General features: G+C 41.0%; 1 protein-coding gene across 1 annotated transcript; it reads left to right on the top strand.

Moving 5' to 3' along the window:
- Positions 1-23001: 23001 nt before the first annotated feature.
- LOC145416918 (uncharacterized) lies at positions 23002-66385 on the top strand. The gene is made up of 28 exons (XM_080285777.1): positions 23002-23044; positions 26230-26498; positions 26835-27083; positions 27448-27550; positions 28377-28611; positions 29197-29343; positions 29749-29861; positions 30384-30636; positions 31159-31336; positions 32127-32161; positions 32433-32632; positions 33257-33381; positions 34846-34920; positions 36542-36644; positions 39449-39744; positions 40979-41123; positions 41457-41629; positions 42096-42228; positions 42497-42645; positions 43091-43189; positions 44532-44537; positions 45706-45827; positions 46201-46301; positions 47568-47822; positions 48266-48457; positions 50901-51001; positions 51448-51560; positions 65960-66385. Exons 1-27 carry the CDS (start codon positions 23002-23004, stop codon positions 51541-51543), a joined length of 3996 nt encoding a protein of 1331 aa, XP_080141903.1. The 3' UTR covers positions 51544-51560; positions 65960-66385.
- The last annotated feature ends 5704 nt before the right edge of the window (positions 66386-72089 follow it).

The following is a 72089-nucleotide window of genomic DNA, read 5'->3' as shown; positions in this document are numbered from 1 at the left end:
TACCTATCCAAATCTTTTTAACGCTGATCTGTGGAAGGTTCGAACCCACCACAAGGTCCCCAACAGGCGCAGTCGGACTAACGCAGGGGGTGCAGAATCCCCTTCAGTTAATATTCCCTGCACACCACACTCCCCCAGACCGGTCCTACGGGTGTACATTCCTGGGCATGCTGTGGGCGTGCGTCCGTGGGTGTTCAGCCCGTGCTACATATGGTCATCCCCAAGTGCACACAACACCCCTCAACCTGTTCGCACGTACGGCTGAAATGGGGACCTGGGTGGCACATTCGACGGTTGCCTGAGTGATATAATTTGGGGAATATATAGATGCCTTCCTTTTCTGCTATAAACGCAAGACCCTTCAATCTGTTCACGCGCAGGGATGACGTGGGGACCTGGGTGGCACATTTGATGGCTGTGTGCGTGTTGTTGTCCAAGGGAAGGTATAGGTATTGTCCTTATTAATTATACAAAGAACACCCAAATCTATTAATACCGTACTTAGGGATGAAATAGGGATCTGGGTGGTACATCTGACAGTTGTGAGGGGAAGGTTTGAGTGCCTTCCTTGTTAGAAACACCTTCGAATGGACGGTCATTAGTGATGCATAAAATACTGTACCTCTTAACCCCCACCCTGTTCGCACCTAAACTGGAAATGGGAAGGTGCAGGGATTACCAACTGACTCCCACAGGATTTATATCATTCAAATCCCTAATGTATGCGTCGCTGAAATAGAGAGTTGAGTAGTAAATTCGACGGTCGTGTACATGTCGTATAGAGTTGGCTGTAGGGTGTAAAAATTTGTATGCTTTCCCCATTAAAGAAACACTAATCAGACACACACACATACGGCAACTGCATATAATTCAAATACACGCATCTATACCATCATCCATCTAAATCCACAAATTTATTTGTATTTCAAAGTTCATTCCATAAACGGCAGGCTACAACTTTGCTTTCGGATCATGGCGACAACTTTAGCACAGAATGAATCACAGGAATTGAAATCGCCGTAGTTATTTTATTTCCGAGTTACTATATCTACTTTAACTTTGAGTGGGAAAATAGAACCACTTAGAAACACCAAACACTTTTTACTATAGCACAGTATATATCACCAGCTAAAATCACTGTCGTTACTTCACAGTCACTTGATTCCTACAACTGAATTTTGAGTGGGAAAAAAATGCCGTTTTGAAAGACCCCAACACTTGAGTTACCATCGCACAGAAGCAACAATCATCGTAGTAACTTCATTTCAGTTACTTTATTGCAACATCGCTCTGAAGGGGAAAACTATGTCCACTAGAAAGCCCAAGCACTTAAGATGCAAATCTAACACTTGTCATGTTATGTATGTGCTTGCCTATATGTTTTGCGTCACAGACAGCCCTGAGTAACACCACTGCGACACAGAACACTAAGCTAACACGAACAGGGTCAAAGGTAGACTGACAGGCAGGAGGTAGGAGGGGGCCACAATCCAACCTCGCAATTACCGCTAAATCTGACCTTACGAATCGCTAAAATGTCTCTAAATCTTTTGAAAAAAAAAAAATCTGAGAAACTACTAGTAAAGTTGATAAAAAAAAATCCAAAACATGACTAAATCGATGTAAAATCTCCAGAATAACACTAAATTTCTTCTGGACATACGCCAAAAACTGTTGCTAAATACAATATAAGTGAATGTGCCCAAATTTAGCGAAAAGGCCAATAAACTGGCAACACTGAAGGCAGGACTCCCCCCTATCCACCATGCTCCCACTCCCTCCTCCACACCACCTAATACGCCCTCTCCCCCTCTGAACATCACAAGTATAATAACTTTTCCTAAGCTTATACTGTGGAAAAGAATGATTTTAAATACGTCTGGCTCCATTTACAAACCTTCCAAACGTTTCACTGTTAATCTAGTTAATATTTATGTCCAAAAACACAAGAAAGAAAATGGCCTGTGGTAAGTCTAGGAATCCTTTATATACACAACTCCCTGGTGTCGTTCAAAGGTAAAGACTTTTCTACTTAATTTACCTCTGACAATTAATAGCAAAGCCATCACATACACCACAGGGACTCTTGAAATTAAATAACCCATACAGAACTACAGTAGTGCAATTTAAAATAAGCAGAAAACACAGATCTTGGTACCCAGCCGCCTGAATCCCGTCCCCACGACTATCCAATTTCCAGATGTACGATCATAACGCCCTCCACGTGTACTCTTTATGAGTTCGGCATTCTAGCACTTACAAGTAACAGTTCATTTGGTCATTATGAGTCTATGCAAATTACAGATTATGCAGTGAATCCTAATGGTAAACAGTACAGAGGGCAAGGTTGAACAGATGACGGATATGCGATGTTTGGCCGCCCCAGGGAGGACGGTTGCCAGGAGTCACTTTCGTAAAAAGAAGATATGGTGCGTTCCTTACTGTTTTCACGTATTATATCACTATTTCTTTTATACAGTGCAAGAAAGTAGCCTACTGTTTACATTATACCAGTGCAAAAACGTTATGTGCTTGATACTGCAAATGACCACATGAGGTTTCACAGATCAAAAATTAAAGAAAAAAATGCGCGCCAAGAGCGTATTCGATGACTCACAACCAGCGACTCCTCCGTCAGGACGGCTCACCATTTTCTATTGCTTATCCACTTAATTAAAAGCTACAATTAACTCTATTACAACGATGACGACAAGCCATTCAAAAAGTAAATGGAAATAACGGCGGTTGAATGACTATAAATAGCGAGAATTAAAAAGTAACTCCTTAGAACTGCTCCCCATTTTGTTCCTTACCAATGCACATAATTATACTCAGCTCGTGTTCACTAGGCGTATAACTGGATCTTTTCACCTTAAATGTTAAGCTACAGAGACAGATTAACACCAAAATAAGATCCTAGTCACGAAGAAGTGCTATGGAAAGGATGTATGGCCGTAGTATTATCTTCTGCCACTGTGGTACGAGCAATAAGCAGTAGGAAAAAAAATGCCGACACTGTTCAATTTAACTAGGCGTCAAACTGGCATCTCTCCACTTTTAACAATGAGTTAAAGCAAGAAATTAACATTAGAATAAGGTCCTAGTCACGAAGAAGTGGAAATTATGTGGGGTAGTGTTATAGTCTCATTCTACCTCTGAGCTACGGGAACTGTTAGAAAATGAAAATCCCCCCTCGTTAAAATGAATGAACTACATTAATCATCATTATCTGTTCGGCGAGAGGTCACTTCTAAGCTAAATAAAATCGTCTGAAGGTACCAAGAATAAAAGATCAACTTTCCAAGACGTTTCATCGCTTACTGTTCCTTCAACCTGTCTGCAGTTCTTTCACTAACCTGGCGGAGATTTGCGTCCTTTTGCGGCCTATTTCCCACAGTTCTGTGGCAAAATATGGCAATACTACGGTTAAACATCCTTTCCACAGCATTCTTCGTTACTAGCACTAAATTTTTGCATAAATCTCTTGCCATGGTTCAGCATTCAAAGTGGAGAGACGGCAATTTCGCGCAAGGTTAACGTGAACTGAGCATAGTTGTTTGTCATGAGGCTGAATAATGTGTGGTACAGTGTGTCTGTGAGGTGGAATTAGGATTCCGGGGACTTGAATGATGAGTGAATGAGTGCGTGTAGCCTCATTAGGCCACTGGAAATCGAAGTTACGTCATGCCTTCGAAAGTGTGTCAGAAATCACCCTCTAGCTGCTGTGTTTTTTTCGTTCAGGTCAATACAAATCATTCAGCATACGGTCATACCTATAAAGGCATAATGTCAATAATTAGCCCCACTGGTCTATCTATCTACCTACTATCAAATGCCTTAATCCCAGATGGGATGGCCACAAACAAATTGCCTCCATGTCATCCTATCCTCTGCCATCATGCTGCCATCTCTCTAACTTACACCACCCTATTGGCACAATTTTTTTTTTTTTTTTTTTTTTTTAGTTACGGTAAGGTTTTTCAAGACTGAGTGGTACAGTACCGTATTGGGGAAGAACCAGGTGACTTCCACTGCCCATTAATACAAAATTCCTTCAACTCTCTTCCTGTCCCCTGAAAAGAGGATCGTGGACTGCAGAAGAGCAACTTCAGCCTGCAGTCCACTGAGTTCACATTCAGAAAAGCCTGGGACCACAACAACTACAGGACTAGGTGAGATGGCCAGAAATGTAGGCAAGTTGGACTGAGATAGTGATGGGCAGCAGTCCTGGGAAAGCTGGCTGACAGTCATGGAAGCCAGTTAGCTATGTACTGTACCACATCACTGAAGAAATGGATCATGAGGGTGAAGACAACTTGAATGGGTAGAATGGGCTGGATTTGTGATCAGTCATCACAGATCATTGGATCGTGTCTGTGATGGTGTGTACTGATATAACTAAGGTTGTGAAAAGAGAGTACGCGTATGAGTTTGAGGTTGAGATGAAGCATGGAAGGTCAAGACAATGATTACTGGGTATGTAATAAGGAGAGGTATGGAAGTTTACACTACGTAAGATTTCGTGAAAGACGTAAATGAATAAGTGTGCGTATGACAAGGGCTGCATCCATTTTTTAAATTCCAATCTATGAATGGTCTTTACCTTACAATTGCTGTATAAGCAACTTAATTAAAAAGAAGGGTACTGGGAAAGTTACATGATGCCATGTTTAATGACCATGGACCATGCTAGTATGTGTGGGTCTTTTCACCTCATGGCAGCAGTTAATGGACTGATTTCTCTCCAGGTGTGCCAGTACAGTATGTGAAGTGAAGGTGAAGCCACAGTGATGGGGTCTCAATGACGAGAGAGTATGTGTGAGGTTAGTCTCACTGGGTAAGCTGTTCATGATTCTCCTGCTTTCTTTCTTTCTTTTTCCTTTGTTCTTGTTTTGAAGGTTCCAACATGCTTGCATGCATCAGCCTTAGTCACCTAATGGCAGCTCTCCATGCTGCTTGATCTCCGGCAGCTTCTCTATTTAGTCCCTTAACCCTGAAGTCACACTCAATGACCTCGTCCCTGGTCTTTTTCGGTCTACCTCTCACTATCCAACCCCCAACATCAACACTTCTCACTTTCTGCACCCAATTATCATCCCCCATCCTCTCTATATGCCCAAACCATCTCAATCTACCTCTCCTCATCACAACACCAATAAACTCCAGTCACATCCTACCTCTCAACTCTTCCATCCTTGTTTTTAGATATTACCACACTCCAACCTTAGGGTGAAAGGTCATGATGATGATGATGATGGTGTAAACCATCTATGTGATAAGAACACCTCTGCCTATGCCGTACGGTACCATACTAAGGCATGAATTTCATACACATCCATCATACCTCAAAATCCTCATCACTAGAACGTGCCATGTGCAGATTCCTAGAAGAGCCAGAAAGTTTCTTTGAGGAGGAAAAGGTCTTGGCTGGAGCTTCAATTTTTCCACGTGGCGATAGAGACTTGGAGATCCTGGGTCGAACCTGGAGTGTGTTAGATGAACTGGTGGAGCCGGGCGAAGCTCCGGTTCCTCTCAGTGATCCTAGATTGGCTGTGACTCCAAATCCTCTAGGAGAAGGATGCTGATTCCTTGTCAGAGGTGATGGGGATTTTGATCTCTTGTGATGTGCTGTGATGGTTGCTGGGTTGGACAATTTACCTCCAAAGCTGGATGACTTTTGAATGGCATACTGCTGTGATAGAGACATTCCACTGTTCTCTCGGTCAGGGAAAACTGACTGGGAATTCCTCGCTTTGCTTGGTTCCTTATTCCTACAGGCAATATCCAAAGCATCTGAGCCAGAATTTTGATTTAGTTTCAATGTAACATCAGGTGGAAGGCTAGAGTGACTGCCCATGCTCAGCACATCATCATCTTTGCACGCCCATGTCAGAGGACGAGCATCTCTTGACAGAGGAGATGGAGAAGATGTCCGTAGTCGAACATAATTCTCCTCATCACTGTTCGCTAAACCTTCACTCAGGCTTCTCTCTAAGTTATGCAGTTTTTTCAGTTCTTTTCTCTGAATAATTTTCCGGCTCATTGTGATGTTTACCTATTTCCAGTTTTATCATCACACACTTTTTTCATTATTCATCAATGCTTGGGTATATACTGTCTTCAGTATTAGCCTATCCCCTAATACGTTTCCATTATTCGCAAATGCTTAGTAAGCATATAACCAGTTTTACCATTTATTATTTTTCATCATTCACTAATGTTTACTTAGCTACTGCATATTTTGTTTTACTCTTCAATACTTTTTTCATCATTCACCAATCTTTATTACAGTATTTACTCAATTATATCATCCAATAATATATTTTTCATCGTTCACCATTAAACAAACAGTATGGTACCTTTTACATACAACTTTACGCCACCTCTCTGTTAACTATTTTACAGTAGTAAACATGAGGACACAACAGCTTGCTATCATTAAACAAAGCTTTATATCTCTCACCTGGACACAAATGGTGGCCTCACACACTAGCTAAAATATTAAAATATACACCATATACTCCAAGAAATAATAAGCCCATAGCTCTTTCACCTTAACTAGGCCTGGGTTTTCATCCTTTTAAAGCTTATTTCACTTAGCACACTGACAGAAGATAATGCTAAGGTTTTGCAACCTTTTCACCGCAATTCCTTGTGACCTGCATCATATTCCAGTGCTAATCTATTGTCACAACTTAACATTCAAAATGGACAGATGTTCAATTCTAAGCCAAGTTAGAGTGAAAACAGTATAACATGAGAGCATCATTCCTTCCTCTCAAACTGATCTGCATCCTTTTTACGGCACTTCTGTGTGGCTAGTCCCATATTCTAGTGTTAATCTACTGTCATTCAAGATGGAGAGATGTCAATTTCAAGCCAAGTCAGAGTACAAAGAGTAACACATGGGAGCGTCACTGTTTCCTCTCCAACAGAACAAGAGTAACTGAGTCTTATCAAACCAAGCTTCCTTCCCCACGAGTACAAATGGCTCAAATCGCCTTGCCTCACTACATAAGGCTCATATTACAATGCTTCACCACATAAGGGCCATATCAGAATGCTTTATCATGGCCTCAAACACACATCCACCAGCTGACTATCAGATAAGTTATCAGTCATTATCACCCTCATCCTGGACAATATCTTTCTGCTTCACCTAATTCTGAAATTCAAAAATTATATGAATTCCACGTATGCTATACAGTTTTTCATGTGCTCCTCCATACATAAGTCATCCAATCCACTTATTATTCCCTTATCAATTTCCAAGCCTTAATGGCTTCCATATCATTACCAATCACCATGGACAAAACCGTACTGCTCTACTTTACCTAATTTTAAGACTAGAAAATTGTAAAAATTCCATGCATGCCAGGTCCTCGTCATAAGCTCCTCTATACATAATTCATTCACCCAACTCAATCTCCCATCAATTCCTCGGCCTTACCAAGTTTCCATACCATTATCAGCCTCACCCTGGTCAACATCATACTGTTTCACCTAATTCTGAGACAAGGAAACTGAGGTTCATTCATTCATTCATTGCCAGACGCCATGTATCCCAAACAGGGTGGCCAAGGGCTTAGAGTAATTGTTTTACAGGGAGGGGCACTAATCCTCCACCAACCCCACTTGACACGTAGGGAGTTATGCCAACAGCATCTGGTGTTCCCAGGCGGTCACCCATCCAAGTACTAACCAGACCCAACGTTGCTTAAACTGAGGTACTGTACATAAATTCCAGGAATGTCAAATTTTTTCATAGGCTTCTCCATACATGATCCATCCAACCAACTTAATCCCCTGCCAGTTCCCTTGCCTCATCAACTTCAGTACCTTGTTTCAGGTGGTAGTTGTCAGACATTTGTTTTGAAATACAGTAGCAGATCTTTTTTCCATACATTTGGTGCTACAAAATGGATAGGGACTTGCAAATTAGCTTTACAGGATGCACTAGAAATTCAATGAGCATGATTTCTTTACAGTAATTTACTACTTACTTAATACAGTAAAAGTCCTGTAATCCGAATGGCAGGGGACCAAGGGTCTTTTGGACTAGGTCTACCATTTTTTTCAGGCTATTGGAAGGGATCTATGCAAACATTAGAAACAGATAATGTACATGATCATAAGATAATCACTTAAAGTGATATGGGTCACCGGTATTTGTTTTATACACCAGAAATGCATAGAAGTGTAGTTGAACGTTGCAGGCAGGTACATCCAAGCCCAGGAGCAAGTCCAAATCAGATAAATCCTTAGATGAAGCCCAGAAAAATTCGAGAAAAGACCAGAAAATTTCAAAAAATTTCACCTTCATGAATTTGGTGTATTGGGATATTCGGATTATTGCTGGTCAGACTGGAAGACTTTTACTGTACTATACCAGTAACAAAACAGAATGTCAACCAACTTAATCCCCTGTCAATTTCCTAGCCCTTCTCAGCTTCCATATCATGCTTTATGTGGTCCTTGTTATGTCAGGGATATCTTCCAAAACAGAGTAGCCTAGCTTAAGTGGAGTTATGTGAATACAGACAGACAAATGAAGGAGTAGTGTTGTGGTGTGGCTGTGCACGTGCTAGAAAACACTGAGAAAAGTATGTTGAGTGTTTTGGCTGTGTACAATGAATGAACAACAGGCTGGCTGGATGTGTACATGTGAATGACGTGGAGAGGAGAAGATGATGGGATAGAGAATGAGATGGAAGGATGGGATGGAGAGGTATTTGAGGATGGGGGTGTGATTTGGAGCAAACAGGGATGGGGCAGCCTGATGGTAGAGGGCAAAGTGACATTAAGGTGTTTCATTTGTGGTCAACCCTTCCAGGATTAGAAAGACAGACAGATAGATAAACATACGGTACACACAGATAAATGGATGGAGAGAGACAGACAAACAGACAGATACTGAGGCAGGAGGGAATAGAATTAACAGCAAAAAAGGAATACTGGCAAACTGATGTAGCTAGCATTTATAATGGCCCCTACATGCTTGCATGCATCGACCTTGGTCACCTAATGGCGACTCTCCATGCTGCTCGACCTTTGGCATCGTCCCTATTCAGTTCCTAATCCCTGAGGTGACACTCTATAACCTCATCCCAGGTCATGTGCTCGTCCACACATAATAATATAGAAAATAATACATCAGTACAGTATTGCTGTCATCTTACAAGATACACTAACACCCATCCTTACACTTATTATTCACATGTGATATTTTTGTTTTGTTTTTTACACTGGCCTACCATGCATTAATACTCGTAGCTCATACAAGTGTTATAACCATAAATGTACCTGACACAAATATGTGCTGTACCGGTAAGGATGAGGTGCTAGGGTGCCTTCATCCATGAAAATACAGGTTCTATCTTACCTTCTCAGCAGGTGGTATCTTCTCCCTGGCAGAAAGTCTGGGATGAGGCACTCTCACCACTCGACGCGGTGTACCACCGTCACTCTCCATGACCAACACTTGATACCCGGTACCATATGACACGTCTCTTTCACTGCATCACAGTATCGCTGCAGTTTCTCATACCAGTACCTCCAAACAATTCTCTATCTTCAACTTTATCTGTACCAGTCTTGTTTGTTCTGTTTCTGTACCTGTATCAGTATTGTTGATATGGCAAAATCTTGATAGCCAGCATCCTATGTCGCTTCCCATTCACTGCATCACAATATCATTATCGTCACTTATAGTTTCAGATACTTCTGTATCTATGTCTGTATCAGTGTTGTTGGTATGGTGAAAACTTAGCCCCTACCACTCGATGACACTTCCCATTCATTGCATCTGAGTATCATTAACATCACTCATACCTTCACACAATTCTGCATCTATAAAGTATCAATATTAGTCTTGCTAGGAGGCTGGAAGAATACCACATTTACCTCAACTTTCACACCATATCATCAGTTAGTGCTGGCATTATACGGTACCATATTACTTCCACCCCTGAGATTTTCAGTATGTTTAGGACTGCACAAATGACTCTCATCATTATCACTTACTTCATACCTCCACAAAATTTTGATTCAGTATCTTTATCAAGCTTGTTGGTGGGCCAAAAAATGTCACACTTTCCATAAACTTAACAGAGAATTATCTTTTAAATCTTGGCATCATACATATCACAACTACCTTTCCCATTTTTAATATGTTTGGGACCGCACAAATAATCTTATCACTTTACAACAGCACTTTGCCTACAGTTATTTTACATAGTTTCCTACAAAAGTACAGTATTATCAAATAATTCTGGCATCACAGCACACTACTCTCACCTTTCAGATTTTCAGTAAGTTCAGGGCTGCATAAACGAACCTTATTACTTTGCAAGAACACATCATTTTACTCTCACAAAATATCATCTCAACAGGCAATTTCAGCAACACAGGACGTTGCTCTCAAATTCAAGAATATCAGTATGTTCACAGTTACTCAAACAAATCTTGGTACTTTTTGCCACCATTTAGATACGGTAACCTCACAATAAACATGACGCTATATTGTATGATACATTTTCAGAGCTCGTTATAGGGCACATATCAATTAAACCTGGTATCACAAACACTGTTTCTCTTTTGAGAGTTTCAGTATTGCCAGGACTATACATAAGACACTTGTTAGTTTATCATAGCACTTTTATTACTTCACAATTCACTTGACACTGAACTATAATGGCATATTTTCACAGCTTGCTTGATTACAGTAGTTTATTTTGGCATCAATGAACACCCAGCCCTCATTCAGTATTTTCAATATGGCCAGGACTGCTGAAAAGACATATCAATTCACACTTCCCAGTTCACTCAAAACTTTAATGTATGCTCTATTTTGACAGAGGGGTATACAGTATGTGTCACCCATTAATTTGGGCATAAAAACACACTGTTCACACCTTCAAGATTTTCAAACTCTGGCAGCTCATGTAATTTTTAAGCTGTTTTATGTGTTCTAAAGAGTAACTGATACCTAAGTCAACAGAGCACAACTTCACACAGTATGAGAGATGGTATTGTACACTCTATATTTTGATAGCTGGGTGTGTCATCAGTTAACTGTGAGACTAAAGCACATTCCTCTCACCTCTGCAAAGATCAGTAAGCTCAGGACTGCAGCCCAATCCACTTAATGCTTTATAATATACTGTATATATAGATATATATATATATATATACTGACAGGTGGTTATATCGCAAATACCATCAGCTAATGTTGGGATCACTACACATTATTCCCTCATTCAAGATTTTCAGAAAGATCAGACTGCACAAAGGTGATCACTTTTCTACATCTCAGTCCACTTAAAACTATTCCAAAAATACCATAAGCATATTATTTTGACAGCTGGTTATGGCACGAGTTGATGGGTAACTGGAAGCGTCTATGTGTCTGCAGTGGTAGTGGGTTTAAATGGCACAAGTGTTCACCTCAAATTATAACCCACTCCGCCTTCCTCATCTGTTGCTCCTCAAGGATGAATCATCTTGCCTCCATCATCTTTATCTGGAATTTAAACACTTCATTAACATTAAATGTAAATATACTGCAGAATGAGGGAGGGATGGAGTGGAGAGGTATATGACAGAGGGGGATGTGAGGTGGTAGCAGGGCAGTGAAATGGCAGGGGACAAGATGACATGGAGGCGACTTTTTTGTGGCCACCCCTTACGGGATTAAGGTGTCTGGCAATAGATAGATAAATAAATGGTGCAGAATCAAAGTACCCAGTACAGTACTGTTCATGACTGTGGGTACTATATACAGTAAGTAGCTACAATAACATAATCATCATCATCATCATCATCATCTTGCCTCCACCTTCCTTATATGGAGTAACAACACTCAGCTTCCTCATTTTCGAAACCACTCTTTCTCACAAATTCAGTTACCAATCATCTTCTCTTTGGCCTTCCATGTTTAACTTTTCTACCCTCTGATCAACACACTTCCTTACTCCACATCTTTTACAAACCTTTCTCTCTCTTATCCCATCCATCCTATGCAACATACTCATATATCTTAACAGTGCTCTTTCCACTGCTTTACCTCCTGACTTTTCAAACTCATGGCATACCAAAGTCTCACAACCAAACATTACTGTGGGCAAAGGCACTGACGAGGAGCGTCCACATGGTGGAGCTGTGCAGCCTGGGTGGAGCAGCTGTGACATCCACCTGGGAGCCAAACCTCCTATTGCCCTGCACCTCGCCATGAGAAGGACCTATGTTCGACCCTAGCAAGGCAATGTTTACCACAAGGGAGTACCTGATCCCTACACAGTGTATGTACAGTACTGTATTGCACCTACAGGACAGCTCCACAGGCAGTTGCTTACCTATGGCCAACAGGTCGTCTGCTCGGCCAGACTGACTGGGGTTCTGCAACGACAACCTCTCTTTCTATCAATACCGTACACTTTAATACCTAAATTCATTCACCAATTCAAGTCTCTCTCCAATCAACAGCACAATACACTTAAAGCCACTTCTTTCAACAACCATTACTTTACTTATTTAAATTTACTTTCAGACGTTGCCAATCAGACATTAACAAAACTATGAACAAGTCTACAATGATCCAGTTTAATCTGGGTATGCAGCAGCTACACCATCATCTGCAAATATCAGATTTACAATATCCCATCCCTTATCTTTCATGAACAGCTTCACTCCCCTTTCCATAACTCGAATTTTGACCTCTCCATCCATACTGAATAACCATGGGGATTTCCTTACTATCATAAAAAGAAATAAATAAATACAAATAACGGCACCCAACAAAATTCTTTTTTCCCAACTGTTTCCAGCAACTGTCAGTGGTAGCTAATTAGTTGGTGTTGGAACTTGGTTTCATTACCAATCCAAAGAAAATCTCAGCTGTACTATAGCTAATCTCAATAATGTGATTTCTTAAGAAGCATGGCATCATATTAGGGACCAACTGATATACATACATAACACTTCACAATCCCTCCTTCACCTTCTCAGAATTTTTCAGTACCTACAAATGCCATTAATAACTTACAAATCTTAAATATCTTCTCCACTATCTGCCTTATATCAGCTATTTAATCCACACATCCCCAACCAAAACTTACTGGAACAATAAATACTGTAACAAAATAGCCAAAACCTTAATCATCACATCCCTATCTTACTGCAAACTTGCAGATGTTTTGACATATAATGAACACTAGAGAAAGAATCCCATTCATTCATCATCTAATCCAGTGCTGCCCCATGAGAAACGTAGAAGCCCGGGACTAGACAAGTAGGTCCTGACATTTAAGATGAGAGTGACCAGCCTCACTCATCCCTGAGTGGCATTACCTGAGCAATAAATCCCAACCACTCCTTGGATATAAAACTGCACTGGCTCAATCCAACTGGAGCGGCTTAATTACCCACAAAACCACCAGGTGCCATAACCTGGTTATATGGTTATCACCCAGCCAAGTAAATGGGTTCCAGGTGTACAGGAAACTGTCTTGTCACTCAGTGCAGAGTCAACCGTAGATAGAGGGAAGACGAAAGAATGAAGGAAAGAAAGACACAAGAGGAAGGATGGAAAGAAGAAAGGAAGAGAGGAAAGGGAGGCACCGAAGAGCAGCACTAAATCAAATCGAATGGGTGGTTGGTGAGTGCCCCCACCAACAGAATAAATACACCCTCAACTTAAAGAAACACACTGTTTAGAGATTCTGTGCAAAAATACAAGTTATACCATGTGAACATCAAGCTAGTGCTGAATAAACAAATTTTATACCAAACAAAACATGCATAACCTCAACTTCCAGCATGAAGGATACTGTCTATTTATTCTGAGGGAAAATACCTGTACAGTATAAGGAACATGAAGCTGCTGCTGAATAAACATACCTTACTTTATACCAAATGGAATAAGCACACCCTTAACTTAATGGAACACACTGTCTTTAAATTCTAAGCAAAAATATAAGTTACATGAGCATGAAACTTATGTCAAGTAAACATATTTTATACATAACAGAATAAGCTCACTCTCAACTTACACAATGCAGAACACTGTCTATTCATTCTAAGCTAAAATATATATATACTGCAAGTTACATGAATATAAAGCTGCTGCTTAATAATCATACCTTCATACCGTATGTCAGGTGTAATGTCTACAGTACAATTTACATAACTAAGATATACTGTGATACTCATACTCTCTGTACTGTATTTAGCTAGGACAATAACACACAAAAATATTACACATACGACAGTTGGTTTGCTCGTATGACAAAAATTCTCTCAGCTGATGGTCAGGTGTAGTCAGATTGGACAATAAATTTGATCAGTAACCAAGAAGAATTATTCCTATATCAAAACAAAGGCTCCACAAATTTCACGCAGCAATGGTCTACAAGTACAATATTTTTTAATTAGTTTTTTCACAGTCTGACCGAATTAGTATGGGCCATCTCTTTGTACTTAGTAAATATGGAGGGGACATTTTCCAGCTCCTAGCTACATCCATTATCACATCTACTTAGTCTACCCTAATTAGGCTAAACATGAACCTAACCTAACTTTAATGTACAGTAGATGGAACAGTGGACATAACCAGGAATTGATGAATTCCCCTCCATACTCTTAGTTGCGAAGTACAGTAAACATCCTCCAATTCTACCACCAATGATCCAAATATCCCCATACTCTGAATTTTTCAAGGTGAAATGTTTCTAAACTTTCTGGTCTTTTTTTTTAATTTTCTGGGCTTTATCTAAGGATTTTTCTGGCTTGGACAAGCTCTTGGACTTCGATACCTGCCTGTGACTATTCAGCTACACTTCTATGCATTGCAAGTGTCTAAAACAATAACCCATATCATTTTAAGTGTTTATTTAATGATCATGTACATATAATATTTCTAATGTTTACAAAGGTCCAAAAAAAACAATAGTCCAAAAGACCCTAGTTCCCCTGCCATTCAGATCAGAGGATTCTAACTGTAAGAACAATGGAAGTTACAGAGAAAACCCCAACCTAATTTGGTTGCTTAAAAAAATTTAAAAAAAAATAAAATAAACAAAATAAACAAGGTGCCTAACTATGGACCCAAGGACCAAAACTTTAAATTCTGGACAGAAACTTAACATTAACTGAATTACAGAATGAAAATTTATATACAGTAATTCAAATTATGAACCAAAACTTTACCTCATCCAAATCATGATCCAAAACTTCCAAATTATGGACAGAAACTTGCAAATTGTGGAGAGAAACCTCTAATTAACAGACAGAAACTTCTGAAATATGGACCAAAACATTACACTATCTGAATTATCGAGCCAAAACTTTACTGTATATGAATTGCAGATCGAAACTTTACAGTACCGTATGTGAATCATGGGCCAAAATTCTGCATTGTCTGAATTATGGACTGAAACCTGATATTATTAAAATTATGGACCAAAGTTTTACATTACCGGTATCTGAATTGTGGACAGAAACTTTACATTATCCAAATTACTTTACAGTATCTGAATTATGGAACAAAACTTTATATATCTGAATCATGGACTGAAACTTTACCTTATCCAAAGTGATTTCCTAAGTTAAATGAGCAGCTATTAATGAAAGGCTGAAGTTACATGATTTACAACTAAGTGATTAACAAATGAAGTTAATACAATTTACAACTAACTTAAATGAATCACCAGGTGAATTTACCAGTACAGTACACCTGTATATGATTTACGACTAAGTGAATCACAAATGCCCCACAACTACAGTTCTCCCCTATTCCCCAAAAGGAGAATGGTGGTCTACAGAAGGACATTTTAAAACTACAGTCCAGTGAGTTCACACTTCACGTGAGTCTGGAGTTACACCTTCTACTGTACTATTACTGCTGCTACTACACTTTACTGCCACAAAATGCGAGTACGGCTCTACTGTTAGGCTACTCAATAAACCCACACCATTCCTCAGACTTAAACCCTTCTGGATCATATACCTTGTCAAATCTGTTACTGGTGGTCTACCCAGTACCGTAGGTATCATCAAATGGTGAACAAATTTGACCAGTAACAAGGGAGGAACTGGACGTATTGACAACTGCAACTTTAGTGTAGTCAGCTGGCAAATAAAGCTAACAACCAAGGAGACTCATCCCTAATGTACCTCAAAGATGCATCCTCAATATATCTCAGATAAGCGTCCCTAATGTTCTTCATAACTATAGTCGCAGCGCGCAACTCTAAGGTTGTCAATATCGTACCCTGGCAACCTACCCATCAACTGTGCTTCCGATTTCGTGTATAATATGATAAGCGTATGATTTGTGTATGATATGTTCATGTATCACTCTCATCTTAAATGACAGGACCAACAGCCTAGCCCCGGGCTTCTACACTCCTCGTGGGGCAAAGTAGGATTGGATGATGGATGGATGGATGGATAATAATATTCGTGTATAACTGATACGAAATCAGACACACTGTTGACAAGTACGTTACCACAGTACGATAATGACCTCAGAGTCGTGTGCCACGACTACAGGCTCATCAATGTGCCTAAAAGTTATGCTATTTTTTAAGTGAAGTCAGGTAATAAATAAATCTGACTAGCAACCAATGCAATTCATACCTATATCAGAATGAAGGCTCAATGAACTGCCTATTATAAAATGTAATCAACTGGTAAAATTTATTAGTAACCAAGGAGATTCATTCCCACCTCATACCAGAGGCTCAGAGAATTTCTTAACTTACCATTTAAGAAGTGCGAGTGGCCCAGTTCCGTCAAAAGAAAGAAAGAAAAAAAAAGACTAAACCCCGTAACCACTTCCCCCAAAACATTAATTCCGTGTGTGACCAAGGACATGAGTCAAGCTTTTTATCCGAAAAATATAAGATTATCACCAAGCAACTTTAACAGTGAGTACCTATACCAAAAGTAAAAAACTTAAAATAACACATGCCTTTAGAGGAAAGCCACGAGGGGAAATATTAAACGGAAAGAGATAGGAAATCCTCCGCACCCGAGCGTCATCCTGTGTCGCCCGCTTTGTTCGGCTGTGACCTCTTTGGTTCCTTATTAGCCTATCTTTAAAATAAGGTTATATTTATTATTTCCTTTGAAAATTTGTAGAGTAGTATATAAAAATACATAATAGTAAAATTTTCACATCTATAAACCAATTTTTAATAACAATTATGAAACCCTGGTTATGGTCATAGAGAACATGCGGACGTTTTGTTTAGGAAAGAAGAGCGAAACCCACGCAAATCCACGTAAAAAAAATATCGCATATTCTTATGGCATTTTCTAGGATGTTTGGCTTATTTTAGGGCTTACTGAATGTAGAAAAAATAACAGTTCTATATTATCCACTTCCAATAACAGAAATACCTTGTGAATGAGGCAATTCGCGCTTATAAGAACGCTTTACAGTGAATAGCTTAATGAATCCATCCATCCGTCCATCCATGGCTTAATGAATACTGAACATTTATTAGGCATCTGACAGAAACATTACATTTTCTAAATAGCAGTGCCGATTCACATATGAATAGTCCAACAATCAAACACGCACATAAGCCTCATTTTTAACGTTGAATGAGCTATGTATAACGTGCAAATTTATGTCTTCATTATTTTTATCACAAACTATATAACATCCACCGCGCTTTATGAACATTATTTTTTCTCTAGTGTTCCATAAACTGGCTTCCTTGAATGAACGTTTTGCAGACTTGAGTAATCCTGAGTCAATAAAGTCAAGGACGATCGTAACAGAAAACGGAAGATATGATGGCTAACTTTAGTGCATTTATTCTAACCCGCCACACATTCACCCCCTTTCTGCTTAGATTCGAGGATTAATATGATTAGCAACCAAGGAGACTCATTCCTACCCCACAACTAAGGCCCACTACGGCTTAGTATTAAAGCTGTGAGTGATCTACTTTTGTCAGGCACAGACAAATCACCACATACTGTAGTCTGTCCCCGTGGTTGAAAAGTGGTTAGAGAAATCATTTACTTTCTGGAAGGACGGGATCGTTCGAAACCAGACTGGGATGGGAAAAGTTTGATAATTATCTAAATTTTGTTCAAACAGACTTTGCTGACTTCCCATATCCCGTCTTCATGTAAAATATGACCCCCGGTAATACCAAAATAATACCCTAAGCATGCATAATATGGAAGGTGGTTATTAGTGCCGGAGTGGGGACGTGTAAAGGTATGTAGCATCTAAAAAGTTTGGTCAAAATCAAATCAAAGTTGATTCAGGTATTTTGTTTACACACACACACACACACACACACACACACACCGCTCGCTGGTGCAGTGGTAACGCTCTCGCTTGCCAACTGGTGGACGGGAGTTCGCGCCTCGCTCAGGTTGCGAAAAGTTTCACTGACGAAGTGGGTGGTTACTGTCCCCCTTGAGCAAGGGGACGGGTGTGTGCGTGTGTGAAGGTCACAGCTTTCCTTAGATCGGACTATATGAGCTCTCAGCTCCCTTCCGGGAGAGTAAAAGCTGACGATCACGACCATCAAGACAGTGATCCTGACCGACCCGGTGAATTACAGTATCCTCTCTTCTTATGTACTCATCTTCGTCGTTTTGCAGTTTATTATCCGTGGCTCAGTGGCAGAAAGGACGATAATATGGCCAAACATATTTTCTATTTAACTTCTTCGTGACTAGCATCATATTCTAGTGCTAATCTCGCACTGCAACTTAGCATTCATCTTGAATGCTGAGCTGTAAGAAGAGATGAACATTAGAATATGGTGCTAGTCACGAAGTGTTGTGGAACGGATGCAGGGCCGTGGAAATGGGCTATAAATAGATGAAATTCTCGATCAAGTTAGAGTGAAAGAAGTACAGGACGAAGGACTAAAAATGAACATCCTTGCCTTGGCGTATATTCAGCCAGGAGGAACAACCGCACACTGACTCTCATTCTGCACACTTAAGCGTGTGGTATGAGGAAGTACACACTTACAAGGAGGCTTCGTAGAGCCTCTTCCTCACCGATTGTTTATACGGCTTCGTAACACCTCTTCCTTTGTGATTTATTAAAGATGAAGAAAAGAGGAACAGCGGCACGTGTTCTGCACACTTCAGCGTGCAGCACGATGATGTACACACTTACAAGGTGTGGCCTGGATGGGACGGGAAGCTTCGTTGAACCTCTTCATGAGCACACTAGGTCAAACGTCAAGGTTACAAGCCATGCTCACAGCTGACTTCATTTTGTCACCTTGATCTTTTGCGGGCTAACAAGCAACACCATCAAATAGGCCTACAGTACTGTTAAAACTGGATCAAAACATTTCGTTTTCTCATGGCCGGAATTATTCTCACGGTATCCATGAGAATAATTCCAACTCTGCTAAAACGAATAGCTTTTCTTCGATTTTAACTAAATATCGTGGAGTTAATGGATGATACAACGTAACTCACTAATTATAGGTCTAAGCACAATAGGTCATCGATCAAGGTTTCATGGTAAGCACAAAGCTGACCTCGCCTTGTGACCTTGATTTTTAAACTATTGTTCTCAAAACTAGTCAGTTAAGTTATGGGCTACCCAGTGCTTGAAACAGGCCAGTATATTTGGGAGTCACCACCGTCGACAGTGGCGGCCTTCCAAGTGGGTGGGTGGGGGCAGACGAGCGATCCTGTGTGTGTGTGTGTGTGTGTGTGTGTGTGTGTGTGTGTGTCATCTTCACAGTCTCCCCTGAATCCCTAGTTGTAATGAGGCATATTACTAAATTTTCTTGCAAATGAAATGAACATAGTCGTTAATTAAGTAGGAATATTTAATGTTTTCGTAACATAAAACCACACTACAGAATAAAACTAGGGTCGCTAAAAATCATGTGAGAAGTCTGGGGTCAATAACGCAGACTTAGTGACATGAGTTTTTTCCGCGTAATGAACAATGTTATTAGGCTGCAAGTGAACTGGTGCCTCCTAGCTTAGAAGATGATATAGGTAACGTCTTGAGTCACTTTCTGAATTATTCAATAAGCTTACCCTCGTAACAACAATGAACATATTTTATTTGAGAGGGTCTTTTTTATGACCCACGGTGGGTCCTTCTGCATTGCCTATATCCACGGATCAACACTGTAATTGAGGGGGCCAACCCCCCCCAAGGATTTCGAACAATGGACAGCAGCTCACTAGGGTCTGTGCTACAGGTACAGTACAGTATATACACCATGTATGTACACCAGGCTGTGTGCTACAGGTACAGTACAATATATACACCATGTATGTACACCAGGTTCTGTGCTACAGATACAGTACAGTATATACACCATGTATGTACACCAGGCTCTGTGCTACAGGTACAGTACAGTATATACACCATGTATGTACACCAGGCTCTGTGCTACAGGTACAGTACAGTATATACACCATGTACATACACCAGGCTCTGTGCTACAGGTACAGTACAGTATATACACCATGTACAGACACCAGGCTCTGTGCTACAGGTACAGTACAGTATATACACCATGTATGTACACCAGGCTCTGTGCTACAGGTACAGTACAGTATATACACCATGTACAGACACCAGGCTCTGTGCTACAGGTACAGTACAGTATATACACTATGTGGGGATCCGGCGTCCCCTTGTGGTAGACAACGCCTCCCCAGGGTCGGACCAGAGGCCTTTCCATAGTGAGGTGCAGGGAAATAGAGGAGATCTGGGGAGGAGGTCGTGGCACCACCATGTTTAGGCTCCTCCTCCGTCCCAGGTGGACAGAGTAGGTATAACAAATGGTTGTTGTATCTCATTACCGGTCTTATGATAACACTATCAGTAGTATCATTGTTATAATATTTACATCCACGAGACAATACTCTTTATCTTCTCTGTATCAGGGTCTGCTTAGAGAGTCTGTGAGCAGGGAAGGATAATAAGCAAATATTGTGTCAATTTACCTACATTGTAATATACTCTACCTGCTTTAACCTGCCTAAAATTGACGAAAATCTATGCCAATTTACGGTAAAAGAACTACAGATTTTATATTGACAGTGGTTGTGTTATCACTGTGGGAGATAATAGTTATAATTCACATAACAATGACGCTTATCTTTGTCAGGGGCAGTTTAGTGTGTCTATCAGCAGGAAAAGTATATTGATCAGATTCATCGACCACTTACATCTCTCTCTCTCTCTCTCTCTCTCTCTCTTCGTTTGCACAAGCAAGATAAAGTCAACAGCACTGTAATGAAGTTAGAATGAAGTGAAAGATGACAGACTAACGCGTGCTTAAGAGACTCCTTCAAAGGTGGCACCAATTATGACCGGACGGAGGAGCTGCCAGGGTATACAATTTCCCTCTGTCCCGTGGCTGTCCCACGAATGGAGGATGAAGGACAGAGGAAGATGGGAAATTTCAGTTTTCAGGCCACTGTGTTCAAGTTATTGCTGCTACTGCTACTACTACTACTACTAACACAAACACTTCTGCCACTACAAACACTACTGCTACTACAAACACTATTACTACTACTACTACAAACACCACCATTACTGATACTATTTACTACCCCCACTTTTCCTTCCTCCTCCTCCTCCTCCTTCTTTTTTACTAGTACTACTACTGCTACTGTTGCAGACTGACGAGTGGGTGCAACCAGCATGAAAAAGTTTGCAAGGCATGAGAGAAAATGGATCAGTAAAGGAATGGCTTAAGGAAATGTGAATTACGTATGAAACAGGAGTAACCGTGGTGTGGTTGGTATCGTGACGGGTTAGGGGTAGTAGTAGTAGTAGTAGTAGTTGTAGTAGTAGTAGCTGTAGTAGTAGTAGTAGTAGCAGAAGTGGTAACAGAAGATGAAAAAGAAGAAAAAGAACTAGCACCAGTAGTAGCAACAGCACCAACAAAAGTAGTAGTAGTAGGGGTGGTGGTGGTAGCAGTAGTAGTGGAATTAGTAGTGGTAGAAGCAGGCTACACATGAAATTATCAGTAGTAATGGTAGCAGCGTACGGACTCAATGGATGTGAAGCATGTCGAAGTTTGACCTAACCCTGAAAAATCCTATAAAAACTGCGTGAATTATCTCAGGACCTGAACTATTTAGTGACTGGGTTGAGACAATCTGTGTAGAAATCTACCATTATAGAACAATAGTTTAAAGGTCAAGAGCACAGGGCTAGGTCAAACTTCGAACTGTCCTTTGACTTTTAAGTTGTTGTCCCGAAAATAAACAAAAAGGGGGGAGGGGGGATTGTCATGGACTACCTCTTCAACACTTTAACCAAGTATGGTTAAAATCCGATGAGACTCCAAGAGTTACCTCATGACCAGAACTATTCTCATGGTAGGTAAATGTATGATCATGAAGGGGGAAAGTACTGATAAAACAATTAAAAAAGCTACTAAAGATTCTTATATATATATATATATATATATATATATATATATATATATATATATATATATATATATATATATATATATATATGATAAGTAGGGTTATCTTCTTGTGCACAGGTATTAAAAAACGGCATGACATTGAAAATTAGAGAACTTATGACCATAAAACACTAAAAAGCACAAAAAAATAGTGATAAAATAATAGAAATGTCAATAAATATAATAAACAGGGTGGTCCTCTTGTGCGCAGGTTTTCAAAAATGGCGCGGCGCGGGTGGAGTGCTTCCCGGATGGGCCACCAGGAGGCCACACAACCTTACATTTCTCGTCATCCGGGGAGTCCACCGCCATATTTTCTATTTTTGCATCAGTGTCCGTTGTTTATGTGACCTTTTTAATTTTCCCTTGGGGGGGGGATAAGATTTGGAAGCCACTGTTAAGCACCAGTTTCTCCTTAGTTTCCCATTTTGAATTTTTTGATTTTGGAAAAGAGTGAGAGAGTGAACGAGTGAGAAAATATTGGAGTGTGTCTGTGTCTTTATCATCAACTACCTGCTGCTGTCATCGCCCACTTTCCCATAGAATATTCGCCATGTCAAGCCAGGGCAGTGCTGGAGGGGAGCCTAATACTGAAGGTAAGGGGGGACCATCTTTTTTCCCGTATTTCGAAAGTTAATTAGATTTTCAAGTTCATGATTTCAGGGCTTAGTAGTGAAAGTTGTTGCTGGTTTGTTTTTATCTGAGGGAACTGGACAACCCCCTAAGCTTAATTGAAGGTAAGGGGGAATATTGCCCTTTTTAGTCACGTATAGGAAAGGAATTTGATTTTCAGACCTGATGCATTTCCTGCTTAGTGCAAGTGTAGTGTTAGTGTCTACCTCTTATTTATGTATTTTTTTACCTGATGGAACTGGATTCCTCACATAACGAAATAACTAAATGGTGATTGCATGAGAATTAATGTCACCTGTTGGGAGTTAGGATTGAGTCTCATAGGTTTTAATATGAGGGAACTGGAGGCCACACGATGAAATACGTAAATTGTGATTGCATGAGAATTAAAGTCTTCTGAGTTAGGAATGAGTCTCATGGGTTATTAGCCAGATCAACCTTCTAATATTTACGATTGACCATCAGCCCGACTGGAAAGGGTTAGGGATCTTTGTCGTGCCTTGATTGTTAATAACTTACTGAACTTTGTCAGGATATTTCTTTCATCATCGAATTCAGAATATTGTACTCAGTGACCCTATTTTTGTTTCGAATGGATCCATGTTATGGTTTTTACGTGATCTTGCCATGATTTGGACTATTTAACCAGCATGACCTTCAGGTATTCCATTATTAAACTGAAACAACATGTACCGGTAATACATAGTGACCACAATTTTTGTTTTGAATGAAGGTCTTTTCTTGATTTTAATTTGTTTTACTAGCTTGACTTAAATATTTCAGGTTCCTAAACATTTCATGAAACTTTGGAGCTGATTGACCTGTGTCTTTATTCTTGTATTTATGGAGGAATGTAGAGGAGTGAATTTGACACTACAGTATGTTGTACACCACTAAAATAAATCCAGGTAAATAGCAACGTTGGGTCTGGTTAGTACTTGGATGGGTGACCGCCTGGGAACACCAGATGCTGTTGGCATAACGTTCTCCCTATGTGTCAAGTGGGGTTGGTGGAGGATTAGTGCCCCTCCCTGTAAAACAATTAACTCTAAGCCCTTGGCCACCCCGTTTGGGATACATGGCGTCCGGCAATGAATGAATGAATGAAAAATACCTAAATGAATGCAAATGAAGGATTGGGGAAAATAATCCAAAACAGATACCCAGTTGAAGAATACACTAAGTTGAAGCTAAATAATTATTAAACCTAATGAGATTGTTTGCCCACATTGACATATTCTTTTATTAAGCTGTTAAGAAAACAGCTCATACTCGGTAACCTCTGTTTTTAACTTCTCTGCAGGAATATTGAGAGTATTGATTTAAAGTTTCGGATTATTTCCTGACTTTGGGTATAACTATGCCTTTATTAAATTATAGCAGAAGAGTTCCTACCATTCCATTATATAACTAACTCATTATTACCCCTGTATTTGCACTCTACTTTGGGATAGTGAAGGGAAGTCTTACCTTGAAATTACTGGGCATCTGACCTTAAATATTTCATAATTAAGGTGTGATGTAAACCCCCACTGTTCCATTATTAAACACAGTCTGTAGTACTGCAAGTTTTACTCTGTAGACAGGGATACTAAACTCAGGAAACCATTTACAGTGCTGAGTGGTAACCACATTGGCATAACCAACCCATATGTGTTCCCGACATATCAGCAAGTAGGTTGGTGGAGGGTTAGTTCCCCTTCCCGCAAAACAACTAACTCAAGAGGCAAACGACCACCCCATATGAGATTATGGTGTCTGGCTATAGGTAGATAGAAAGTTCAGCTTGGAAAGGGTACAGGTATTCTAATGTGGGAATTTGAGCTGGTATTTGACAGTTAAAACTGCTGCTTATTAACTTTGGTCACTGAAATTTATCACCATGTTGTGTTTAGAAAAGCATCTTCTGAAATTTGTATTTTAATTATGCCTGAAGAAAGAAAGGAGGTCATGATGATGCTAGCGTTGTTGAATCTTGTGATATGCATTTTACACTCTCTCATACATACAACCTCCCAGAAACACCTCACAGGGTGTAGTAACTGCCAGCCCCTTTACGGTAGGCTATACACATTACTGCACAAGGTCATGGGCCACTGTTGACCTCAGTAACCTTAACCTTATGCCTTAACCACATTGTCGCTGGCCATTGGATTGAATCTCTCTCTCTCCTTTTCTTTTTTCTTTTTCTTTTTTTCCTACAGCCCCCTTCTTACTGTCAGTCAGTTTGATTGTACCTGTCTGAGAAGTATATTCCCTTTTAGCCAGTTATTGGTTAACGAATGACTGTAAGATATGGGTAGTAAATATATCCAGTCCATATTCAAACAGTCCACTTGCAGCTAATCTGTTTACCTTCACATAATGATTTTGCTCAGTAGAGAATGAGTCACAGGAACCTGAAAGTATTATTCTGTTAACACTAACCCCATCATGGTGGAGGCCTTTCTGGTATTCATTTCACTTATGTCCAAAGTTATTTCAATTGATGCTGAGTTATAGGAGCCTTGGAATGTTAATATTATAACCATTAACCCTCTCATGGTTGGCACAACTCTAGTATTCATTTCTAGCTGATCTTGGATGGTTTTGGGGACATGGGAGTGATTAATAAGAGCCAGAAGATGTACCGGTAAGGTGTTCTTTGCACCAACCATTGTTTTTCAGTGAGCAGTTTTGCCTCCCCCCCCCCCACACTTTTTTTTATTTTTTTTATCACAGTACCATACTAGGGTACTATATACAGTATATTCATTTATTCACAATTTTAGATGCTCTCCAACACAAGTACACATGTCCATATCGCTGTATCTGCATCTGTCTATCCATCTAGCTATCCTGTCTATAGCCAGATGCCTTAATCATGGAAGGGATGGCAGCAAATGATAAACCTCTCCGTCACTCTGTTGTTAGTCATCAGTGTGCCCTCTCCAACTCACATCCCTCTAATTCATATAGCTACCTCTCCATCTCATCCTTGGTTTCCCTCTTCCCCTCCCCCTCTCCAGCTTATTTACTCACACTCCTAATCAGTTGCTCATATTCCATTCTCATGTTCCTTTCTATCATTCTCCATTTTCTCTTGTTTTCTCTTCTCTCATTCTCCAGTGTCTCATTTTCTAGTCTCATTCTTCATTCTATTTTCCAGAAACAAATGAGGAAAGTCCTGATAGGTGGTCTAGTCAGCAGCAGCAGCAGCAACAACCTCAACAGCAGCAACAACAAAACCAACCACAACCACAATCACAGCCACAGCAGCCACAACAGCCAGACAAAGAAGATGGGAGTTGTGGTGGCGGTGGTAGAGAATCATCATCTCCCACGGCCAAGACAGAAGAAGGGGAGACATCTACCTCGTCGGGAACCTCCAGGGTATCAACCCCACATTTGGATCAGCCGTTATTGCGCTATTCAAAGGTTTGTATTGGTGTTTTAATTTCTGATTGCGTGTCTGCCCATCTATCTGTCTATTTATCTTGTGAAAATTGACCATATTGGGAACCTGTGGAGCACTGTATATATCTACCCCCATGTGTGGACCAACCATTATACTGCTACTCAAAAGTGGGTGTCTTGCATCTATTAAGTGTCTTCAGTGCTTTAAATTTTGTTTATCTGCCTTTATCGGTACTGTTATTTAACTTTAAAAGTTTACCTCAGTTGTAACACCCGTCAAGGTTCTACCCTGCATTTATCATAAACTTTAGAAAGATTGTATCAGGATGATCAGTTATTGCATTGTTTGTTTCTCAGGAGGAGCTGTTAGCGCTAAAAGATGCGCCACTGTCCCAGAAGTGGCCAGATAGCCTTGATGCTGCTTACGCCAAGCCACTGGGTCGATGGGATCCTGAGCGCTGGATTAGGGCAGCCCACGATGACCGCCGCCCTGCCCCGGTCCCCGCTCCAGCGCCACCAGGCCCCGTCACAGCCAACAACAGACCCGAGAGACCACCAGACCTGGAGCTGAAACGCAGCAGCCGTGACCCTAGGGAGCGGATTAAAGTAAGCAAAGTATGGCCTAATGGGTCGTGACATTAGCCCATAAGAGTTTGCATCTGATGAATGGTAAGGATTTTGTACACAAATAATGCCACTTAGAGGGCAGCAAATGGTCACTGCTGCCTTAAAAATATCAAAGGGCAAGGTCAGAATGGGGCATAGTTCTTCGATGATGGAGGTATGCACTCTGAATGTTCTTGTTATCTGTCAAGGTAAATTTTATAGAAAAATAAGTGAACAGTTGATAGTGGTGTTATCAGTGTAGCTATGTATATTAAGAAGTGTTGAAATATGTAATCTGTTTTTAGCCAGAAGCCATAATCCTGAAGGGTGTTTCAGGAACAAATGACACTTGTTATTGTTTTAGCATCAAGAGGAGCAAGATGGGGTAGTGTTGTCGCCACAACGCCGCAGTTTCAGTACAGGTTGCCACGGCCTACAGCAGTCCTCTTCCACCACAAAGCGTCCAGGTAATATTTGGTAGCATTGTGAACAGTGTTCCCCACTTAACTTGTAAAGTACTATGACTGGCGATCATCAGTTTGCAAATTTGTCACGTAGAGTCCTATGACTAATGATCATAGAAGGTCTGTCAAAAACTGCTGAGCACAAGGCCAGCCCCTTTTATGACATAAATGGCTCCTACCCAATCAGAACTGGGGGATGAGGTGGTGGGAAGGAAGATCCTGCCCCCTCACCAGGTCTGGGGGGGAACTTCCCCTAGCACTTCACCTCCCTCTGGCTGATTGGATACAGTCTGCTTTGTCCCCTCCGACCCTAACTACTCACCAATACCACATCTCCATCAAATGGGGGGGGGTGTCTCATGCTGCCCCCCCCCCACTCCAACCCCCTCCCCCTATCCATCCCCCACTTTATATCGAATGACAGCAATTTCCCTGCTATGATCGCTTTGTGTGTTTTCTCCCGCCATAATACCCCCTCACCACCTCCCCTGCATAGGGGGTGTCTCATCCCCCCCTCACCCCCACCAGAGACCCCCCACCCCACCTCCACCTTCCTCCCTCCCTCCCTCCCTCCCTCCCTATGCTTTGTCTAGAATATTATGTGGTAATTTCCCTGCCATGATCTGTCTACTCACTTTTTTTTTATTTTTTTTTAGTTTGGGAAGGTTCTGTAGTGAAAATTAGGTTTTTGCCAATTTTTTAAAATTTGGAACAAAATTATGCTGAACCCTATACATACTTTCATCAATAGAAAGTGAGGAATTGCTATATTCTGTGTATAAGCAATTTTATGCACAAAATAAGCTCTATAAAGTAGATATATATTCAGATTCCCCTACCACGGAGCGGCCCCAGCGTGAGTCCCATCGTGAGATACCAGCCAAGAGGATTGGGTCTGGCAGGATATCTCGGCGGGATGACCAGGAAGCCCCGGTTGTGCCAGGAGATCGGAGTGGCCGGGGCCTGCCCTCACGCCGGGATATGGACCGTGGCCGGGACAGGGATGGTGACCAGCGCAGAGACTGGAGAGCCAGGCCGGATCACTGCTATGACGCAGATAACAGGTCAGTGAATTTTAACCTGATGGACTTCTGGCTGCAGTTGTCCTTCTGTAGCCCACCAGTTTTCTTTTGGGAGATTGGGTGGGTGTTGAGAGGTGATTATATTACCAGGTAATGGAAATACCTGCTAATATTGGTACTACTATATGAAGGCATCAGAATTCAGCACTTCTTTCATTTCTTTGCTAAATTGGTTGTATTATCTCATGAAACTCCTGCTTACTCATTTTGGTTATTTCTTTGTCTTGACCTCCAGTGTGCCAAGTGCAGTCCGGAAAGACATCATTAATTTGATGCACTCTTTCTAGGTTTCTTTAGTAAGAAGTTTTGCAGGTTCAGAGCCTTTGGTGCTTTTTTTCCCCCGCCATTAAGAAAAAGTTTTGTGAAGATATTACATTATGCATATTTCTGCTGCTGTGTAATGAACCTACTTTTATTCTAGCACAAGTACATTCTTGACTTGCTTCAGCAAAAATTATTTGCACAATAGATGTGAAGAGGAAGCTTATATTGGACGAGTGTGGTTTCCATATACTGTAAGTAATTGTAACCATCATCAGCACTTAACCCACAACATTGTCATGGCAGGTATGACAGTCGGCGCCAGTTCTTTGAGGAGGATGAGGGGGATAAACGAGGGGACCGGCGTGACCGAGGTCGCTACAAGGAGTGCAGGCGTCCCTCGCGGTCTGAGGAGGATGAACAGCCCGAGTGGTTCACAAGTGGACCTACCAGGTACTGTTGTTTATGCTTAGTGAGGCTGGATGGTTAGCAAATGGAGAATGTGAATGCTGTCAAGAGTAGTTACGAGGGCACTAGGGCTGCAATGCAAGTAGAGAGTGAACTAAGTTAATCTTTCAGTACTAATGTTGGATTGAAATGGATGTAATGATTATATGGATGTGTGTGAAAGTCTTTTGACCAGTACCCTAAGATGGTTTGGTTATGTGGAGAGAATGGAAAATGAAAGATTGATTAGGATACTGTATGTTTATTAGGTGGAGGGAGAGACCATGGATGAGGAAGGTTACTTATTAAGGGAGGAAAGAGAAATTTGGGAGGCAGAACTCAGTACTGGTAGGGATTGTTGGAGAACTGTATCACATGGCTGTATATGTAATGCAGTAATTTTCCTTTCAGTCAAAATGAATACATCGAACTTGTTGGCTTTGATGACATTCCTGAGGAAAACAGCACATCGACCAAGGCTCAGAACAAGAGGGAACGCCGACGCTCCAAGAAAGATAAAGAAGGTGTGAGGAAGTGCAGAGTCTGAGGTTGTTTTTGTTGTTATGGTGTATAAGTGTGAATGTTTATGTCTGTAGGAGGGGGTCAGGATTCATTGGGCTGGACTGGTGAGTAAACAAGTTGGTGGCCCATTTCGCTGGATGTGCTTTTGATTAGGTCTCCCTCTGTTGAGCTTAATTCTTTAACTGCTTTCTGAACCCTGCCTCACTCTATCCTACAGTCAGATGGGAAGGTCAAGATGATGATGATGACAACGATGATGTATCCAACAGGTGGAAGGAGCAGAAAGAGATCATGCAGCATTATTCCCATTATCATTTGAGTAGATCAAAGATTGATGGATTAGTACAGGAGATAAAAAAATAGATTACGATAGTATTTTTATAACAGTTGGTGGTAGCAGGAAAAGTTTACACTGCATCACCCCAGTTATCGTTGAGGAAACCATTGATTGACGGGTAGGTAGGTGAATATACAGATAGCTAAACAGGTAAATAGACTAATGAATAAATTTTTTTTTCCAACAGGTGGTGGTAGCAGAAAGGGGTCACGCTGCAATACACCCATCATCATTGAGGAAACAATAAGCAGCACCTCACCCAAACCACAACAGCCTGAGGAACAGCAGCAACAGCCACAGCCACAACCCCCAGTGGAGATCGTCAACGGGGGGGACATCATACAACGAACCCAACCAACCGTCATTGAGCCCCCAGATGCTGATCTCCCAGGGTTCAATATTGATGACTTCCTTGGTGATATTATTGGATATCCTGGTAAGTTCATTGTGATTCTTATAGCCGTATGCTTAAACAAAAATTGTGGCATTCCACCTTTGTGGTATCGGCATGCCCAATAAGTGAATTCCACAGTTTGTCCGTACACTTAGTCACGGTTGTGGCATGGAGTGAGACTGGTAACCATGACAGTATAAGAAGAGTGGATTTTTGTCATTTTGTAATTTATGTCAGAGAATGATTTAAAGAAACTTCTTGTTCCACATTTTTCTAGGTAATTTTGGCTTTAAAAATCCCACAAATGTGGTACCAGATCAGATGAAGTGCAATGCATGATGTACACATTTTTGTTTAGCTTGCAACCATTAGATACAGGGAGTGATGTGTTGGTAGCATAATTGGATTATATATTTTTTAATTTTTGCTGTTCAGAGGACAGTTCCAAACAGTACCGTAGTTGTGATGATGTTGGAGAAGGAGGTGAGAGGTGGAGGAGAGGAAAAAGATAGAAATGTGAAACATTTGTATGTTTTTGCTTTTCAGAGGAAATAGTTCCAAACAGCAGTTGTGGTGGTATAGGTGGAGGAGGGGGAGGCGGAGGGGGGGGTGGTGGAGGGTCGTCACGTCTGAAGCAGTTCTTTTCCAAGCGGGAAAGTCCACCACTCCTAGGATCATCAGTCAACTCACGCCGCTCCTCCCTCGACTTGCCACCTCACTTCAACAACCTCCTTAATGGTAGGGATGTTAATACAGTCACTTCATGTTTCAAGTTGTTTCATTATTAACCTTTGCAGCTTGAGAATGTAATTATCATTCCTCAACTTCAATCTCAACAAAGACACTAATGAGGAGCGTACAAGTGGTGTTGTTGTGTACCCTGGGTGGGGCAAAGCTCTTTCATTGTCCATCCTTGAGCCAAATCATCTTATATTTCCCTGCACCTTGCCATGGGAAAGGACCCTGGTCTGACCCTGGTGGGGTGTTGTATACCACAAGGCTCCGGATTCCTGGACGGTGTACGTCCAATACTGTCCTGTATTGGTACCTGTAGGACAGCCCTCTAGAAGCAGTTACCTACCTATGGTTGATAGCTGTGCTTGGTCAGCCATGCCAGGGTTAGGCAGTAGCAGCATGATCATCATTAACCCCTAACGTGCGGGCGACATTACGTAACGTCCGTGCGTGAGGAGGTGACGTCCAGCCATTTTTGGTCCTAATTTATTGGTGATATTGGGTGATAAGGCATCTTTATCAACTACTGTCCTGCCCTCTACTCTCCCAAGCCTTGAGACAAGTAAAATTGAATATACATAGATAAGTTGTAGTGTTATAATTGGTCAAGTAAAATAGTATATACATACGTAGGTTTTATTGTTATAAGTGTTCAGGTATAATAGAAAACACATACATAAAATTCTTAAGACAATGAATAGTGTAAAGAATGCATAAATGATAAATATAGTGTTCAGTGGTGAAGAAAAAGCAATGAGTGAATAGTTTGCTAGCTTCGCCCCGGGCATGCCTGGTGATAAGCTGCCTGCCCGCACTCCTTCCTCACTCCTCCCCTCATCCTCCCGCAGCCAGCAGAGACATATTACCATGCATATAACACCTCTTGCCTTCGTTTTTCATTCACTTTCATCGATTTATGCATGTTTAGGCTTATTCCTCGATGCATTACTTTTCCGAAAATATGCCGCCCCACACGGTTGTATAATTGACAAGTTGCCCGCCCATAAGGAGTTATAGGGTAGCATGTACATCACAATGCTTCATCCATGTATCACAATATTAGGTGTGGTAAGGGGCGTGGTAGTCTCTTGTTAATCCGCGTCTCACTTCTGTGGCAGGGCTTGACTCGACCAGGTTCTTTGCACCAATATCGCCAGCAGACAAAACTGGTAGCAACTCAATTGTGGAGCTGCTACACCAGGCCTCTGTGGGGTCCAGTGTCCCGGATCCACTTGGTCCACCACCCCAGCCCATTGGACCACCGGGCCTACCTACCTCGCATCCACCTCCTTCTATTAAGGATCTCAGTGAGTGGATAATTTACTTATCATGATAACAGTAATTTTAACTTCCACTTCTGTATCATCATCAGATTATAATAGCAACATTTAAAGTCAAGCCTTCTTTAAAGCACAATACTATCAAGCATTAGATGATGAATGAATGAACTACAGTACCAAGCATACTGCAGTAAATGAGAAAGCTTGCTAGTACCTGGGTACTTCCAAAAGCTCATCAGAGGTAAGCATTGTACGATAGTAAAGGATTGTTTATTTTTGTAATCATGCTGTCATTCCTTGCCTAAGCAGCATTCAGTGTTCAGTTTTCTGTAGTGTGTCATCCAAGACAGCCATACTATACTGGATAAATAATTGAGGATTTGGGAATTTTCATCATCAGCACCTTGCTCCCCTCTTGAACCCTTGACAGAAATGCCTCCAGGCTACCACTTCACACCCTTTTCACTGTCTGAATCACTTCTTCCTCATTCTTCCTTTTCACCAATATTTTATACAGTTCTGTTTTTATTCCAAACTGCTTCAGGCTTGTCTGGTAGTTTTCACAATTTTATGTAGCATGGTATTGGACTATGGTTACAGGAATATTTATATGAGATTAGATGATGGATGGATGTTTTTCTTTCTTTGTAGTGCTGGACGGTAAAGGACAAAGTCTGGAGGAGGTTGAAGCTGGTATCCGCAACATGAGGCAGCAGAACCGCAACCACCACAACCAGCACAACATGACCCACAACATGACAGCCTTTGATGACTTTGTGAGTATACATGTGTGTGTTTTCAGTCCATGCAGCATATCTACTTGTGTATTGATGTAAATTTGGTCAAAAAAATTGTGTTGAACATTTTGTACCGGTACAGAACATTTGACACCACAGATAATGGATTTTTCAAAATGCCACCTATTCATGTCACATGTTGATGACTGTGTTTTTGTGAGGATGCCACATTGCTTGCTAGTGGCATTTTCTGTTATCCTTAGTATAGTACCTTAAGTATTGTTGAAATATGCATGCACATAAAAGTAGATTGATCTCCCATAATCATTGTGAACTATATTATTAATTTTTTATATCATTAGGTCTCAGCTGTTTGATACTCTTTTGGTCATGCATACAGACAAAAACAATAATTGGTATTGCTTCCAGCAAACAAAATCCAGTCATTTATGCATTTAACTTTCCACTGCCTTCCTAGTCATCTTGAAATAAATCCATCCTCACTCATACCCGTTTGTGGGCATTTCCATTGCCTTAAAGTGAATAGGTTGTTCTCTTGCCTTAGCTCTTATCTGTGGAGGGACAGCCGGTTATTGCTTTTGAGTCTGTAGGTATTTATACTTTTGATGATTACCTTTATTTGTAATTGTGCTAGTGTTTAGAAGTATAGTTTTTAATGAATGGTTGCATGCACCCTTTTTTTCTATTTTTAAGTATATATGTACCATCTTTTCTCACCACTTGTGAAAGATTTATTTGACACAAAATATGACTGGAAACTCACGGCATCAGCCACATTAACAACAACTTTGAATTTTAATTTCAGATATTTGATTCAGGTAATAGATGATTATGTAATTACAGTAATGCATTTGCTTCTCAGTCCCAAATGTTATAATATCTCAATCTCAGGTGATAACATCTCAACCCCAAATGTTGAAATGTACTAGGTTATAAAATTTTCAGGTCATGAACCATATAAAATGACTGATGTGAACAATCCTTAACGCATTCAGTGCTGTGCCATTATTGTAGTTTGTTGTTGTTCCCTGACTTTTCAGTATGGAGTAGATAATTATAACAGAGACCTGTGCACTATTATAAACCCTTCCCAAGTTGAATGAAATTATCTGGAGATAGTAAGAATAATTTTAGCTTTTTTGAAAACCATGTTTTTTTTATGCAGCCTAGTTTATCCATTTTATATCCAGATAATTTTATTAACTTTGGAAAGATTTTTGAATCTGGAGGGGTTAAGTATGAATTTGTTCAACCTCGCCAATCAAAAAAGAAATATTCTCTTGAAGAAAGTAATCTGATAGTTGCCAGAAGGGAGATGCATTTTCACAATTCAAAGTTTGGAAAACAGTTGTAAAACCAGAAAGGATGATATTGATACAAGAGTGGAAAACCAACTTGAAATGGAAAATGACAATGATGATGATAATGCAGCTGTGGTTGAAGTTTAGTGTGAGATGGTGTGAAAGATGGATGTCCTTTCAGCTGTCTCAGGTCACTTGCACTCAGGGCCCCAGGCACGTGGAGCGCAGCATTTCACCCAAGGATGTGTTGATGAAGGTAAACCCACACCCACCATCCTCCTCTTAACACACAGTCCTTCATATTTCTATTCCGCTGAGTGCACAGGTGTGGACACTGTGTCGTATTCTTGTCAGATAAGGAAGTCTCATAGCACATATGTATTTTTTCATTTGTTTTTGGTATGTTAACTTGTGTGTGCCTTTTATTCTATTCATGCAGTCAGTGTTGATAAGAACTCTAGATGGTCTAGTGGTGTAAGGTGTCCCGATGGAATGATGCCTGTAAAGGCTCCATCTGAGGGAGGGTTGGGGTTTTATGCTCACATAATACCTTTTAGAGGCAAGTAAAGCTGTTTTCCTTAATTGATGGGATTGAGTAACCTGGCCCTTGGCCCCTAAAAAGAATTGGATGAAAGGTAAAAATGTGCAGATTACAAATAATAAGTTGTACTATGCAATATATATAATTAACCAGCCTTTGCTGGAAAGCCTTCTAAACTGACAAGAATATGGATCTATAACTCATCCTCTTGTGTGAGCCAGTGTTGTTTTGTGTGTATAATTTTTCCAGTAATTTGCCATATTGCCCTTGCAAGATTATCTTTGCAGTGACACTTATCTATTTGTACTGTACACCATACAATGTAGTCAGGGAGATGTGGACTCTGAAATTAGTAAACAAGAAATTACAGTACAGTACTTTAAATTGTCAGATCAAATAAAAACAAATTGTGCCGAGTTTTCTGTAGACAGGAAGCTAAGCCAAGTGCCAAAGCCAACTGATTACATCCCAGCAATTGTTAGAAACTGTCGGGAAAGAAAATTGCTTTAATGCTGTTAATTTCAATTGATGTCTTGCATAAACTGTGAAATATTCTTAAATACATTGAGGTGGTGTGGCCATGTGGAGAGGATGGAGGGTGAAAGACTGACGAAGAGAGTGTATGTGAATGAGGTGGAGGGGGGAAGAGGGAGGGGGAGGCCGAGGATGAGATGGAGGGATGGGTTGGAGAGGTATATGAGAGAGGGGGGTGTGAGTTGGGAGCAGGGCAGTGAAATGGCGGGGGACAGGACGACATGAAGGCAATTTGTTTGTGGCCACCCCAGACGGGATTGAGGCGTCTGGCAAGATAGATAGATAGATATTGTTATTTGTGCAATAATCAGAGTTCCAACAGAACTGATGTTTAACTGGGCTGCAGAATTGTTTGATTATATTAGTGTTGCCACATGAAGGCATCTCACTCCAACACTATCAGTATTTTACTTGCATTGTAGTATTGTATGAACGGAATATATGTTATATAGATTTTTGGGTCAGTTCTGCCTGCATATCCATAACAGTATTCACCTTTTCCATAGCTACACTGAAATTGCCATTATTATATATTAGTGTTTGAATTCTTGCAAGTGCATCTGTGGCCAAACTTATGCAGTTATTTTAACATTCATTATTTTTTTTGATAATTCATTCATTAATTTATTTTTGCTAAATCTGCTTTGCTGTTTATATTTTCTTTATGCAGTGTTTCTGTACTTTTTTATATAATTTTACATTTTATAATTTCTAGTTCAGTACATCCCAAGGCAGCTGCCTCTAATTGTAATAGGTGTGTGTGTGTAATGGTTGTTCTGTAATGTTTGTGTTGTAATTTCAGCTGTTGAATGGTGGTATGAAGGAGAACAATGTAGTGAAGCCATCCCCTCTGCCTATCCAGCCTGCCCTACCCAACGCACCCACAGAAAATGATCTCATTCAGAGTAAGAACTGCTTCTTAGTCCTTGTGTGAAAAAGTGAAATAGCAGATGAGCCTTGATGTTCAACAGGAGTCTTAACACTCTTGCACAAGCAGCTGAACTCACTCTAAAGATATTGTTTGGCAAAGAACATTCAGAATCACTAATCAGTGTTTCATTGTTATATTAATGCAGATTGCAAGAGTGAAGACTTGGGGGAATATCCCCACCTATTGTCAGCAGACTTATGATTAGTTATAATAAAAGAGCAGTGTTACAAAATAATTGCTGTATAATTTTGCATGAAGATTATCCCATCCATTTCAGTGAAAAGGGGAATTCGGGAAAATTTTAAAAGGAATTTCATAATGAGTCAGCATGAATTCAGACTTGTTGTAATTCCGCTAGAAATCACACCTGCCCTGTTATGGATGTGCTGGATCTGACTCTGTCAGTGTGATGTTTATTTTGGGAGAAGGCACTTTTATGGCTTCTGCCTCTACACTGAATGACAAGCTTAATGGTTTCCTGTACATCAGGAAACCATTTACTGTGCTGGGTGGTAACCGTATAACCAAATTATGATGCCTGATGGTTTAGTGGGCAATTAACCCTTTCGATACTTAGGGTAGCGATGAAAAGGTCACCCGCTCGTTACTGGACGACACAGGCTGCGTCAAACCTAATCTCACGCACTCGTTACTGGACGATGCAAGCAGCGTCCAACAAAATCGCCCCTTGATGGAAAGAAGAAAAAAATGCGTAAATTAGCGCATGATTTATATTCACCGAACGTTTTTATCAACACCATTAGCAAGTACATGTACAACTATTTGAGGTTACATGAATAAAAAATCAGGCAGATAGAGACAAAAATGAAGGGAGGGGAAAAAAATAATTTAGCGAAACACCGCTCCTGCACTGCACTGCGATCGTAAAATAATTTCCTTCTGTGGTACATAAAACCGACCCGAATTGTCCTATTGTAAATGTTTATGTACCAAAATGTAGCTAATGAAATTTCCTAAAACTCTTTCTCGGTAACAATTACCATAAAACATATATTTCTATGAGAAAACACGAAGGAAAGAAAAAAACGTAAATTAGCGCATAATTTATATTCGCCAAATGTTTTTATCAGCACCATAAGCAAGTACAACTATTTGAGATTATGAGGAATAAAAATTACAGAGCTAGAAGCAAAACTAAGGGTGTGTGGATAAAATGCATAAGAAGCACCGCAAACAGGGGAGGTTCTCCCAGCACTCAGCCTAAGCCAAACCGGCCCACTTTGTGAGTTCAGTACTTGCCTGCGGTTTCTACACAGCTTGCTTCATTCAGTAATGAAGGGGTTAAGGTGCTCGAATCGGATTGAGCCTGTACAAGTTTCTATCCAAGGGGTGGTTGGGATTTATTGTTCATGTAATGCCACCCAGGGATGAGTGAAGCTGGTTATTCTCATCTTAAATATCAGGACCAACTTGCCTAGCCCCGGACTCCTACGCTCCTCGTGGAGCAACACAGGATTAGATGATGATATGTTTTCCTTCATCTAACACTGGGCATTTAGGTAGAAGGTATCTTGTGTGCAATTCAGATGCATAGATATGCATGTGAACAGTCTTTAAAATCAGTACGTAAGGAAATGTGCAAGTGCTTCTTGGGTTCAAAGAGTGATAGGTGTGAGCAGAAACAGCAGCTTCTCTTGCCAACCAGAGATTGCTTCTCTTATACCGTGGTAATGTGGTTGTGGAAGTAAGAGGTGCGATGGGACACTATGTATGTTTCATAGGGGGACTGAGAAGGATAGGTCTAGGTAGTGTCCTTCCAGTATTTAACAGAAAACTAATTTTATGGTTATCATAATATTACTTGGAAACTCACCATTTTAAGCACCAACCCCTCCTCCCCTTCACCCAGCCCTCCTTACCAGCACCGTTTCCAGATGAAACAATGTACTCTCTCATTCCATGATCACTGAGGTGCAGTGCTTTAAAGGATTCCCGGCAGTTCAGCCACGTGCAAAAGTTCGCCAGCATGACGTCTTGCTTTCCATTTCTTTCTAAATCCTCCCCAGACATTGAAGTACCGGTATCACTCCTTTTCATACCCTGAACGTGTGCTTTATACTACTCTTAAGTAAAAATATATGTAACACCTTCCACTACCACAACCAACAGAGAAAATGTCAGTGACTTTTGTTCACATCTTGTTTCATTCTTAAAGGCTCCAACATGCTTGCATGCCTCAGCCTCGGTCACCTAGTGGCGGCTTTCCATGCTGCTCGATCTCTGGCAGCGTCCCTGTTCAGTCCCTTATCCCTGAGGTCACACTCAAAGACCTCATCCCAGGCCTTTTTTGGTTTACCTCTCGCAACCCTACCCCTAACATTAACGCTTTTCAGTTTCTGCACCCTGTTATCATTGCCCATCCTTTCCACATGCCCAAACCACCACAGTCTACCTCTCCTCATCACAGCACCAGTACACACAAGTCCTGTCGTACATTTCAACTTTTCTATTGTAAACCTACCCCAGGCCTTGCACTCTTGGACGCACTGCACATCCACTTAATCATTGCAATTTCTTTACTTTTGAGCCTGTGAATATCTGCTTCCTTTACTGCTCAGGCCTCACTGGTATACAGGATTAAACTCCTAACACATGCTGCATATAAAGATCCCTTAGCATGGAGGGAGAGCCCTCTCAGTTTCAGGAGAGGCAACAGCTCCCTGAACTTCTTCCAACCAATACTCATGGCCCAACATATTATGTTTGATTGCACTTCTGATGTATGTTAACTGTTGTACTTGTCATTATTTGTTCCAGTGCTGATGAAGGGTAGTGGAGGTGGTATGGGTGGACAGCAAAGCCACCCAGGTGTGCCCCCACAACACCAACAGCAGCAGCCACGACCCATGCCCCCTCCCTCAGTGCCCAACCTTAACGTTCCGCCACCCAGCATGGTTGCACACTACCAACCACCACCACCCATGTCACAGATGGCATCACAGGGACAACCAAACCAGGATGTTATTATGAAGCTGTTACAGGTACAGCAGCAGCAGCAACAACAACAACAGCAACAACAACAGCATAAAAGACAGCTTCTACAACAGGTGCGGGTGCAGAAGTAAATGTTCACTCACCCAGTCAGTCCGGGGTACAGAATAGTACTGTACATCAAGTTAAACCACTTTGAGACATTTTCCTGGTTTATGTTTTAGGTAGTGTAAGCTTGAAAAGAAAAAAAACAGCGGGTCTCACAGACCCATTTAACTCTTAAAAGACGGGTGTCTGTGTATGGTGTCCAAAGGGTACTAGGGGCAAAAAGATGGGTGTCCACATATGCTGTCCCATCCCCAGATAACCACCCCACCCACCCCACCCCCCTACCACCACACCCACACACCACTCCCCACCCTCCCCACACACCCCCATCCCCAAACTGTGACAGCCCCCACAGCCTCCCCAACCCTCCCCACCACCCCTTACCACCCCAAACCCCCACTCTCCCAACACCCCCAACCCCCCATCCTCCCACCACCCCTTTCCACCCCTTTCCATCCCTAGCCCCCACCCTCCCACCATACACAACCTCCCAACTCCCCCTCCCATCCTCCATGCCCCCCGCCACCCATCCCCATGCCTCTATCCTCCCCTTCCCCCAACCATCCCCACTCCCCCACAATCCCCCCACCACCCCCACTCCCTCACAATCCCCCCACCACCCCCACTCTCTCGCAATTCCCCCACCACCCCCACTCTCTCGCAATTCCCCCACCACCCCCACTTCCCCACAATCCCCCCACCACCCCCACTGCCTATCCCCCACCACCTACCCCAACTGCTTACCCCCCATCACCTACCCACACCACCCCCAACTGCTTACCCCCCATCACCTACCCACACCACCCCCAACCTCCTACCCACTAGCCACCCTCCTACTCCCCTACACCCCTACCCCTAAAACCATCCCCACCCTACCCCACACACCCATTCCCCCACTTCCCTAAACCACCCCTTCCATCCCCCCCCCCCCACCATATCGCGCCTGCTGATTGTGCCCATCCTGAGCGTATGTCAGAACATTCCGATGCCCGTCTTGTAGAGGTTAAAGGAGGAAATTGAGTTATGTAATGAAATGCTACTTTGAATACTGCACTATTACTCCATGTATATTTTTTAATCATGTAAGATAGGAAACGAAAACTCAAGAGTGATTGTTTGTTCATGACATTGCATCAAAAAGGATGCCTTTCAAAGATTGAAATGTGGGAAACTGACTCATACAGTATATGCCACACATGGATCATGTGATTTGGATAAATAATATATACCATATGGTCCAAACCCCAGCAACAGCAGCAGCAACAACAACTGGATCCAATCAAGCAGCTGATGGGTGGGTTTGGTGGTGTGAGTGTGAGTGCATCACCGCAGCCTCAGGACCAGGTGCTGCGGGATGCTCTGCTAAGACCTGATGTGCAAGGACTTCTGCAACGTAAGTAGGAAATTTGCCTATACATCGAATAGTAGGAGGAGGAGGAGTGTGGTATAGAGGGTGGTGAGGTTAAGGAACTGACAGTAGATTGAACTGGCTAGGAGAACTTTGTACAAAGAGTGTATGACATAGGTTTGGCTTAGGTACAACTTCATGTGCTGGGCTTTTTGCAGTATTAATATTGACATTACCTCCATACTGTAGTGGAAAGGGGTTATTGGAGAGGAGTGTGTGGTGTTTCTTGGAGGGAGAGAAATGAGCAAGTTGATGTGGATGTGCTTGAAAATACTGCGGAGATAGTCTGACCATCGCCCCCTCTTCCTCCCTCCACAGGAGTAGCCAGTGGTCAGGTGACGGCACCACAGCTGGTGAATCAGCTGAAAACGGCATCACTCACAGCCTCACAGCGGGATGCCATCTCCACGGTCCTCAAGTTTCTCAAGGGCCAACACTCACAGCCGCTCATCCCTCACCGCACCACACTCACACCCTCACCCACGCCGCAGGTTTATTACATGCTCTTCGACCAGTTAATGACAGATAGAGAGATACTTTTAAATGTTATTTACATATAAAAATGCATTTTCCCAGTATCCACCTTAAACCAAGTTTTAGGGTTTATTTGCACATCCTTGAGTATCTGCAGCCAAAATTGAAACCATGAAAATTGAAGGATGTCTGTACTCTTGCACAAGAATGTATCATTAACTTTGTGCAAGACACTGACACTGCAGGCAGTAACTTGAAAATGTGCAAGGGTTCCACTCACGTTGGTAGACCTGATTTCACAAGGATGAAGTGTAATGCTTGCGTGTGATGTATCTTAGTACAGTATTGTATTAATAAAACTGCTCTGATAAAATATTAATTTTCTCCTGACATCATGACTGTTGATCTTTTGGATACCATCAGAGCCACCCCTGTGTGGTAGTTTTTGGAGCTAGCGTACATTATTTTTTGTATGTGTTGCAGGCGGTGGTGAGTGGTGGACTGTCCCTAGGTGGAAGTGCATCTCTCTCCCCCCGTGTGGCATCACCAAACCCTGACCCCTCCAACATGCTCAACCCACATATTCTACAGCCTCAGTCACGTCTGTCCCCTCTCAGTAAGTATATACACAACCATTGTAGTTACAGTAAGTCCTTATCAGAGTCCCTCCCCCTGGTTTCTTTTTTCCCCTATAGTTATTGTTGAGACATTAGGACAGTTTTATGTGGGTGTTGTCAGGAAACACGTCACACAGACGTTTATCCTGATCGGTTTCACACGGGATGTAGAGAAAACCTTACCTCACTCATTCCTTTGGTAGTAGAAAAAGGTCAGGGTGATGATGGTGGTGATAATGATGATGACTGTTTATTCTTGCATTTCAGTGTTTACAGGAGGTTCTCTGGGCAACAACCTGGGTGTAAACAATGTAGGTGGGCCTCGACGACCTCCCTCTCATCAGGAGCTGGTCGCCCACACACAGAGCATCATGCAAAAGGCACTACTCAAGCAGGAACTTGAGAAGGCCAAAGAGGTAATGGCACCAAATATATTTTCTCTTTCTTATTGTTAGCATTATTATTACCATCAGTTGCCCTTAGGGATCTGTAAAACATGGCTTAACAAGTATATTAGAGCTACTTCCTAATGTACGTTGTAGTCAGGCTTTCCAGTACAAGGTGTACCATACGATTACCCTTGAACCCCTTCATTCCAGTGATATTTTTCATTATAATATTCTTGCTGCTTCCTGATGGTTTAACTCAGCTTAAGGAAGGCTTTTCAGAGTGGAGGGGTTAGATGTAGCTTTCATTAATCTTTTACTGTCAGAGATCCTAAGCTGCAAAAAGTTAAATTGAAGAAAATTGCCTGGAGGTCACAGGAATGAACCAGCAGTATGTGCTACCAGATTGAAGGGTTAACTTCCGATGTTAATGTCACACACCCTTGTACGTACGTAGCGTCTAAATTATTTGCAGAAACATCGTAAGCGTGAGGCAGAGAGAGCGCGGTCACCCAACCCCAGTGTTCCCATGACAAGTGTTGGCCCCATGTCCATCCCTCCAAATGTTAGCAAGGTGGGTTACCTGGTATCATGGCTCATTGTTTCCACAGGCAGGCCTACTTAACTTTTGCTGTTACTAACACATGTAGATATTTTATTTAGGCTATAACTGGAAGACTTTAACATACGGTTATGGAGTTGGAGTCGTCTGTTTTTTATTGGAGTCAGAGTCTTGGGGTTGTCTGTTCTTGGTTGGAGTCGGAGTCAGTAAAATTCCCGCAACTTCCAGTCTAAGCTTTTTGGTTCTGAAATTGTACCACCCATATCTTTTCAATACTTTATTCAGTTTATTTTGCAGCCATGTATAACGGTTTGCAGTATTTGTTGTTATGCAAGCACTATAAGTAGAGAATTTTACAATAAAGATTTAAGAATTACATTTATCAAACTTCATAAATACCTGTATGATTCGTTTACCTACATCATGTCCATGTGCTGTATTATTAGTACAGTATACTGTATACTTAATTCAGAGTTGGAGTCGTACTTGTAAAATATCTGGAGTCAGAGTTAGGAAATATCATCACTGACTTCACAACCCTGCGTTTATACATAACAGGTGGTAAGCGAATGGCATTCCACCTGGCAGTATCTAATGTGTTGTGGATACAGCTTAGTTTGCTGGTGTGGGCATGGGTATGGCAGTGGGAGTAGGGAATGAATAAAGAATGAAGAATCAACATTGATAATTCTGACTGAACTGTTTCCCTAAACACATGAGAAATCACCCAGGAGAATGGAAAAGGAGCATTAAATATAGACCACCCTATACATACATACATACATACCTAGGTGTTATGCTCTGTTTCCTCTTAAGGAATCTCCATTTTGAGGTTGGCCATGGTAAAGATAATGTTTTTTTTATAGAGTGGAAAGTAAACCAAGTGCCAGAACTAGCTAATTGCTTTTCAGCAGTTGATAGAAACCACTGGGGAAGCAGAAATCTCAGATATGTATTAAAATTTGCAAGTGTCAGAGTCTCATCAGGGACATTGAATTTATGTAGCTACTTATGGCTGAAGGTTTCCTGCCTGAGTATGTATGTTGGTTACCATTTTTGTTACCACATTTCACCCATATGGAAGTACCTCTCAGCGTTCTTGGTAGCCACCCATTTGCTACCCCTTCATGGTTAGAACTCATTTTACTCGAGGAAAAAACAGATTATTATATGTTGGTAGAGTATGTCATAGGAGCCTGTGATTGTTAAAGATTGTCTGTATCTGTTTTACCTTTTGAATTGACATACAGTATGTCCTCACTACAGCAGACTTCACTAGATCGGAATTTGCTTTTTTCGGAGTCGAGGAGCCAGCTGGAATAATCTCTTACATATCGGGAACACTACAAAAAAGCTAGAAGTGACCTGGACTGCCTAACCTTAGGCCAGGGCGGCCATATTGTCCGCACAGTTTGTGTGTTCATTCGTCGGTTTGTGGTGGGCTGGAGGTGTCACTATTCCCCAGTGTTCTGCCTCAGTCTTACCCACATTATTTCACCCCCCATCCCTGATATACTGCTTGAGGGTGATAAGTGATAAGTGAAAAATACAAAGTGAACATCTTATGTTTGTCAGAGCGTAAATAATAAATTAAAGTGCGCAGTACATTGTTTAAAAAGTGATTAGAATTAAGTACACCACACAGCATGCAAGGTACAAGCTACTGTACACCTCCAGTTCCCATCCATGATACAGCTCCTTCCAGTGAAGACAATCAGGAGGAGGAGTCACTGTTCCTTGATGATGACCCTGAAGATAATGGGTAATGATTTTGAAAGATTTGCTCTGAAGGATCCTTCACCAGGTGCTGAATGATGATACACTCAGCAAGGTTGGGGTGGGGGGGTGAGCCAAGTGAGTCGGAATGGTTATGTAAGAAAATTATTTAATTACTTATGAGTTTTATTGTGTTCAATCTATCTGTTGCCAGATGCCTTAATCCCATAAGGGGTAGCTACAAACAAAATGCCTCCATGTCGCTCTGTCCCCTGCCATTTCACTGCCCTGCTTCCAGCTCACACCTCCCCATCTTATATACCTCTCCACTCCATCCCACCATCTCATCCTTGGCCTCCCCCTCCCTCCAAGCCTGGCTTAAATTTTATACAATAAGTTATTTATAGTGGCATTTGAGAAAAGTTAAGAGGCAAATGGGATATTGCCACAAGTTAGAAGGAACTGGTGAGGTGAAGCAGAATGGTGGCCCTGACGCATTTCATGTACGAAAATATCTTATTGGGTGTGTTACGTATGGCATTTATTGAGTAAACCTTTCTAAAATTATACTATGTTATGCAGTAAATTATTTAAAGTGGCCGCTGAGAAAAGTTGAGGCAAATGGGATATTGCCCCAAGTTAGAGGAAACTGGTGGGGCGAAGCACGATGGTGGCCATGATGCTTTACACGTTTGAAAATATCTTAGTGGGGGGAAGTCCATATGTTGCCTTTATCAGAGTTTCGCTTTTTCTGGATTGGCTTGGGCCTCAGTTAGTCTGTTCTAGTGAGGTTTTACTGTATATTGTTTCAGGATGGGTCACCAAGCAAGACTGGAGTAAAATCTCAGTCACCCTTGGCATTCACCCCAACGTCCGTCATGAGGAAAATGACAGCTGACCGTGATCGTACTGACAGAGCTGACAAGTCAGACAGGTAAGCCCACACTGTATGTAAGTTGCAGATGGTTAGGCCTGTGAGATGGAGCCAGGATTCTAGGGGCTTGAATGGTGTATAAATGAATGTCTGGTCTTGTTCATTACATGTGCTGTTGGATAGCACTACTTGTATACCCTTTTTGTTCTTGTTTTCTGATTCTTACCTCATTCTGAGTTGTGAAAGACAGGTCATGATGATGATGGTGATGGCGATTTGTGTTTTAGGTTCTGTTGCACCCAGTCATTATGTAGGAATGCCTGTGATGATTCTTGACCCTGCCTCATCTCATTTTTTGATGGACAGAAGGGTCAGGATGATGATAATAAAATGACTTGGATGAATGGATGATGATGGTACTTTTTGTTTTCAGTCCTGTGGTTGATAACTTGAAGGAAGGAGAACGTAGCCGTGAATCAGAGAACAACCCAGTCAGTGTTGGTATGCAGCTTCAGCCTCCACTTCAGCAACAAGGTATCGCATATACTGCATTGTATAGAAATGATTTTTACTTATGGGAGTAGATGCATTAGTAAAAGTAGGTAGAGGTACAATAGGCTTTTAGACGAGGACTGACCATTTACTATGATGGGTGGTAATCGCCTAACCATCTGGCAGCTGGTGTTCCCTAGTGTTAAGGCACTCTTACCAAATGGAGCCCGTAAAGATTTACATCTGTGGAGTTGTGGCGTTTATTGCTCACATAATGCCAATAAGGGATGTGTGAGGGTGCTTATCGTTACCCTATATACATTGGGACTAAGTAGCCTAATCCTGGCCACTTGTGTTTCTGATGGGACTGGAAGGGATTGGATGATGAATGGATGTTTTTAAGGTGGGGGAGTGTTTACTGTATTGTTAATTTGAGTTAAAGTTGGTCATCTTTTACTGTATTATGTGTTAATACTATAGTTGAGGAAAGGATGACATGAGGCAGGATATCTGGTGTAAGATTTCACCACCACCACTAGGTACCCCTTGCATGTAATGAGAACGTGTTAAATCTTATCTATCTATCTATCTGTCTATCTGTTGTGAGATGCCTTAATCTTGTAAGGGATATCTCCCTGTCCACCACCATTTCACTGCCCTGCTCCCAGAATCTGTACCATGTCCTTTGTTCGGCCCTTAGTCGTCACCTGTTGGTCAGTCCTGGTTGGAGGCTACTTGTTCGTATTTTTGGTTAGTTGTTTTCCGGAGAGGGGCACAAACTCTCCGCCAACCCATTTGTTGTCATGTAGGGAGCACCTGTTGGTTAGCTATAAGGTTACCATCCAGCACTGTAAATGATTTCCTGGCTTACAGGAAATCATTTGGCTTGCCACCCTAAAAGCAGGGTACCACTTTTGCTTGCTACCCTAAAGTCAGAGTACCGGTACACTAAGTGGGTGGATGATGGGCTGTTTAAAATAAGTTTAAATAGAGGACACTGTGACCAAGGTTTGGCACCCATTTTAAACTTGATAGTCATTAAAGTAACTCTTTTATAGGTAGTTATGAAGTGCAGGTGCTTGAAAGGTGGAGCCATGATCTCTGAGTCATGAATGGTGAGTGGATGAGAGTATGGCACATTCAGCTGGACAGACTTTGGTTAGTTGTCTTTCTGTAAAGATTTTTCTTTCTGTTTGGACCCTGTCTCACTTCATCTTCAGGTGGGAAAATAGGTATGTGAATGGTGATCATAGTGATGATGATGATAATTTGTGGAGATTGTTTCCAACTAGCTTATTCCTTAATGAGGTGGTCGAGGAAAGGGTGACATGAAGCGTGACATCCGGCGGGGGACGTCACCCCTACCACCAGGGACACCAGCCATGTCAAGTGGAGGGCCAATGATGGGTGGGAAAGGTCCAATGATGATGGGCGGGAACCCCAACATTATGAACATGAGCAGTCACAACATGGGTCCACCTGGCCAACGACACCCACAGGCATCCCTACAGCCCCCAGGCATGCCCATGTCACGCACCAATCAGCAGAACCTTAACTTGAGAGGTAAGTCCATTATTTGCTTCCTTCTTTGCTTCACAGATGATCCAGTGTCGGTAATAAAATTAGCATATCCTATGTGTTCTAGGGCTTAATAACCACAGTAATAAGCAGAAATGTATTTGGGTGGATCACATCCTTCATGGAACAACTAACAGGTGGTTAATTTGGGTAACTGAGTGGAAACCTGGAGATCAAGTGAGATGAAAAGGCAACAAGAGACAAACTTTGTTTGAAGGAATTGGGGATGTCCATCACGTTTATGCCTGTGATGGTTTGAAGGGTGAGCGAAGAAGAGTGTATCCAGTTCAGTTGGTCAGACTATGGACTATGGTTATTTCTGTCAATTTTCTTCTGGCTCAGGACTCCACCTCATCCTTTGGGGGGGGAGGGGAAGAGATGTTGATGGTTGGAAAAAGACTTTATAATACTCTTTTATCTTCTTCCAGCACTACAACAGGCAGCGCAGGCTCAGGCGGTGTTCACGCAGCAGCTGATGCGAGGGCAGGCACCACCTTCAGGTAACCTTGGCCCCCCACACCACAGACTGCCTAACACCAACCCACCTGGACCCCTACACCAGCTCCTTCTCAATAACAACAATCCTGCCACATCCCTGCACCACCATCACCATAAACAAGGTAATCCCATGCCTTCCCTATGGGGTGTTCGATATAACCCCTTAATAACTGTAGCCGGTTTGTTTTTTTCTGGAGGAACTTGATCCAGCTTAAGTATACTGTCATTATATATGTGTATCATCATCATCATTATCATCTCCAATCCTACACAGCCCCATGAGGAGCGTAGAAGCCCGGGGCTAGGCAAGTTGGTTCTGACATTTAAGATGAGAATTACCAGCCTTATCCCTGAGTGGCATTACGTGAACAATAAACCCCACCCACACCTTGGATATAAACCTTCACCGACTCAACCCGATTGGAGCATATACATATATATCCATCCATCATCCAATCCTATGTTGCCCCATGAGGAGTGTAGGAGCCCAGGGCTAGGCAAGTTGATCCTGACATTATGATGAGAGGGACAAGCCTCATTCATCCTTGGGTGGCATTATGTGAGCAATAAACCCAAACCATCCCTTGGATATAAACCTACATCGGCTCAATCCAATTGGAGCTCCTTAATTACCCACTAAACAACCAGTTGCCATAATTTGTTTATATGGTTACCACCCAGTCTAGTAAATGGTTTCCTGGTGTACAGGAAACCATTTGGCAAGTCACTCAATGTAGAGTCACCAATAGACAGAAGGAAGAGGAAAGAATGAAGGAAAGACAGAGAGGAAGTGTGAAGTCATCTGTAGGTAGAGGATAAGGAATGAGTAAAGGAAAGACAGAGAGATATAAATACAGTACTGTATATATATATATATATATATATATATATATACACACACACACACACACACAGTAATCCCATTAAGACCTGGACACCCAAGTCCCGGACATTTTGGGCTTAGGTCCAGAACTGGTCCAAAAATGTCAGAATGCAAAAAAAAATAGCCAATGTGTTCATCCCTACTCTAAATTTTCTGCGTGGTGACGAACGTCTGTGTTTTGGTGCGACGTTCCGGCGACGTCCACTAGAGCACCCCTGCATTCTCCCCTCTTCCCGCCTAACTACCGTCGTGACCACGCTCGTTGACATGGTTGCCCATGTGCTTGTTTTTGTGGTGGACTGTGAATAAACTGCATTACCTCGCCACTAGACCACATGGGAATTTACAGTGTTGTGTAGTGTTAAGAAATTAGAATTCAGAGTGCAAAGGATTAAGTGCAGAGTGCAACACTGGCATGTTGCAACTGGCGTAGTGCAGGTAAGAACAGAATGTGCAGAGTTAAACAATTATAATTCACAGTGCAAAGGATTAAGTGCAGTGCAACACCGGATTACTGTACGTGCTTCAAGTGCACCTTCGCCACTGTCAGAGTCATAGAGGACACGGGTTAATCTTCGTGACGGTCATGGACATGTAAGTACCCTGCATGCTGCTAAATATTTTCCATGCTCACTTCTGATTTCTCATTCTCTGGTTCCTTTTCATTTATTTGATGGTTTCTGTCCCTTATTTGTGTGAATAGGGTCTTAAGTAGGTGCTGTACATGTCCAGTAGGGAGTTATGTAGGTGGCTTTCAAAGTTAGGCTGGGTTGGGGTCTATAAGTACCTGCCCAGGGGCATCTTTCCCAAGTCCCGGACAACACCAAAGTCCCGGACATGCTTTTGGCTCTATTACAGTATAACCTCTACAACTCGGCTTAATACATGTGCAAGCCTTGCCGAGTTAGCCTATTTGCTGAGTTGTAGGGATGAACTTTAAGTTACCCCCCAGCACACACACACAAAAAAAGAAAAAATGGGAAAACATGGAAAAAAAATTAAAAGTTTTTACAACAGACAGTAAAAGCTGCCTTACCATGATTCCATACAGTTGTAGGGTGTATTCCAGGCATGGAGGAGGATTTTTGGTAGTTTCTGGAGGTGTTAGGGGGGTCAAGATCACTTTTGGACACACCTTTACTGTACTGTACTTGACACTGCACACTCTGTAAAGTACAGTTAACACTATAAAGGGGGTTAAGTATTTTTGTCACATTAATTGCACCATAACCACAAACACGACTACCAGATAATTTTGTTCAAGGACAGTACATTAATCATTTGGTTGAAACATATGTTGTTGTTTATCCCCAGTCTGTCTTGTTGAGCAGATGTGTTGACCACAGGTAAGCATCTGCTTCTGTGGAGTTGTCCTACCAGTACAGTACATGCGCTGCAGGAATCAGGCACCCCTTTGTAGTAGACAGCACCTCACCAGGGTTTGACCAAAGTCCTTCCTATGATGAGGTGCAGGAAAGGAATTTGGTTCCCTGGTGGATGCCACAAATGGTCCACCCAGGGTACACAGTGCCACTACATGGAGGCTCTTTGTTGAGTTCCTCGGTGAATAATGAAATAGATTATGTACAGTCACAAATTGCAGTTAGCAGTCACATTCATTTTGAAGTTTATGGTGGTGATACGTTATTTTAATGGTGATAATGATGATTTTTCTTTTCCAGATGGTGGCTTACATGTTCCAATAATGTCTATGGGTGGAAATTCACATCGCAGCTCTCCAGTTAATTTGGCCCAGTTTTTCGGTAGAGATATATTATCACAGGTAAGGATATCAAAGTCAGTTACATTTCTCTGTGTGGAATTTTGAAAACTGATATGTTTTCAGTATATGTTAAGCTGTTCAGTTAGATTTTATTTGGCTTATGACCTAGTTTCTCCATCTATCATTTTTTTTTTTTTTTCTTGCTCTTTGGACCCTACCTTGCCCCATATTTGTATGGGAAAAGAGTTATGGATGATTTATTATAGTAGTAGTGGTGGTGATGGTGGTAGTGGTATTGATACCAGTGGGGGTGGTAGTAGTGGTAGTAATAGTAATAATAACAATAATAGTGTGGGGTTGGTGGAGGATTAGTGCCCCTCCCTGTAAAACAATTAACTCTAAGCCCTTGGCCACCCCGTCTGGGATACATGGTGTCTGGCAATGAATGAATGAAAAGTTAATTAATCTCCTTTGAGCCATACTAAAACGTAATAATTTTATTCCAGGTGCAGGCAGGGGGGTTACCCGATCTTCCTGGTGGCAAAGTGTTGAGCCTAGAGGAAGTAGAAAGACTCCAGCAGACTCAGGCCGTTCCAAACTGAGCCTTATGAGAGCTCTTGTAAATTCCTAGTGCATGTGTGTGGTGGACGAGTGAGTGATGGACGGTTTTAACTCACTGCCTGATGGCGTGGTTTTCTATTTTGATTTTTGCTACCTTGGAATGATTCTAAGCTAATGGGAAGGAATTACTACCTTTTTGGTTGATTCTAAGATAATGAGTAGAAGTCAGTACCTTTGGACGATTTTAAGCTTACTGAAAAAATCTGTACCTTTTGGGTAATTCTAGGCTTACTGAAAACATCTGTATCCATCAGATGAATCTAAGCTTTGGGGTGGAAAGAGGTACTGTTCAGATTATTATAAGCTCATGGGAAGAAATCAGCACCTTCTGCATGATCCTAAGGATATGGGAAGAAATCAGCACCATTTGGATGATTCTAAGCTTATGGGAGTATACTGCAGGTACTTTTCATATGATTCCAAGCTTATGGGGAGAAAATGGTATTGTTTGGATGATTCTAAGCCATGGAAAAAAACAGGACGTTGAAGGTGTTAGGGGAGATGTTTCAGTAAATTCTCTTTTAGCTTGGAAAGGAAATCAAGTTCCAAGAGGTCAGTGGAGACTTACCACACTCTAACCTTTCTATTCTGTAAAATTAGAGAAGGAATCAGGTTTCAAAGAGGCATATAGAGACTTTCAAACCCTTTCAACTGATTCTTTTCAGCGTAATGGTAGAATTCAGAATCAGAGTGAAGGAGTGAATGGAAAGTGCTTCACACCTCTTCAGTTGGCTCTGTTAAGTACTGTATTTGGAAAGAATCGGGGTTTGAAGGGTTTAATGTAGACTTGTTTTTAATATCAGAACAAATGGTTTCTCCAGAATTAAGATAATCACCTGTAGGTAGCAAGAATAAATATATAAAAGTACGTTATTGAATTGGATGTGTTAAAACTGTCCAAATCACCACCACTAGCAAGTTGACTGTTAACGTTTGAATCTCGGCTCTTCCTAGCACACTTGCATGATTTTATAAGAACCGGTATTGCTGCTAAAAGTTGTTTCTTTAGTTGGTTTGTTACTACCTGACAGAACTGGGCCACACCTGCAGCTTGACTACCAAGGTGTAATTGCATGATATTCGATGAGCTTGAGTTATGAGGTAGGAGTGAGTTTCCTTGGTAACTAGTCAAATTGACTCTCCAGTCTGACTTCACAAGGCCACCAACTGAGCTGAAAGTGGTGAGGGGTCCTCGTCAGGTCTGGCCAAATGCACTTCAGAGTCCCAGATGTTGGGTAGTGAAACTTTGATAACTCCAAGTATGTCCGTAGTGTGTCAAGCAAATTTTGAGTTTTCGTTAGCATTATTCTGCAACAATGTAATGCAATTTAACTTATATATGTTTATATGCACATTATGCATAGGCATGAACATACTTAGTATGTTAGAACGTGGAAGGAACAACCCGTATATACTTTTGTTCTCCCTGTACCTGCGTCACTGGAATGGAGTGTTGTGCCGGGACTTATTGCCACTCCATACAGCTTTGCCGAAGGCTGTTGCGACCAAGGAGAAGGGGGCATCTTTATGAAGGACCTTGAGCTGAATTTAAAGTTGTTTAAATTTCTTTTGCTGATCAAGATCATTTAGCTTTGTTGAGGCCCTGTTTTATATTGTTGTTTATATTTCTAGAGCTGTGTTAAGCGTACTGTATTTATGAATTCCTTGTGCCATGTTTTTGTATCTTCCACAAGCTGTGTTTAAGAGCTTGAGCCTTCTTTGAAATTATTAGCTTTATTTTGCTTTGTTTAAGATTTCTTGAACTTTGTTGAAGATCGTTTGTTCATTTTCTTGAGCCATGTTTAAGATTGTATAACTTTCTCAAGCTATGTTAATGATCTTTTGTGCAGCTTCTTTACTTTCATAAGCTATTTATGATCTCTTAGCTGTGTTTGAAATCTTTGTTAACCGAGCTGTGTAAGAGTTTGTTAATTTGTTTAATTTTCTTGTTTGCGTTTTAGGTTTGGTACTTCCATTTTCATGACCTCTTTATAAGATTATTTGTTTATTTGACCCGCCTTTGTTTATTTGTTTAAGTTCTGTGACCAGCATTTGTTTAATTTCTGTGACTTGTGTTTGTTTGTTGGTTTGTTTTCTCTGAGGTTTGTTTTGCACTCTTACATTAGCTCAAGTCATTTCTTGTCTTACAACACAGACAATCCTTTATCGTATCATTGTATTCAAATGTTATTTAACTTTAATTTGCGTTTAAGATCATTCTTGTATACTTAAACTTACCTCAAGTATCTGATTCTCACAAAATGCAAGTCCTTCAGTAAACTGCATAAAAAGATTTCTGGCACTTGTAAACAGTTTTGAGATTACAGTAGTTCATTTGTTTATTTTTGTATCTTAATACACCTCGCACTCACAGTACAGTACGTCAACATAACCCCAACAGAAGTTCTCTTGGAATGTCCAAGTGTAAGTGGCTTTGTTCTATAGTCAGCTGGATTGACTTTCAGATGAACTTTCAACAACCGAAACATCTACAATATCATCATCTTACCTTGTGAAGTAACAATATGCAAGTGGACATTAAGCTGAAAAGTACAACAGACAAAAACATCTTAACTCATATGATTGATTAAAATGACTGTTTCATTGGCTGTTATGGAAATAAACAATCAAAAAAATTATCTCTCAAATGCCTCATCCTGTACCATGGCACGTCTCATATTTTTCTGAACATCAGCAAGCAGTTCCCACTTCACAAGCAGACCTGAGTAAATATTGAAGTTAAAAGTATGGCATTGTTTCCAAATATTATTTAACAGGTAGCAAACACTTCACAGGCAAATCAGAACTAACAATAATGTAAAAATATTTGACAGAACATCATCTAAACTCGTACCGCTACCAAACACTTAATAAGCAATCCATATTCAATGTTAAGATGAAAAATGCAACAGAGCATGATGAATCCTGATAATAACTTCTATGGAGACTTGTAGAAATAATCTCAATATTGTTACTTCTTACAGCCACCAAACATATCACAAGCAGACTCGAGTGAATATTAAGGTCAAAAGTATAACAGTGATTCTTGATAAATAGGTGTTACCATTTTTGCCGATGAAGTTCATATTGTGTACAGATGTCACATTTCAAATAATTGCAAAGTTGAAAATGTTTTATATGCACTAGTTACTTCCTCTGGACAAACTGGAGTGTTTGAGAAAAGATCAGGCTATTATTATTATTATTATTATTATTATTATTATTATTATTATTATTATTCTGTGTTAAGTGCTGCTCACAATCCTTTTTTAAACTCTGCATGTTATTATTATTACAGTATTATACTACTACTAGTACTACTACTACTACTACAACAACTACTACCACTACTGCTACTGCTACTTATTAACGGTGGTATAGACTCAAAATCAGCTCAAGGTCCTTCACAAACATGTCCTCCGACTCCCGTGATCCGAACATCAGTCTATACCTCAATATTAAAAGTGCTTCAAGACACTCCTTGTGCTGAGGCTTTTAGTGTGAGTATATAGTGTTGTGATCTGCAAGAAAACACGTTCTTTGTACAAAATAGTGATGACAACACAAGTCCTGAGGTAAAAACAAAAAAATAAAAAAAGAGAGGAACTATTAACGTACTCGTATCTGATAAGCGTAAGTGTTTTCCATGTTGACTATGTGACTTCAGTGTATAATATGACGAGTGACGACCAAGAGTTATAATTTACAAGAGTCCCCATTTCATCTCCACTGCTGCTGCTCCTTACCATTGGCGACCAGGAGGAGGATTCACTAACAGGCATACGATTGTTTCCCGTCGTAATGGCGATTTGGTTGGGACATTTGTTTTACGACGATCTCCCCACTGTAATTGATATGGACAAGGGAAGTTCGTTTTAGTGAAGTCTGTATCATGCCTCTGACTTGTTATGTCAGGAAAGGCAAGGAAGGTTTTTATTTTTTTTTTTTTTTTTTTTTTTTTTTTAAATGATCTGCTCTGCTATATAATCAGCTTCTTCTTGTAACTGTGAAGCTCCTTGTCATAACTGTGAATTGTGTTTGCAGGTAGGAGAAGGGAAGATATTTTACAATCTACTTTCAGATGTTTTATGAACACAGCATATCATGACTGTGATTTGGTATTGCAGGAAGAAGGGAAGTTTTACAATTTGCTCCTTCTTGTACCTATGAAACTCTTCCTTATAACTGTGATTTGTTATTCCAGGAAGGACAAGGAAAGTTATGATCAACTCCCAGTTATTTTAGTCTCAAGCAACTCATAACCATAAATGAAATCAGTGCTGTGAAGGGAAGAATTGGAGCTATGAAAGAGAGCAAATCAGATGCATGAAGAAGCATACCAGAGCCACAAAAAAGCATCTTAGCTTCAGAGAAACAAACAGGACCTTCAGAAAGCAAAATTAAAGCTACAAAAAGGAAATTGGAGCAACAGAAAAACAAATCGCAGCTGCAAGAGGGAAGCGATCATATGTTTGCAAGTGCATCCTTCCCCAGAAACACAGATTTAGTAATGTCTGTGTACCAGTTCAATGCTACTGTTTTATTTTTCTCTTGTAACCCCTTGCATCTGACGGCCTAAAATCTGTCTTTATTCCTGCTGCTTCCAGACAGTTTTTTTCAGCATGAGAGGCTGTTGGAATGGAAGGGTTAAATGCAGCCATCTGGAATAGGGTGCCTTCACATGGTGGCACCAATTCGAATGGGTGGCTTAGCTGCCTGGTCATACAAATGTCCCTCAGTTCCCATCTATCCTTCAAAGTGAGAGGAAAGTGAACTGCAGGAGAAGGGTAACTTCAGCCTGTAGTCCACTTGGCTCACATTCAGATGAGCCTGGAGTTGCAACTACCAACTACTACCGCCTCTCCAAAGCTGATCAAGATAGTCTGTGCTCTGTTCACTCTTAACCAGGTGTAAAATTGCCATCTATCCATCTTGAATGTTAAGCTGTTAGAGTAATGATAGAATATGGTGATAGTCATGAAGAGGTGCCATGGAAAGATTAATTATCTGTACTCCATTAACTTTAGCCCTGACTCACTATACATACAGATGTGGATCATAAATGATATTAAAAGAGTTTATCTTGTGTTTTTGTAACATACATGCACACATCACTGAAAGTTTCTGTATGTTTGTATGAATTTATGTATGTTTAAAGTGAACAAACCTTAGAAGTGTAGTAATACTGTGACATTTTTACGCCTAATTAAAGTGAATATATTATACTTACAGTAGATGAGCTGTAGCAGCATAAATAAAGCAGTAGAATAAGTCTGCGGATGTTAGGGGTTAAGACAGTTACATGTAAGTCAAACAACAGTGATGAGGTGGTTTATTATTTTTTTACAAAACCAAATGTTGAGTGTGATATATATATATATATATATGTGCTTGCCACATAACGTTTATGTTTAAGTGTAAGACTGGGGTGCGCACTCTCCTTTGGTTATTGGGCTACCTTTTGCACTTTTCCTGACTAGTTTGTTTCTTGATGATGATGATGTAGCTTAACCCACTGAGATGCTGGAGGTGCCTTCATGTGTTGGCACTGTTGTGACCAGGCAATGGGGCTGCTCAGTTATATAAATATCCCTCAGTTCCCTCCCTCCCCCTAAAAGGAAGAAGATGGGCTGTGTAGTTCACCATCCTCCTTTTGGTGGATATGGAAGGAACTAAGGGACATTTGTACAACCAAGCAGCTCTACTGCCCAGTCATATCACTGGCATCACATGAAGGCATCTCTCCTAGGCACCTTCAAGGAAGCTACATATTCTTGAATGTTATTTATACACTCTATGTCAGTATAAAGAAAGACACTGGTATCATACAAGAGAATAACAAGTTGTAACATATATGCCGAATAAGTTGGTGAGGAGAAGGCACTAAAGGATCTCGCATAACCGAGGGGAATGCGAGCCCAAAGGACGTAATATAAAGTATTTTTGTAAAGATAGTAGTTCCTAAGGGATGCGTAAAAAGTAATACAGTAGGCAGCGGAAATCCCTTTATAAATGTGAGCAAAAGAATGTGGACTTATGGTGCTTTAGTTGGGTTTGTGTGAGAGAGTGAGTGAGTAGGGAGAGAAAGAAGTATATTGTGTTTGTGTGAGAGAGTGAGTGAGTAGGGAGAGAAAGAAGTATTTTGTGTTTGTGTGAGAGTGGGTATCATGTGTTTTAATGTTTAGTCCTCTTGATAAAACATACATAGATACAGACACACAGCTGTTTGTGTATGTATGTGGATTGAGTCCTGTTGACTAAACATGCATACATATGTATACATGGTACCAAGATCATATTGTGTGTGTATGTATTTATTTACAATTAGCCCTGTTGACTAAACATACATGCATACATAACACACGATACTGAATACTGTATATCATATGTGCATGTGTTTGTATGCACAGTATATATGTTTTGTCCATTGATTAAGCACACATACAGTACATATACATGATACATGAGTATATTGTGTGTATATGTATGTACGCTTAGCCCTGCGTAAGTGCGTGTAAGTATACGTGTCAACTCATACATGCCACAGGCAGAGACACTGATGCAGAAAATAGGCAAGTAACCAGTCCTGCTTGCTAGACATATAAGTAAACCACTGTACAAAGTTGTGTTGTGTAGGGGAGATCAATTCATTCATGTGTTTGTGTGTGTTTTTCGTTTTTCTCTGGCTCATATAAGCTCAAATAACGTAGGTAGAGTGGATGGTTGACGAGTTTAAAATTTTTGTCTCGATCCTGAAGATGCTTAATTATTTGAGTCCGAGAATGTCGTTTTTTATTTTATTCTTGCTGCTGCTGCTTCTTCATCATCTTCTTCCTCTTTTTTTTTTTTTTCCCGAAGCTTAAGAGAAACTTTTCTAACTGAAGGGGTTAGACTTATAATCTTCAGTTGTATAATCGTAAAGTTGAATAAAATGTAACTATCTCTGACGGTTTTGTTCAGCTTAGAACTAGAGGGGCCTTTCCTAAGTTCAGTATCTTCTAGCATTCTTAGATGATTTTGTCCAGTTTAGGAGACTTTGAACTGAATAAGCGGGGTTAGATATACCATTAATTAACCCCTTCCACATCAGAGACATTTTCTAAATTGAATAAAATCTTTTCTCCAGACTGTTATATTTAGCATAGGAGAGACTTCATTGAACAGAATCTAGCAGTTTCTTGCTTTTATTCAGCTTAGGAGAGACTTTTCTAGCTGGATGGGCTAGAAATTGCATTGATAAACCTCTTCAGTGCAAGATTTCATTCCTAAGCTGAAAAAATAATCTATTATTAGCAAGAATAAAGGTAAAAAAGGACTCAAATTGGACTCGAGACATCAGAACTCGTGGCCATGCTGGGTATGATTTTTGTGAGATTTGTTGAGATCGTCGAATTTGGTTCTTGGGTTATGTGTTTCTAGTTGTCTTTGAAAATAGAAAAATGAAGGTAGATATAAGCTTTACCCAAGGGTCTTTGATGATATTGTGTGTGTGTGTGTGTGTGTGTGTTTGAGAGAATGTATGTGTGATGTGTGTGCATGTGTCAGTGTACATATATATAGGTATGTGTGAGTCTGTGTGCGTGCATCGTGTTGTACCATTGATTATGAAAGGATATTAAATTCATAGATGGACGAGCATCAATAGAATGTAGGCTATTATTATTATTTTTTTATTTTAATTTTTTTTTCATGCAATTTGTATTCAATTTTGATGTAACATTGATGATGTGTAAAGAGTGTGATGTATAATTGCAGATAGGAATATTGATGCACTCTAGTCCAATGGTTATGAAATTTATACACAGTATTGTGGAAAGATTGTGGAGCTCGGAAGGTCGTATTTCTGGAATCTAAAAGCCACATTTCAGTGTCTGTCGTAATAGTGGTGGAAGTATTTGCAACCCCAGGCACATTTGAAGGTGAACCCAGTGGACTGCAGGCTGAAGTCCTCCTGCAGCCCACCACCCTCCTTTTGGAAGGAAAGGGAGAAAGTTGGGGACAATCATATTACCAGGTAGCAGAGCCGACCGATCACATTGGTGCCACAGCAAGAAGGCATCCCAATCCATCACAAATTACTATCACAAAAGAAGTGCATCGGTCTTTATACCTGCAACTGTACATGCTTGTAAAATTGGCACATGCATTTAGAGCCATATTATTGAAACTGAGAGGTGGAAAGTGTGGATAGGCCCCCTGAGTTACTTGATAATTATGAAAGTGTGTGATGGTGAGAGAACATTGTCTCGCCTTCAATATCCTTTTTTGACTACTCTGTATTGTGAATGCAGGCTGATCACAGTTGGCAATTACAGACGTTTCAGGTGTTGACGAGGAGCCTACCAATGGTGGTTATGTACCCCAGGTGGAGTGAAGCAGTTGCAGCATCCACCCAGGAACCAAACCAGCTCATTTTCCTGTATCTTGCCATGGGAAGGACCTTGGTCTGACCCTGATTAGTTGCTGTCTGCCACAAGGGGGGCACGTAATCCGTACATGTTGTACGCACTGTACTGTATGAAGCAATTGCATACCTGTGGTTGATGGGTCTGCTTGGCAAGGTAGATCAGGGTCAGGCAACAGCAATAGGTGTTCCATGAATGAGTACAGGGAAAGGGGGAGGGAGAGAGAGACTTCCACACCTTCTACACTCAGTTCTTATAATATGACCACTAGTGCCACGTATAGAACAGTCAATGTGTTGCCAAGCAGCACGTTATTAAAAAAAAAAAATTGCCATGACGTGTTGACTGCTGTTTACTGGTACTTTGCCAGTTAATTGTTGTCTCATAGTATATATATATACCTATTATCCCATATGTGATGATGATGACGTACATTCCTTGGTAAACAGCCATGAGCGGAAATTCTGATATTCCACCACTTTAAGTTTCCTGCTTAAATTCTCCTAATATTCCATTGCATCTACTCCCACTGTAATTTCTCCTGTTTTTCCACTGCATCTACTAAATTTTTCTCTTATTTCAGTGCGTTCACTCCCATTGCAAGTTCTGTTGTTTCACTGCATTTACCAAATTCTAATAATTAACTGCATCATCTACTCCAAAGAAAAGTTCTTAGCACTGCATCATTTACTCCTAAAATAAGTTATAATATTTTGCTGCATCTGCTAAATTCTAGTATTTCACTGCCTCTTCATCCATTATAAGTTCTTTAGTGCTATATTCTGTTAATGTTTCACCATGTAAACTTCCAGTTAGTGATTTCTACAGCTATGATACATTCATTTCTTAGGTCTTTAATACATCATAACAGAGAGAGTCATCAGTGGGCAGAGAAAGATGTCAAGTCTCTCTCAGCTTAGTAATATTCCCCAGGAGTAAGATTGAGCAGGAGAGGAGAATGAATAGTAGTAGTAGTTGTGGAATATTTGGAGGAAATTTAGTCATTGTCATATGTCATTTTTTATTTTTACATTCGTTTTTGCTGTTAAGTCCACTGTAAATTGAAGAAAATTCCATTGTCTCCTTGTGAGGAGAAAATGTAATGGTTGTTCATTTGTAAGCCATCCCTTGTGCAGGGGTTCCCAGGAGTGGGCAAAACCTCAGAGATGATGATGATGATGTTTGGTGGATTGATGATGCATGTTCATTTCATTACCTTCAGACAGTTTTATTCAGCTGAGGAGATGAAGGGATGGGGTGGAGAGGTATATGAGAGAGGGGGGTGAGAGTTGGGAGCAGGGCAGTGAAATGGCGGGGGACAGGGCGACTTGGAGGCGATTTGTTTGTGGCCACCCCAAACAGGATTGAGGCGTCTAGCGATAGATAGATAGAGATTTTGTGAGCTGGAGTAGTTGAGTAGAACTTTCCTTAACCCATTCCATATGAGAGAGATTTCCTTAAGGTGAAGGTGGCAAGAATGGACTAAAAAGGTGTCACCAGAATGATGATGATGGTGGTGGTAAATTGTCGAATTTAAATTGATTATGATGGTAAACATCAATGAAGGTGAATCATGTTGGACTTAAATTGACAGTGATGATGATGAGGAGTTACAGTGGACTTAGTAGTAAAAAATAATGTAAAAAAAGATAAGAAAAGAAAAAGAAAGAGAGATATGCTATATTGTCATTGGCGAGTAAACCAGTGTTGTTTGACCCACAACTTCTCCATCTTTTGGAGGCGATCCAATCACCATGTTGTACTCATTATGGGACACTACACTTTCAACTTTTAAAAACGTATAAAAATGCTATCACTTCCAAGAACGTCTGTTAAACCCTTAGGCTGTGGCGTGCTTCTCAGATGGGATGTCCGATCTGTGAGAGATACAGGAAAAGTTGATTGTACACATTATTCAGTTAAGAAGTTGTATAGAAATACTTAACGTTACTCAAATATATAGCTATTGAGTGACAGGTCCCTACGTGTCAACACGTGGGTTGGTGGAGGGTTAGTGCCCCTCCCCGTAAAACAGGTAACTCAGTCAAGTGGCCACGTCTTACAGGATTATGGCGTCTGGCAATAGATAGATAGATAGAGTGACAGGTAAATCAGTGTATCTGCTTTCATATGAAGCAAACTGAAAAACTTAGGGTGCCATTTATACTGTTATGAGATGAAGTAGTGACCCCTGACCGTTGCATGTGACTAACTTTGTATTAGCCCATGTCAGACTACTTGTGAAGCATAACCATTCTTGACACAGTAATTATGTGAAATGATAAAAATAAGGTGAAATTCTAAAATCACACCATAAGCTAGTGGAAGTACAATCTGAAAGGCATGTCACAGAAAAGGGGTTAAAAGTGAAAAAAGAAAGCCTCTTGTAAAATGAGTTGGCTAATTACTGGCTCAAAATACTGAAAGCATTACCAAAATATCAGCCAGTGTGTAAAGTATTGTATCATTATCAAAGAAGATCTGTTAAGTTGTGTTGTACCCTTGGGCTGGAGTGTCAGTAATTTCAAACCAGTGAAACCAGTTATTATTATTGTATTATTATTTTTTATTGGGCAAGTTTGTGCTGTCTGGACATTGCTACTCCTCACCCTGTGGGTGGGAAAGGAGGTCCGGATGATGATGATATTATTTATTATTAGTATTAGTATTATCATTGATGAATCAATGAATGATTATTAATATTATTACCTCTTGAAGCAAGTGTATGTGAATGAGATGGATGGGAGGAGGGGAAGGAGGAAACCACTGCAGATGTGGTGGAGAGATGAGATACATGGGTGATGAGTGTGAATTGGAGAGAGGGTACCCAGATGATGGAGGACAGGGGCAAGGAGGAGACTTGCTTGTGGCCACCCCTACAAGGATTAGACATCAGGCTGTAGATAGATAGAATTCTTTCCATTTCCAGACAGCAATTTCATTCAGCTTAGGTGAGACATGCCAGAGTCGAGAGGCCAGACCCCTTCACTATTTGACATTTTTAACATGTGCCTGGCCATCCTTGTGCTATTGTCGACTTTGTCCTTTATGAAGCAGATTGCAGTATAATTACCCATTAAAGCTCTGTTGCTACCAAGAGTGCAGATTTAACAATTTGCATTACAGTATAGAGATTTGGCTTGTTTTCCTTTAATTTACAATGCAGTACCAGTTCTTTGTCAAAGGTACCCCAGAGCTTATTGTTATTGTCAGGTAGTAGGAGGATTAAAAGAAAAAATGCATGTACAGTATATAATTACTTCCATTTGACAAGGACTTTCACAACTCAAGGATTAAGTTGTTGTATGATGTTCAGTGGCTTTTAGTTAAGAGGTTGAAATGAGCGTCCTTTGTTACTATTCAGTTTTACTCTCCAGTTGTCAACTGAGCTGGAAAGTGGTTAGAGGTCATTGTCAGGTTAGAGTAAACTGATTGTTGTGTACAGTGAAGCTTATGCAGTTTTCATGGAAGTGTAATTTATTTATTTTGATGCAGACATTTTGGTACAGAATGTCTTTTTTTAGTGTGTTTTTGCACTTCCTAGGCAATTTCAGTAAAAATGAACCCTGTACTGGGGTGACAAATAGTAGGGAAGTACAGTTCATTGTGTCAGTGATAGGGAGAGGCATATGAGAAGGGGAAGATGAGTTAAAGATGGGTAGCCTAAAGGTGGAGGACAGGGTGACATGGAGGTGATTCATTTGTGGCCACCTGCTCAGGGATTAAGGCATCTAGCTGTAGACACACATGTTCCAAACTGTATCTTTTGCCATACACTTCCTATTTTAAACAGGGGACTTGGTAAATCAGTTTCATTTGGCAATGGAGTGTTAATAGGCAGTCTTCTCTTATTTACTGTATACTTAACAGAAGTGGTAAAAAAAAGTATAACATGACCTTACTCTACTTTTATACAAAGTTATTACAGTATTGCACAGTTCAGGTTGGCATTGAAGAGGTTTGCCATCATGTGGTGGCACTGATATAACTGACTGGCTCCAGTATGTGGTTATCCTCAGTTCCCTCCCTATCCACAAAAGTAGGATGGTGAACCGCAGGAGGATGGCAGTTTCAGCCTGCAGTCCATCGGATACGTGTCCAAATAACCAAGGGGCCATAAAAACAAGTAGTATCATAACAATACGGTTCCAAGTTTGAAAAGGTTGATCACTCCAGCCCAGTTGCCAAAAGCCCACCTTTTAATCAGAAATCATATGTACTTTATTGAAAATATTATTAAGGTTCAGAGTAGTGTCTTGTGAATTAAATTATATCTGACAATTTACCATTGATGTAATACGATTAAATGATTCTTTTGTAGATTCAGTGTAAATCTGTTCAATCTTTTGCTGATATTGATTTTTTTTTTTTTTGGGGGGGGGGAGGCAGGGGCAAAAATACTCTATTCAGACTGAGATGAAGGGATGGGGCGGAGAGGTATGTGAGTGGAGGGGGGTGAACTGGAGGAAGGGTAGCCTGATGGTGGAGGACAGGGTGACATGGAGGTACCAGATTATTCAGGTGTGTAAAGGGGAGACTGAGGATGAAGTGGAGGGGTGGGATGAAGTGATGTGGGAGTTGGAGAGTGGGGCAGCCTGATGGATGAGGATAGGATGACATGGAGGCAATTCATTTGTGGTCACCCCTTCCAGGACAAAGGTGTCTTGCTACAGATAGACAGACAGATGGAAAAATCTGAGCCGCCTTTATGTTAATCTAGGCAGTTTTTAACCCTCCGACTTCAGTACTAGAATTTCCGTCATCTGAACAAGGTAGTCTTGTGTTTGCCTGAGTAAAATAACTTGGGTCTGTATTTTGGTTATGTAAGGAGGCTTCCTAGCACCTCTTAATTATTGATTTATTTCTGCGCTGTAGATGGAAGCTGTATAAGTGATGATATAGCACATATACAAGACAGTGTCAAGGTGTAATATTGTTTGCAAAGTAAATCACATAAAGGAAGAGGTGGTACAAAGTCTCTTAAGCTGAGGAGAATACAGGTCTTAGGTTTGTATTACTAAAACAGTGTACAAGGGTGTGAACAAGCCACTGATTTTGTACTGTAATTTGTGAAGGATGTGATGATGGCATAACATGTATGGCCATTGTGTATAGTTCCTGAGCACTGTAATGTAGGATGCAGGCTGACTATATATACAGCACTGTATAGTTGTTCCTTAAATGTGAAGATAGAACATGTCTGACCTTTCTGTATTATTGCTGACTACACCATAATGTTGGATTCAGGATAATCACGTCTAACAGTTACAGGTGTTTCACATGCTGTCAAAAAATTAAGGACTTGTTTACACCTCTGCACACTCGGTTTCAATACGAGTCCTAATGTCCATACAAGGCAAGAGGGTTGACTAATATCAGTTGTTAAATACATTGGCATAACAGTTATCTAGTTGTAAGCTGTATGTACCAAAAGGAGTTAATTATAGTCAAAGTAATATTAACTGTCAGGCTGGAATAGACTTGTCCCAAGCATGAGAGTTTAATAGTAGCAGTATTAACACTGTCTGGTTCTTCTGACCTTCAGCTGAAAAAAAGATTGGCTAATGTTAGCTTGAATAATACTGTTTTGACTGAGAGAGTTAATGCAACAGTATCGACACTTCTCAGGCTCTCATACTCTCAGCTGAATAACTGCACCTAACGTTAGCTGGAAGAAAACACTAGAGTTGTCCTGATCATAAGAGATAAACCGGTAAACCAAAGGTACGACGCAAGTGGGTACAACCAGATGACTATAGCCAGTTTGCTTTCACCTGACAGAACTGGGCCACTCTCACATCTTGAATAAGTCATGGTTGTGTGAAAATCGGTGAGCCTTAGGAATGAGTCTCCTTGGGTACTGATAAGAACAGCTCTTAGTCTCACTACACATGGTCATCAACTGAACTGAGAGGGGTTAGAGTTCTTTGTCAGGTTGAAGTAATCCAACTGTGCATTTACACTAACCTGACATATCTTTAATTTCATTCAGGTCAGTTGCATCGACTAGTAACCAAGGAGACTCAGTCTTACCTCGACGATGGCTTGTCGAATTCCTTGCAACCACGACTTGGTACTCAAGTTGAGTGGCCCAGTTCCATCAGATGAAAACACACCAACTACAGTATACAAGCGTTGATAAACGTGAGGTGAAAGCTTGTCCCGGCAAACTAAGATGTTTAGAGAAAAGAAATAATTTGTAAATTCTCTAAGCCAGGAGATCCAAATCTCTGTTGTACGATAGTCACCCTTTCCAAGCTTCACCCCAAATATGTGGTCTCATGAAATGTACCTTTGGTCATTTTAACGTACTTGACATGCTACGTTAGGGTCTGAAGCAAAGTTTTTTTTGTTTTTGTTAAAGCATATCTTTGTCTTTAGTAAAAGAACGAGAGAAAAAAAGTTGTCTTTATTTAGAAATGCTATAAAAAATAAATACCATCTGCAATTAATTGTGTTACTTTCCCCTCTTTATCAGTTTAATCAGATTTTTAGAAAGTAATCGTATGCTGGTTGGAGTAGCAACTGTATTGCAGTTAATTCGTCTTTTTTGGTACTTGACTTTGCCAGCTCTGTTACTTTGCAGGGGAGTTGAAGGATGGGACTTGTATTTATTAGTGTTGTGATAAGGAGAAATGTTTTGGGCATGAGGAGAGAATGGAGGATGACTGCTGGGTGAGAGGTGTGAATGTTGAGGGTAGAGTTGAGAGGTAGACTGGGGGGAGGGGAGGGAGTCATAGTTTGTGACCACCCTCTGATAAGGGACTGGAGATCGAGCAGCATGGAGAGCGAACAAGAAGGTGATCAAGGCCAACGTCTGCAAGCGTATTGTGGCTATTATAAACGACCTAATGAAAACTTGTACTGAGTAAAATGGAGTTTGCAATGAAATGTGTGGTTTCTGGGGGCACCCACCTTCTCTCACTTAAGTGCTCCCACAGGTGGCTCAACAGTGACGAGCCAAATGGTTTCTTGTAATGCACTAAACAATATACAGCACTATGTTCAGTGGTAACCATGTAACCAAATAATACCACTTGGTCTAATGGGTTCAGGCACTGCAACCAGATGGAGGACTTGTAAAGATTTACATCAAAAGGATAGTTGGGGTTTAATGCTCTAATAATGTCAGTCAGGGGCAAGTGAGGCTGGTTATTCTTGCCTTAAAAGTAGGGACAGAATAGCCTAGTCATGGGTTTCTATGCTCCTGATAAGGTTAAAAAGGACTGGATGATAGATCAGTATGAAAAGTCGTCTCTGAAGCGAAAGGGGAGTGTTGTGGTAGACAGGCTAAGCAGCAGTAGTTGCAATCCCAGGCTCATCTGAATGATAAACCTAGTGGACTGCTTGGTTGAGTTGCACTCACGCAGTCCACATTCTTTCGGGGGACGGGAAGGGGGCTGAAGGATGTTTGTATAACCGGGCTATATTGGTGTCACCACATGGAGGTGTCCCTCTTTAGCACCAAACAATAAAACAGATGCATTGTAGTGAGCATATAGAGACATGAATGAGAAGGAGCGTTGCTGTGTTCATGTGAATGTGACTTAAAGTGTGAAGAGAAATACTCTTCAGATGGTTTGGTCATGTGGGGAAAATAGAGAAAGAGAGACTTGAAGAGTGTACTCGCGTGTCAGGGAAGGGGAGGGGGAGACGAAGTATGAGATGGAGGGATAGTGTGAAGAGAGATGAGTGTGTGAAGTGGAAAGGAGACCAGCCAATGGCAAAGGGCAGCTAGGTGATGTGGGGGCGCCTTGCTTGTGGCCACCCCTCACGGGATTAGGCATCTGGCTATTGACAGACAGACAGGTTTTATACACTGACATGGGCAGGCAGATGTATGCTCTCAAACTTTTACGGGGCCTGAAGGGCAACTGGTCTGCAGGCATGAGGATCACCATTTGTCATTATAGTTGGCGTGTTTTCAACTGACGGAACTGCACCACTCCCGCAAGTTAATACTAGGTTGTGGCTTATTTTGACAGAAAATCTTAAAACATTATCTTCTGTCCCAACATGAAGTTAGGAGGTAGATTCGTTCGGCATAATCGTCTGCACAGTATCAGCTACCTTGGAATACTATCTAGTTTCAGTTGTGTGGGTAATAGTAGTAGCAGTAGCGGAAGGAGCAGCAACCCCAGGTTCATCAGAATGTACAGTAAACCCCGTGGAGTGCAGGTTAAAGCTGTCCAATTTCCTACGGTCCATCATGAGGAGGAAGCAAGGGGACGTTTGTCTAACCATGCATTGGATCGAGCCGCACGGTGCTGCAACATGAAGGCTACGTCCCTCTTCAGCGCCATTCATGTGAGGATGGCATGCTGTTTAAATTCTTTAATTTCTCTCTCAGGCTCCTGTGACTCACTCTCAGCTGAATGAAATGTTAACTGGAATAGAATATTCGATTTGTCCCGACCATCGGAGGGTTAATAGTGACGACATTAACTCAGGTTCCAACGACTCAACTAAAGGAAGTCGTCGGTCAGTTGGAAAAAACAGTGGAGTTGTTTTTGCCATTAGAGGGTTATGAGTGACATTATATATTAGACTCATTAAATGGAGTGAAATCGCTAGGCGTTTGTTGAAACCTCAGCAAGAAGGGACAAAGTTCTCTCTCTTTCTCTCTCTCTCTCTCTCTCTCACACACACATACACACACACATACGGGCGCTCGCTCGCCCACTGCCTTGTAGTAGTCAGTGCCTTGCATGGATCGGACCAGGGCGAGATGCAGGAAAATGTGAGAGGTTTGGCTTCCGGGTGGACGTTGCAGCTGCCTCGCTCCACCCAGGGTACACGCATCATTACGTGTAGACTCATCGTCAGCAACAAAATGCTTAAGTTGTTCCCTGTCCCAGCCGGAAATCGAACTCTGGTTTATTAGAACAGAAGACCGCCTCTCCATACAGACAGGGCTAGTACTATATCCCGTTGCATTTTGGCTTAGTGTTTGAACAAAAACTAAAAATCCCTGATAGACAGTACGGTTTACTGATTGCCAGGGGGACATCAGGATACTTGGAACTAGAATAGGCTACGTGATAAATTTTTATATTGTTCACCCATTCGAGAAATGTTCGAGTTTCAAGCTACAATAAGCAAATGGCAAATGAACGTGGCAAGGGTTGGGAGCCCCTGTCTCATTCGGTCTCAATATATTCGCATGCATTTTCCTTGTTTTTAAATTTCATTAAAACGAAATACTGTCCATCTGCACGATAAAATGTACTAGTGATGATAACGTTGTCAGTTTCCATAGACTCGCAATAGATTTTCCTTAAAACTAATAACACCATCAACAACGCATAACATGGGAAGCTCATGATAAGCAGCGGAGGCGGTATAGACTAGTGAGTGTCAGTTTGCTGGTAACGCAGCATACACGTCATTTGCTTTGTGCCGTCCTGCTCGCCTGGCAACCAGACACCACACACACGCCCTCTCGAACACCGTTACGTGGCTAAACTCCAAGCTAATAATTCTCTGATACGGTAATGAGAACGAGGACCTGAAATATAGGAGGACTGATACTAGGGAGATGAGCTGGAAGCCATACGTAACCAATGACTTCGTATCAACACCTCCGAATACGTGGAAGGATTTCTCGATCCGGCATAGTAAGTGTCTTGGAACAAGCTGCGTTGTTTCACTCAGTTTTCATGCTATCTCTCACTCCCCAGGACTGTGTTTTGCTTACCTTCAGACAGACGGTATATGTATCTATATATTGCCAGACGCCTTAATCTCGTAGGGGGTGGCCACAAACAAATCGCCTCCATGTCGTCCTGTCCCCCGCCATTTCACTGTCCTCCCCCCAGCTCACACACCCCTCTCATATACCTCTCCACTCCATCCCTTCATCTCATCCTTGGCTTTCCCCTCCCCTTCCCTCTCTCCATCGCATCCTCGGCTTCCCCCTCCCCATCCCTCCCTCCACCTCACGCTGTCCTTGTTAGTCTCTCGCTCTCCAGGTGTGTATATATATATATATATATATATATATATATATATATATATATATATATATATATATATATATATATATATATATATATATATATATATTCTTTACCAAACTGGCGCGGCCTTTCCATATTTTCTATTGAAATGAGTCTTTCAGATGTTACTTACTATTCCTGGATTACCACAGCTGCTGGGGATTTGTATAAACATACCTCTGAAAGCTATAAATTAGAATTTAGAATGCGTAAATATTCCGCCGGCGACGTCTGCCAGTAGCCGGCCATATATAACGTTCCTAACGCGCATTTTTAACATTTGAAAGTTGGTTGTCAAACGCAAGTGAGGTTAGGATGGATTAGGTGTGGTTATTTCCCATTGCTTTGACACGGGATATACTGACGCATCCAGATGGAGCGATGGTTGGCTTGGTTGGTACTTCGCAGACAATGCGGCAAGTCGGAGAGATCCTCGGTAAAGACCTGGCAGCGTACTTAAATACTCCCAAATAAGTATGTTTTGTACTTTTCCAATCACTTATTTCAATCACAATGGAACAGTTAACTATCTCTGTTGCTTATGTACTAAAATTACTTGCCTTGAGATGGTGAGTTTGTTATAGGTGGAATCGACGCGTCAGTTTGGTAAAGAATTAAGAGAGAGAGAGAGAGAGAGAGAGAGAGAGAGTTCGTGGCATCGTTAACCACTGTAAAAATTATTGTCTCCAGGATGTGATAAGGCTCACCCACATCATGTATCAGAGTTCAACATGGATCGATCTCTATTTACATCTAACGTATTGTTGTGGGTGATTTATATTTTTACGTATTTCAATTAGCTTCTTTGCGTGTATGGATGCAATGTCTTGTGTACGTACGAGTACTGTACTTACAGGTTTAATCGTCGACATTTTTGGTTTTAATTTGTTCCGCATGTTTGTTGTCTAAATTAAATTTTCTTTCCTCCAGAATTGCACACAGTAATATCTTTGTTGTTTTTCTGACCCACTACGATAGGATAGGTCAGATGTTATTTTTTAAATTAGGTTGTTTGTTAGGAAGAGAAGGATCTCTCCAGGCGTATATACAGTATTCAGTAGAGAAGAAAAAGAACAAGGTGGTTCGTTTAACTTCTTGGATTCCTTGCAGTATTTTCTCTCGCTTTCAGTGGAAACTTGTAGCATATTACAAGCGGAAGAGAATAACAAAGAAAACAATCCAGGAAGAAATGAAAAAAAAAAAAATGAAAACAGGCAGAACAAGGAACGTTACTGAAGCACACCGTCTTTGTTTAGAATGGTTTACATGAAAGTTGCAGCCTCTGTTGATCCACAGGTGTGATGAGCAGGAGTTATTAACAGTCAGCTAGTGTGCATCAGGTGAGTGTTAATACTGGTGTCACCCTGCATTACGGAAGTATACTGCATTTCATGCACCTTAACTTGGCGAAGATATTCAACATTTTGCAGCACATTTCTCGTAGCTTGGGCAGATTAATGCAGAGGTACTCTTCTATGTTTTATCCCTTCCACAACACTTTTATGACTAGCATCATATGCTAATCACTTCATACCGTTGAATGACTGAATAGAACAGCACAAAGGCTTTTCCTTTCAGTAACATTTATTCGTGACTAGCACCATGGTCTAGCATTATTTTCTTGTTACAGCTCAGTGGCAGAATAAAGCACTAGTAGGCTGCTAGTCTACGACCATAAGTTACATCCTTCCATATCACATTTTAAGTTAAAATGGCATCATAGGGTAATGTTAATATCTTGTTGCGGGTCAACATTCACGCTGGAGGAGTAGATATTGCAGTTTTAGACCAAGTGTAGTTATTTATTTTTTCTCAATAGTCTACCTTATTTCCCTTTTGACCAGCTGTGTCCTACAGTGATATTGTGTAGTTGTCATCTGGATCTTGCACTTGGGTATCTTATTCACGCAAAATTCAGTCAATTTTATTCAGGAAAGGAAAATTCGGTGACGCCAAGTGGTCTAGTAAGTCAATCACTCTAACTGGAAGGGGTCCTTAAGGGGCCATACACAGGCCAGTGAGGACGCTCATCCTCGCCTTAAATATTTGGAATGAGCAGCCTAGCCCCGGGCCCCTACGTACCTGATGTGGCAAAAAGGATTGGATGATTGATGGATGGAATAT

The sequence above is a fragment of the Coenobita brevimanus genome, chromosome 108 (assembly GCF_032717465.1).
Source record: "Coenobita brevimanus isolate Jiangsu-jjx chromosome 108, ASM3271746v2, whole genome shotgun sequence".
Taxonomy (NCBI): domain Eukaryota; kingdom Metazoa; phylum Arthropoda; class Malacostraca; order Decapoda; family Coenobitidae; genus Coenobita; species Coenobita brevimanus.
The sequence above is the reverse complement of the archived record's forward strand: the minus strand, read 5'-3'. Positions and strand labels throughout refer to the sequence as shown.

What these genes read in the sequence shown, in the direction of transcription:
- LOC145416918 (XM_080285777.1), top strand. Translation starts at nt 23,002, where the DNA reads ATGTCAAGCCAGGGCAGTGCTGGAGGGGAGCCTAATACTGAAG. An exon ending in GCCTCCACTTCAGCAACAAG is followed by an intron (nt 46,302 to 47,567) that starts GTATCGCATATA and finishes TTCCTTAATGAG; the next exon opens with GTGGTCGAGGAAAGGGTGAC. An exon ending in GTAGAGATATATTATCACAG is followed by an intron (nt 51,002 to 51,447) that starts GTAAGGATATCA and finishes ATTTTATTCCAG; the next exon opens with GTGCAGGCAGGGGGGTTACC.